This window comes from Cupressus sempervirens, chromosome 11 (assembly GCF_028749045.1).
Source record: "Cupressus sempervirens isolate cs-2001-9-10 chromosome 11, ASM2874904v1, whole genome shotgun sequence".
Lineage (NCBI taxonomy): Eukaryota > Viridiplantae > Streptophyta > Pinopsida > Cupressales > Cupressaceae > Cupressus > Cupressus sempervirens.
The window spans coordinates 28523376-28595464 of NC_143128.1; positions in this window are offsets into that span (position 1 = coordinate 28523376).

A 72089-nucleotide genomic window follows, 5' to 3' on the forward strand; every position below is an offset into this window, starting at 1 on the left:
TGAAATATATGAGATACACCAGCAAATACGGGAGAAGCGTTTTGCAGTAAAAGGTTCTATTGAACATTTCATTGGGAAAGCAATAGAAGTGCAAAATATGGGAAAAGTAGTTCAATTAGGTGTGGTCTTTTATATATTGAGTAGAGGACGCCCTATGATGGACTAACTTACAATGACTGCATTATTACATCTTTTGAAAACTCAAAACTATCCTAACAGTCACTGGTCAGTAAAAAGTGGGTGGAAATGGGCTAAATGTCTTGCATAGGTTGAAATAGAAGATATGAAGGAATCTATTAAAAACTTAGATTTCATTGCATTGTCTCTAGATGAAGTTATAGCAATTGATAATACTTATTAGGTGTGCATGCATGTTTATACTGTAAACAATCTTTTTCATCAACCATTTCTACTATCTGTTGCTAAATTGAATTGTAGTGCGACAGCTAAAAACTTATATGAATTATTAAAGACTACTCTAATTAAATCTAGAGGTTTGGATAGCATGGAGATTTCCAAAAAGTTGGTGTGTGTTGGAGCGGATGGTGCTTCGGTTATGCAAGGTCATAAAGGTGGTCTTTGCAAAAAGATCAAGAAATATTTGGCACCCTACGCTATTCCCATTCATTGCATGGCCTTTCGAATGAATCTAGCTTTTGGAATTGTCAACAATTTTGGTTGTGTAAGCAAAGTGGAATCTCTGATCAAAGAGATTTACCAATACTTCGGTCGAAGTCCAAAACGAGTCTGAGAATTTCAACACTTTGTTGCAGAACTTACTGATGGGAGGAAGCTTCTTAAAGACAATGATACCAGATGGATCTCTTTCGATGGACCAGTGCATCGTGTAATGTCTGAATACCCATCATTGTTTGGACTAATCCACTCTATGCAAGATGAATTCCCTCAGCTATATTCAAGCCTAACTAATGTTAAGGTACTCTTAAATTTAGTAGCTATTCTCCCCATGCTACAAGGCATGAGAAATATTATAAAAAAGGTTCAACAAAGAGCTATGTACATTACAGAATATAATAAGCTGCATAAAATGACATGTAGTAGCCTGGATACTTTGTACCGATTATTACCATTAGATGAAACAAAGTTTGCAAAGTGGTTAGAAATCTCAGATTTGAACAATCCTGGGAACTTTTTACATATTGGTGCAAACAATGAGGTATATGCCAGGGTACGTGGAGTTGACATACCAATGCAGTACTATGCCCACATCAACCCCAACAAAGCAGGAAGTGAAGTTGAATCAAAACTAGAGAAGGTACTTTCACATGTTACAAGTGAAGCCTTCAAGAAGATCAAAGACTCTGTGCTTGACTTTGTCAAGCGAGTTTGCTACAATCTTTTGTCCAAAATAAAATTCAGATTCCCTCCAGAGGAACTGCTAAAAGCAATGTCAATTGTTTTTCCACAATATTGGTCTCTAAACAGTCCAACTAATTTTTGAAGAAGGATGATGACTTTGATTCAGCATTTTTGCACACCTAAAGTAATCAATGGAGTTAGCATAAATGAAAATTTAGATGAAACTCGACTGAGAGATTAATCATACTCTTTTGCAAACATTATGAGGGAACAATATGTTGTTATGGAGAACCCAAATGAAGAGGGAGTAGTAATAAAGCTTTGGAAAAACCTTGGTGAGAGCAATTAGTTGAGAGAGGTAATACCAGATATTTCAAGATTACCAATTTATGTTTGACAATGATATTGGGCTCAGTGGAGGAGGAGAGAGTTTTTAGTACTTTGGGCTTCCTTAAGTCAAAGGTTAGAAACAAATTAGACAAAAATTTGGATAATTGTCTAAGGATCTATAATTCTAGGTATGAGGTAGAAAGTTTCCCTTATGACAGGGCTATCATCATTTGGAGAAAGTGATGTCAAAGAAGAGGGATTGCCAACATTTCAAACACAAGTGGTAGTGGTAGTGGTGGTGGAAGTGGTTCATATCATGATATTGAAAATCAAAGCAATGAAGATGATGTTGAATTTGGCATGCATAGTGAGTCTGACATTGATAGTGAATCTGAAGAAAACACAACAAATAATGAAATTTTATATGCAATAAATGAGGAGGATTCTGATGATAATGATGCTGAGCTGGTCCAGGCAGAATGGCAACTATAGCAGCTTCTCAACCTTGTGTGTGAGTCAAGTAGTAGGCTAGTAGCTCTGATCTAAGACTCTACCTACTAATTAATTATGTAACATGTTTGTAGTAGTTAATTTATAGCCTTCATTCACTGTCCCTTTATAGATGCTTAATTTTATTTATTTATTTTTGAACATGTTGATGTTACAAACTTAGTACTTACATGTGGAGATTTTCATTGATTGTATTTTTTTAAAATGTTGAGATTTTCATTGATTCTAGTTTTTTCTTTAAGAAATTGTAACATAATGCATTTAAAAGAATAAGCTCCATTTTTAAAAAATTGTATTATAATTTATAATTACAAATCAGCCTGTAACATAATACATTTAAGTTACGATTGTCAATTACAAACAATTAAAACCCTTTGCAAATGACTCAATGTCAAATTGTAATGACCGTGAATTCCATTTTGCAGATACAAGAGAGCAACAATAGTTGTGCATCAGTTTGTAATTGTATATATGATAAGATATTATTATGCTGGCTCTTGATTCCTGATATGCCATAGTATGCTACTATGCTAGTGCCTGGCTGGCCAACTATCCTAATATGCTGGCTCTTGATTCTTGTAACAATTAACATTAAACAAAGTTGAAATTAAATCCAAAATTTGAAATTAAAGAGCAACAAGTAACAAAATAATTATAGTTCTATCACTTACTAAGTTTTTACAGTGTTACTACTTAGTGCTATCAGCTATGACCGCCACTGATAGCAACAGTAACAGTTTGAGAAGATGACCCAGCTTCACTGAATTTCTTTAGGGCACTCCATTCTACATCATTTGGATGCCCCATTTTTTTGAGGTTGTAGCTAATTAGTTGTAGTCTTGTCAACAAAAAATAATTCTGAGAGATAGAATCAAATGATAGGAGGAATCTATCTATAGCATCACTCATTGTTGACAATGGTTTGATGCAACCTGCAATTTCCTCCGGAGTGAATTCCTCAAGCAATTCCCCTAAATGAGAATTCATCCTGCCCTGCAACTTTTTCATGTAATTTTTGTTTCCAATGAATGTACTTTCTAACTTAGCAGGATTTGGTAATCCAACATTTACCAAGTTCACTATGGTGTTATTCATCTTCATTAACTCTTTGGAAGTAGAATTGAGCGATTCACCAATTTGTGTTACTTCTTCACAATGTTGAGAGACATTAATGGCCATTACATAGGCATCCAAGTGGTTGTTTATTCCATGGTTTGCCAAATACTTGTCACTATATATCTTTACTTTATTGAGAACTTGGTCAGAAAGATCTTTTAAGGAACTGGTGAAGATTTGTCTTTTACCCTGAAAATCAATTTTTACATTTTCAAAGACAACTTTGAGATTTCTATTTAAATCAAGCCATTCAACCAAACCATCACTAATCATCATTATTTTGTCCCAAATTTCTTGTTTCATAAGCTTAACTGTGTTTATTATAGTATCTTTCACATGATGGTCTTTGGAAGAGGCCGTTCTATTTTTTGCCATTACATTCTCCACCTTTTTCTTCATTTCAGACATCTCTTTTTCACTCTTTTTCTCAATTTCCTCTAGTTTCCTTTGGCAATCAGTTGCTCTCTTCCTCTCATCCTCCAATTTATTATTCAAATCTTGGATTTTGTTTGCATTAGTTACCTCTTTTTTCTTATTTACCTCGAGTTCCCTTTTTAAATCATGGATTGTCTTTGAAGTGGACTCCTCCTTTTTCATCACACTATCCAATTCCTTCTTCAAATCATAGAGACTTTGAGTAGACTCCTCTTTCTTCGTGTTCTCCAATTCCTTTCTCAAATCGAGGTTTTGCTTTCCAGCTGACTCCTCTTTTTTCTTTGCATTCTCCAATTCTCTCCTCAATTTGTGGATTGTGTTAGTGCTTGCAGTAACACTAGACTCTGTTTTCTTTGCATTCTCCAATTCCTCATTCAAATCACTAATAGTTTTTGCAGTTGACAACTCTTTTTGTTTCATATTCTCCAATTGGTTATTCAAATTTTGGATTGTGTCTATAGTAGACTCCTCTTTTTTCTTCTCATTCCCCATTTCCTTTTGCAAATTAAAAATCATACTTTACCTAGACTCCACTTTGTTCTTTTCCTTCTCCCATTCATCCTTCAAAATTTTATTTTCCTTGGCAGCAGATTCCAGCTCAGTTTTCAATCGATTCATGACCTGTGCACTACTCTCTATAGACTTGAACAACTGTGCAGTAGACACTTGTTCATTATTAAGTCTTTTTTGGCACTCATCCAATTCTTTAGTCAAATGTTGCACTTGTTCATTCATCTTTTCTTGCTGGACAATTAACTCTATAGGAAAAGATTTTTTTTTCGTGTTTTTCAATTCTTTGAACCTATTGTCTGTTGCTTTCTCCTTTGCCTTCACATTATCAAGGTCTGCCTATAACTTTTCTATTTGCTTTGTAAGCCTTTTTTTTCCCCTCTCTTCTTTCAGAAGTGTAGAGTAGACCAGTTTTTTGCTCTCTTTTGATATATTGATTTTGTCAATATTTTTCAATTTTGACAAATCCATTTGAAGACTGGTAACTTGTATATCATTATGATTTATTACATTTTGTGGTGGATTATTATCTCTGCCTAGGGGCATAATAGCCATGAAGTTCATCATTTCATTGTTTGGATCATATGTTGGAAATATTCTATTAGTAGATACCTGACATTTGGCAACTGCATCACTTTTCAAAGTCTTCATAATTTTCCTATTTCTTTCACTTGTCTATTCAGACTTTGATGCAAAATCGTTCAAACTAAAATCTTGGTTTTCTGACACAATTGAGTGTTTGAAAGGTGAATTATCAACTATATCATTGAATGTTGATGCTCCTCCATCTCTAGCTAAACTTTCTCCACCTACAACTGTATTTTGAGGATTGCCAACATACTAAAGATGGCCCATTCCAAATCTTGGTGTTTTAGGACTATTTTCAGGGTTTTGTACAGAAGCCACTAGTCCATACATTGTTGAAGTAACCACTGACATTTCTTGCGGTGTAATTTTCATAAGCTTTTGCTTTTTTGCACAAGGTTCATCCATGCTAGTGCCAGTGTCAATGCCAGTGCCAGTGGTTTCAACTACAACTGGATTTGAAGATTTAATAAATAATGTGTTGGGATGACCTTTAGAAGTAGAAGTATAATGTTTTTTTCCCTTTTTAGATGAATCATCTTCAATCTTGAAGCTTCGAATGATTGGTTTACTTCTTTTTTTGGGTGGGTCTAGTACTGCAACTGGATTCCAAATCCCATCACCACTTGCACCAATGGGCCCTATACCTGCATAACCCATTTTTTGTATCATAGTTTCTCCTTTACCATACGTTTGTTTAATAGAATCACTCATTTGAAGTTTAATAATATCTCTGCCCCTGGTTGACCTGAAATCCTCAATACCTTGAATGTCAGCATTAGACTGGAGATCCTCTTGTCTTTGAATATCACTGTCACTGCAAGTCTCAAGTTGATATAGTATAGTTGGATGCTCTTTATCCCAATAAGTGTTGAAAAGGTCATCCTCATCAATTTTCTCAAAATTTGATGATGTCTTTGGTTCACCCAAATTTTGCCTCAATTTCCAAAACTCAGTTGTCTTGGTTTGACACCACATTTCAGATGCGCATGCCTCTTTAATTTCTTTCGGCATAGACTTCTTAGAAGGTTCAAGTGCTTTCTCATAGAAATTTAAGTATGTCAGAGGCCCTAATTTGTGTGACTCTGATATGTGCAATGTCGTAATTTGGGATGACAGCTATTGCTTTGAAATAATATTCTCTGCTGCATGTTTCTCCATCTCTTTCTTAACCTCATCCCACGAATCCTTATTTTTTAACTTTTCTATCAATGGCATCTCCTGGTGTTGATATTTTCTTGCAGAGTTCCCATTGGCAATAAGTCTTGTTTTTATTATGTTCAGTGGATCATAATTCCAGTGACTAGCAAAATGAAAGCCAAAAAAAGTTACCAAATCATTTGCCACTTTGAAAGCCTTTCTCTCAAATGTGAGGCCTCCAATTGCGAAAGGCAAGGAATGAAATATCATTTTCTTTTGTTGACCACTGAAAAGTTCATCTGCGCTCTCCATCTGCCTTACATATTCCAATGCAAAAACCCTTTTTTGTAACATGCATTAGAAGTTTGTAAAAAGAAGTCTACAAAATGGTTGTAGTTTTTATTGTTAGCAATCATCCTCATCTTATGTCTCCACTCATATACTGGACTTGGTGTCTTTGATTTCTTCTAGGTTTTCTCATCAAACTTATAGACCTCAATATCAAGCTTGTTGTTCTCTGTCTCAAATATTGGGCGATGCTTTGCTAAAAGAAGGTAGCACAAGTAACTTGTGAACCTAAATGTCTTTGTCTTGCTTGTAGTTGTACTTTGTTTAATCATTAGTATTTGTTGTTGCATAAATTCAACAATGTACTGAACAAAATCATATCTTACTACTACATTGTCAACTGATTGACCTTGACAATGGATATTATTCTGAACCCATGGCACAAAAATATCATATTGATAAGGAGGCTTATGGTCTTTGTCCCCTATAACAGTAACACTACTAGTGGACGCTGAGGGTATTAAACCCTTAATATATGAATCTTGAAAACTTATTTTCAGCTTTTCATTATCCTGAGCTAGTTTATCCAAGTCAATGCACTCATTAGAGCTTTCTATTCTAAACCCTAACCCTAGGTCTAACAGAGTAAAAAATTCAGTCTTAGTTATTGATAAAATTTCCTCCTGAGTGTTTTGGTTTACAATTGCCTTTCTATTTTCATCATAATTCTAAGCGCATAGCATTACAATTTCAGGGCAAGGGAATACTTCAGGTGCAGCGAGGTTTGCTAATCCAGTAACCAGAGTAGCTAGTTTATTTGTATATGCACCAACGTTGTTGTCATATTTGTAATAAATTCTCCCCTTTTGGGGATCTTTCCACTTACTAAACAATGAATGTCTAATTGCCATGATTCCAGAATATCCATGGATAACAGGATCAAAAATATCATGAAATTCATCGATGAAACCTGGGGTTTGTAACACTTGTCTGAGTTGTATATGGTGTTCTTTTCCTTTATGGGTGCACTTGTTTGGGACGTTTTTGACTTTGTTTTGCCCATGCCTGGTGGCTACTGGTTATTAGACTTTAGACCCTATTCAAAATAATTGTAAAGTGTAAACTTAAGACAATTAAAATCAAGATTTCTATTGCTACAAATCACAATGGAATTTTTTTGAAAAAAATGAAATACCTGGAATTGAGATTGAATAATTGGTGTTGTCGTCTGATACCCAGGTTTCACACTTTCAGTCTTCAGAAAACAGAACACAACTGCCAGTCTTTGAAAATTTAAAATTTGAAAACCCTATGACTATTCTATCGGACTCTCGTCTAAGTCTTCTTACATTCCAGAACTCTCAACTTCATACTCTAAAAAGGTGATACTTGAAGTTTAATAGTTGAAATGAAAGTAATAAGAAATTAATGGTTTTAACTTTTATGTACAATATACATCTAACCGTGGTCCGTAATAAATTATCAAGACTCAAAATCAATATTAAATAATGTAGTGATGTACATAAGTTACACGTGTCACGATTTCGGATGCATCTTGGCAGATGGGAAAGCATTCCCTAAATCGGCTCAAAATTCATCTCGGGCCATCAATCTATAGACTATCAAATGGTTATTATTAAATTTATTATTATTACTATATTAATATATAATATTATATTAAATAATATAATATAATGATAATAATAATGACCATCTCAATCTGATTGATCGAGATTCATCCCGGGCCGTCGATGACTCTAGAATTATTATTATTATTATATAATATAATAATAATAATAATGACTTGAGCCATCGACAGAATTATTATTATTATTATTATTTATATAATAATTATTGACTCGAGTTATCGACAGCCTGGGAGGAATTTCGGGCCGATTTGGGGAATCTTTTCCCATCTGCCCAGATTCATCTGAAATCATGACACGTGTCACGATTCTGGATGAATCTAGGCAGATGGGAAATGATTCCCCAAATCGGCCCGAAATTCCTCCCGGGCCGTCGATGACTCGATGGTTCTAACTTCTTATTATTATTAATATTGTTTATATAATATAATAATAATATTTATATAATAATAATATTTATTATTATTATTATTATTATAATTATATTTATTATTATAATTATAATAATAAAATTTATTATTATTATTTTTATTATTATTATATTTATTATTATAATTATAATAATAATAATAATATTAATGACTCAAGTCATCGACGAAATTATTATTATTATTATTATTATTTATATAATAATATAATATTTATATTATATAGATATTAATAATAATAATAATAATTCTGTCAATAACTCAAGTCATTATTATTATTATTACATTATATAAATATTAATAATAATAATATAATATTATATAAATAATAATAATAATAATTTCATTAATGACTCGAGTCATTATTATTATTATTATTATTACATTATATAAATATTATATGGTATAATAATAATAATATTATTATAAATAATATTATTATATAAATATTAATAATAATATTATTATATTATATAAATAATAATAATAATAATAATTTCGTTGATGACTCGAGTCATTATTATTATTATTACATTATATAAATATTATATGGTATAATATTATTATTATATAAATATTATTATTATATTATATAAATAATAATAATAATAATAAGAATCATCGAGTCATCCACGGCCTAGGATGAATTTTGAGCTAATTTGGGGAATCTTTTCCCATCTGCCCAGATTCATCCGAAATCGTGACACGTGTCACGATTCCGGATGAATGTGGGCAGATGGGAAAAGATTACCCAAATTGGCCTGAAATTCCTCCCAGGTTGTCGATGACTCGAGTCATTATTATTATTATTATATTATATAAATATTATATGTTATAGTTATTTATTATATAATAGAACATATACTATAATATAATATAATATAATTATAGTCATATGATATAATCTTAACCATGTAATAAAATATAAATATAACCATGTAAATATAATATAATAATAATTATAAATTTAATAAAATATATAATGACCATCTCAGATAGTAGACTCAATCTGATAGATCGACGGCCCAAGATGAATTTTGGGCCGATTTGGGGAATCTTTTCCCATTTGCCCTGATTCATTCGAAATCGTGACACGTGTCACAGAATCCACAATTATCTAAAATGGTCATACTCATTGTTATTATTATTATTATATTATATAAATATTATATGGTTATAAATTATAATTATATTATATTATATTACAGTATAGTATAATTAATTATATTATATGTATATGATATGGTTATAATTACAATTTAAAAATATAATTGCAAATGCTCTTTTTTTATTCATATTTATTATTTAGTTTCAAAATTAAAATATAATATAGTTATAATATCCATAAATTATTAAAATTTAACATATATCAAAAATTTTGATAATTGTTTATAAACTATTCTTCATCATTTAAAAGATTTCATAATGGAAAAAAAGTTAGGAATAGGTGACAAGATAGGTATGTTATAAAAATTTGACACAAATTATAAAAATTTGACACATAAATTTGAAACAAACTTACAAAGTCGTAGACTAAGAAGAACAACGATTTGAGATTCGAGAAGCTAAAAACTATTATTTTCATTGATAATATTTTAGACTGTACAATGTACATAATACTGATTCATAGCATACATATTCAAAATAGCTGATTAAATCACTAATCAGCCTGATTTTACTATTTCGTAATTTACAAAAAAGGGTAGGGCCCAATCCAAAGAAAAATATAGAAATCTTGAAAAAAAAAATTGGCAAACTTTTGCCCTTATCAAAATGGTTTTTTTCCCCAAAGGGCCAAGGGAACAGGGAACATTGAACAGGGAACCAGGGAACCAGGGAGGCTAGAAGCATGAGTGGGCTGAGGGGCCGAAGGATTGAAGCCTTTCATCAAAAAGGTCTTCAGTTCTGTCTGCGAGGAATCTACTGGAGAAGATGATGTCACTGAACTCATCTAGCCATGTGAAGTTCGCCTCGCTGAGATCATCATCCAACAACAACCATTTTTGTAGAAAGTCCCTTCTAATCTGCGCCCACTTTTGATGGTGAGTCAGTTGCCATTTTTTCATGCTGACCAAGGAAGGATGCTTATGTATAATGCACCCTATGCCTTCCTCCCAGCACTTGTCTGCTACATCTGCAAAAGGGATGCCAATACCTAGCCCCAGTACCTGCTTGGCCAATACAATAATTTTGACATCATCTTCTAAAAATTTTTCCTTAAAAAATGTTACGCAGAAGCATCAACATGTCTATTTGCCTACCTCCAAGGTCGAGAAGAGACACAAAGAAGTGGGAGGTAATATCCGTGGACACACGGTACCTCTTATCATTTCTCAAGAATTCATGGCCAAGTACCATGCATATAGCATGGCAGATAAAAGGACTTCGGCCATCTACCTTGCAAACCATGGCAAGGACATCATCAGGCATTTTTCCCAGAAAGGGTTTTTGCAGAGCCATATCAATGCATTTCAGGTGAATTGATGTATCCATGACTACGATTCAAGAAACTGAAATCTTTGCAAAGTGCAACTACAAACCAAATTCAAATTAAAGAAATTAGAATATAAGAAATGATATTGAAAGAGGAATTGAAGAGCCTATTTATTGGCAGACTGCAGTTGCATCTAATTCTTTGGCGCTCACGATCTTCCATATCTTATCTTTTCATATTCCTATTAATTTTCAAGTATGTGAAATGCCAAAATGTGCTGACATTAATGTCGGATAGTCAATAGTGCCTGACATGATTAATGATTTCCATGTAAACTTTTCCACGTGTCTCCATTCCAGAAAATTCCATGCAACTCCAAGTCTTTTCAAGCGAGTGGCCCTAAGATGTATCTACTATTGTTGATCTTTAACTAATCAATGGTCAATAAAACTATTGTATTTACTATTAACGTACCAAAAGTGATGATAGTCGACTTGGTAATTGTGGCACTGACGTAACGATGTTACGACATTATTAATAAAACACCTAATATAGGACACAAGTTGAAACTTGAAAGTGACTACTTGTCATGTCCCCTTTTCAAATAATTAAAAATAATAATCTTTGCTAAGGCAGGCAGGCCCAAAAAGGTGAAGTTTCGAAAAAAAAGGGGATAATCTTTGGAAGCTAATGGACTAATAAATGAAAATTATTATTAAAATATGTTTTCTTAACCCCTCTTGGACGTGAGTTAGGGTTATGCCCTCTTTTAAGGGGTTTGGAGGCATTTTGGGCTCATTCCAGAACATGATTATTGCGCATTACTTTGTTGTTCTTCAGAGGCTGCCAAACCTATCGAGAAGGAGACCCAAGAATGGGAGTTCGTAGGTTTCCAAGAAGGCTAAGGATGGGAGTTTGAATTCATTCCATGTGCATGCTCATGAAGAGTTTTCCTTTGTGCTGAACAGTGCAGATTTGTGGATTTTCGGGTGTTTTTTTGTAAGAGTTTGGTGTTTTCAGTTGAGTATTTCATATCAGTTTGGGTTGCTGTTGTATTTCAGACTTTTAGATGTTAAAATAGAGCTGAATATATGTAATTTATTAGATTATACTTCTATGATAGATTATCAGTGCTTTTTTGGTGTTTCCAGCTATTTTGTGTTGTTTTCGGGAGCTCGATGAGCATTGTTTTGGTCTTCCATTTGGGAGCTACAAATCTGGAAATGTCATTTTGTAGGCTGTTATGCTACTGAAATTTCTATAAAAGAAGACCATTTTCAGATTTATAAATAATATGTGAATCTGTGAAGTTTTTGGCACTATTTTCGGCATACTTGATTTGGGGTTTATTCAAAAATTGGTGGATCTTTGAAATATTGGTTGTTTGATCTTAAAGATCTGATTAGAGGCTTGAAATATCATATAAAATTAGAAAAGGGAAATTTCACTACTCAACAATCAGTACAGTCACTAACCATACATGTGCAAATTTCGCTTTCAGATTAAACAATTTTTCAGTTTACCACTGAAGATTAGCCAAGACCATTATTATTCATTTTTCTAGAAAACAAGTAATTCACCTCTGACATTATTAATTCTGACTTATAATTCTTTTTTTCTTGGTGAGTCTTTTTTCTTTGATATTATACTCTCAATCTGATCTTTCATCTTTTGAATAAAGTCTTGTGCATCCTTAAGCTTGATTTTTAACATGTTTCTTTCATCATTAACCAAATCTAATTCCTCAAGTGTTTCTTCAAGATTCTTCAACAAATGTATTAAATCTAAAGTGATCTCCCTCAAGTTACTAAACTTCTTCTAAGTAACTATGCTCTTATACCAATTGTTACAAAGTAAAGTATACTAATATAACTGAAAGGTGGGGGTGGGGTCTGAATTAGTTATGTATTTTTAACAATTTTCTGCCCAACTATGGATATGATTTACAAATTATAAGCTTGCATGTACATCAGTAAACTAAAAATTGAAACCATGTGCAACATAAAAAAACTCATAACACTATATTTTGTTATCTAGGGAAACCCTATAGCCAAGTAAAAATCCTCGGTGGGGATAGTACCCACAAAATGATCAACTAATCAAAAGTATCTTGTGAAAGATATTGACCCTATTATGAGTCTATTAGATTTATATAGTGTACATGTCCTTATGATAGGACTAGGCCTTGTCAGACGCCTCAACACTATTAGGATTTGTAATTACAATACAAAATGCAAGTCAATCCCACTTCCCAAATTTGTATATACAACTTTACAAGTTATATGAATAGATACAAAACCTTAACTATGTTTATATCTTGAATGTATAATATGTCCTTGTAGTCCCACATATACAAAACTTCATAGAAAAATCTTCCCTTCTTTGCTCATCAAATTTGTATCTATATAGTACATACAAAGTGTACTTATAGAAATCATATCATTACAATACAACTTGTGAGTTGACTAAACAAAAAGATATTCTTTTATACTAGAAACTTTAAACTGTCATCCTTATCCTTCTTCACATGCTACCAAAATCTCATATTAAGTTCTTCTATGTGAGAGTTAACTTTTAGCATGTCAACCCAACATTGCCAAGCAATTATTTTGACAAGTCAAAATAATTCCTTAACCAAAAACTTAGTATTCTAGTACTCTATTTTGTGATGTTATACCTATTATTGGAAAACTTCCCAAAACTTTGTTGGAAATAACAATGGGAAAGTAAGCTTTGAGGGGGGGCATGAGTCGGTACTTCAAAACTTTAATCATAAAATATTTGCCACACATCCATCTTATAATTTAGCATGTAAAATGAAATAGCTAACTACACAATAAATTTGTTACCTAGAAACCCTCCAATGAGAAGATAAAACTAGGGTGGGGATGACACCCACAAATCTTCACTGTTGCAACTCTAAAGTATAGCCAATTAAGGTTAATAGAAGTTTAACCATAAATTATGATCTACCCTGTGAAAGGTCTTCTACACAGATAGTTAGATCTCACCCTATTAAAGGATTTAAACACCTTGCTAAAAGTGTGCCTTGTTAGATGACTTAAACTTGCAATAAAACAAGCACTCAGTTAAGAGATTACACAAGCCTGTTAAGACCACTCTATTAAGATATTTTCTCTACATCACTTGTTAGAATGATTCAGCACCATGATACTTTGGTTAGCACTCTATTGCTAGATGTCAAATCTTCTCTTTACTGGTGTCTACTTAATCCTTCTGATTAGATACATCTCCTCTATCCTCTCTTTGCTTTTCTCTTATCTCTCTAATTGATTCTACAATTCGTAATAGTCACAACCTCCATAGCCATCATGAGTTCTCTTTGTAATTAGCATTCATCTCTCTTGTGTCTCCTTCTCTTCCTTCATGCAATACAAAATGTTTAGGGTTTGTTTCCTTAAGTAAACACAAGTTGGCTATGGTTAGGTTAGAATCAATAGCTTAGGTTGATCCATTTTTTCACTTAGAACATCCATCAATTTGACCAGTTGGATGCACTACATAGGGATTCATAATATACATCTGTATACATCTTCTAGAATCACAAAACAATCATTAAGTTGGCCCAAAAATGGTTTACATAGAAGTTTGTGCTAGTACAAACAACTATGCTCAAAATTGTTCACTCAGGAATTAAAGTTTCTGATGCTAGACATTCATTGTATCTTCAATGTTGTAACTCATCTTCTGAATGACTCGACATACTCTGTTTACTCAACTTATGAGTGACTCAGTATTAACTATCTACTTGGCACATACTGGTGGTCGGCACTAACTATGTATATTACTTAACATGTATTGTATAGCAATTGATGCTCAATATGCCTTGATCACTCGGCTCACACTGATTGCTTGACTTTCTCTAATCACTCAGCTTGCACTATAATTCTGTTGAATAATGACTAAGTGTTTTTTCACTGCCTTATCAAAACCAATCTGAGATTAACAATTCCCCACTTTGATAGAGTGGCAAAAGCATGTTTTCATGCATATACAATCCTTATTATGAGCACAAATCAGACAATATATATCTATGACTTAGTTGTTATATAAAATTTCAAAACTTCAAAATTTTGCAAAATGGATGTCAAACTATCATACCTCATTCCTCAATTACTCCATTGCTCACCCTGAGTAAATGTTTCTTTTTTGTATTTGAATCTGATACTCCTATTGAGTATATTAGTTGTACCCTATTTTTGCATTGCTCACCTTCACTTCACTATATCCCTTTTTGTATTGTATCCCCCTTATATTCATTGTCTCCCTTTTTAACACTTATTTTCATGGATGGTACACTGATAGTATGTTTATCCAAAAATGATTTATGGATCTCCATTATTATTTTCAATGTTGCATCCCAATTGTTGGACGCTACCTCTAGATATTGATATTGGATATCTAGTTCAGTAACAAGGTTAACTAGGCCATCATGAGTGGAAAGATGAGAATATTTCTTCATCAATGTTTTAGCATAGTTTAGTTCCTTGTACAAGACTTCCATGTGTGGGATCAACATAGATTGAATGCTGATCAAAGTAGTTGGAATGTTAGTATCTTGTGCTTTCAACTCAGCAAGACTACCTTGAGTGGATAGTAGTCTCTGAAAATGTGACTGAATTTGACCAAGAGATAGTTTTAATGTATCACTTGTAGTCTTTAGATCTCCTTCCAGCTAGTCAACATGCCTTTGAATCTCATGTGTGAAAAGATTCACATCACTTAACTTGGTGTAAAGAGAAAAAATGTTCTCCAACACCTCCTTCGCACTCTCCATCTTGGTTCCTAAATCAACCTAAAATAGTGCAAGGGCACTAGATATCTCTTCAAGTACCTTAGTATCAAATTTTCTTTGGGAGCATTCTAATAGTTTAGTATTTGCATCTAGGTCTTCATCATTGATCTTATCAACAATGTGTACCAGTTTTTTAATAATTGGTTTGTCTTCATTTGTATCTAGAAGATTGAAAGCATCGAGAAATATGCTCCCTTCTTAGAAACTCTTGTTGTTTCTTCCTCTATAGAGCTTCCTGTAGAATGCTCATATGCTCAATGGTGATTTTGTTAAGATCAAACTTGGGTAGTTCAATCAGCTCATCTAGGCTTACATCTCCATAAGATATTTCTTCTGAGCTCCTTGACGTTTGTTGTCACAAAGGTTTGCACCCTTGTCCAAAGTTTTTACCTAAGGACAACCTTGTGAAACATGGAAACAACCTCCAAGCTATGGGACTTGAACTGTGAGGTTGAGTCTCTAGAGAAGGCCAACTTCCTTTACTATTAGGGTGCACCTAAATATTCTTGGAGAGGAAAGGGGAGAAGGAATGCATGAAAACAAATCTACCTACTCTAACCTAAGGGGTGATGCACCAAAATAGAGCGTTCAAACTGATCTCTACCCATACATGCACTATTGAACCATCATGACACCAAAATATATACACATTCAGGCTTGTTTTAATCTAACAATCACATTCAGATCAGAAAACCTGAATCAATGACACAAGGAAAGAGAAGATTCACTTATATATCATTCACAGGCCAAAAGAAATATAGTCATGCAAGATTGTAGATATCCACAATACACCAATGAGAGGAAAATAGTTTTTGTACTTTACATCAATGGCTAAAGGAGATGAGGCAGAATGTCATACAGCTCAGAGGCAAAGGGAATTTACCATGAAATTGCAAAGCAATATCAGAGAAGTTAGAGAAGGGTCAACCTTTACAATATTTTACAAAATTTGCCTTTATAGTTCAAGCATAACTAAGATGTCCTCTTACTGAATTTACTCCACAACCACTACCATTAAGCCCTTCAGAGAATAATCATGGAGATCTAAAGAAAATTTAATCTGAGTACAGATCTAAATGTAATGATATCTGATCTTGTTGGAATAGGGCCCTGAGAAGATAGAAACGATGCCATTAAATAGTTCTGACTAGGTATATGGATCGGATCAGAGATGGTGGGGTGTTCTCGCGTTCATTGAGTTCAGTGCTCATTTGAGGGTGGTTGGCATTGATCACAAGGATCGAATCGTGTAATAAAACTCAAATTCCCCTATTTCTAGCTCGTGAATCAACATGATCAGTAGGTCGACTGAATATTGCACCCAAGTTAGGCCATGTGGGCCAATAATTTCATTTTATTTTCCCACTCTACAATTCTCCATGCGATTGACCAATACCTTCTTTACTAACTGCTCCACCTCCTCAAATCCTAACTGTGATGCAACTACCAATTTCCAGCCTTAACCAGACTACCTAGCCACAACGTATCTCCTTGGGCCTGCGAGGACACATGGAATTTAAGTGCTTCCCCACAATGTTTAACTCCCTCATACTTCTATATTGCGAGCAAGAACTGATCATCAATCTACACAAGATCAATGATCGAGAAAGACTCTCCATTCACTGTGCTTGTCCATGAAAACCTGGGCCCACGAAAACACTCAGCATCTGACCTAGCCTGACTCAGCATTACCCTGGCATACAAATGGCACCATCTTAAATAAAATTGACCCCACAAGGACACATGGTAGCAAGGCGCATGTCTGTATTCCTTAACATCCCTGCATCTTTATATTGCAAACATGCACTAGCCACTTATTTCATTTGAATCTATGGTGATCAAAACTCTGCAGAACTGCATATTTGGTCAGCTGGAAGGGCCAATGAGATACCTTTTTTGTACTCTAACTCTCCTAACAACTGCCATTGAGGATGAGCTTTCAATACCTCCTTGAGAAGGGTGGGCCCATGATGTCACACCAGCCATGTGTCACAAAGGGGCATGACTGCATTGTTTAACTTCCTTGCAACTTCATCTTGTGGGCATGCACCAGCCGCTGATCTTGAGAGATCTGATGGTGCTCATAACACACACTTCTAAACCTACGTAACTACCCTTCCACCCTATTTGTGGCAACCTAAAGAAGGTGGACCCACCTACCACGTGGCCAAAATGTGCTTCCCTGCATTGTCAAGAAATTTGACAGAACTCAAAATGCGGGTAAGTAGGCACCAATAGAATCGCCAACTAGACTGAGACTTCCTCCCTTTGTAGCCCATAGAAATAAAATGGACCCACTGATCCACGTGTCATAAAGGGGCTTCCCCGCATTAAATAAAGGTCGTGCATTTGGAGAATGTGGGAATGCGCCCACCGTAGATCGCCAGAGATTTGATGGTGCGAAAAGCTGCACAAAAGAAGAAGGTCTATTTGATCATTTTATTTTTTATTTTTTTGCATTTTAAATTCTCAAGCATTAAAATAGTATAAAAGATGAGAAATTGTTGTTGGGTCTCAGGCTTTGAAGAACTTGAGTACTGGTAGGAGTCACAAAAACTAGTAAGGTAACCAGAGTCTAGATGAAAATTTGTTCCTCTAGAGCAGTAGTCACCTTCACTTCTTTAGATTTTTCAACTTGTCTCACTTCCTATTGAGCTTCTCCTTGAATTTTTGGAGTAAGTATAGGATTGGATTCTTGACCTAATTTGACATATGCTCCATCTTTCTCAACTGTAACTAAGGCTTGCTTAGTTGAAATGAGTGCACTAGAGACAATGCTACTAGTGTTTCAATAATAACACTTAGTTGCTTAGTTCTTACACTTTGATCTTTTGTCTCTATAGTTGTAGGGGACACACTAAATGCATCAATTTGTTTCTCCCCTGTTGCTTCCACTTCTACCATTTCAATTTCATCAGTTCTCACCAATATAGTTTGAGCATAATTTTTTTGCCATGGTGGAATCCTTCAATATCTTCTTCAAGTAATTATCAATCCAAAGATTGATGTTCTGAGAAAAATTATTAGGAACATCCTCGATTTGTATTTAGTCATGTTGACTCACTTGGTCTACATGTGGAGGATTGTCATTTGGCACTTGTACATCTTGTACATTTTGTTCCTCTTGTTGATCTTCTTTAGTTGTGGCTTCTTTTGTTGTTGTTACTTCCTCAGTTCCTCCCATACTACCATCCTTTATTGATTCTTCTTGTGTTGTTTCTATTGTAGCTTTTTCATGTTTCTTAAGATCTTTCATTTCTTGCTCACCTTTGTCTGTTATTGTAGGAGTGGATAACCCATAGATTTTTTTCTAGATTTGTGTACTCTTGGTCACCACATCCTCAATATTCTTGTTCAATATATGGAAAGCTCTATATTTTGGGGCAAATTTTGACTTGTGCTTTTCCATAGCTTTGGTAATCTTCCTCTTATCCAATTTTAGCATTACTTGGGCTAGAGTGGATTTCCTCATCTGTCTCTCAATTTGTAAACAATATTGTCATTTCTTCTCAAGTCGGTCATATGGACTCTTAGGTAGGGAGTTTGCAATCTCAATAGGAGTTGATTTGAATGTAGCCATCATCACATATATGGCTTCTTTAGCAGTATTTTGTTCAAACTTTCCTAACTTATCAAAATCTATGTGTACAAAACCAGATTAATATTGTCACACAAATGATCTAAGTCAGAGGAGGGACTATGGCTTACCACCTTGAATTGACTCATGTCATTAGATTATGTCTTCTCCTCATCTACTCAGCCACGAGAGTGTATTTTCTCCTCACATATGTCTTCTTGGCTAGTTGGCTCATCTCTGCAAAGGCAATAGTCCTCTTTCCTTTAGGTTTCTCAACAACCTTAACTTTCTTGGTGGTTGCCCTTGTGTTTGGCCTAGTAGTAGGTATTGATGGCTTCTATCGTGTAATTTTCACAAGCTTCTTCTTAGGTTTCTCCACTTCAGATTCCTTATCCTTTCTCTTCTTCTTCTTAGTAGGTTTGGGTGTTTCATCAACTTCTTCTCCCTTGACACCTTCTTCATTTACTTCATCATCTTCTCCTTGTCCTTGATTGAGTGCCAAAGACGCTTGGACTTATTCATCCTCTTCTTCATCTTCATCTTCTTCTCCCCCTTCGCCAGCTTCTTCACAAGTTTATTCTTCTTCCTTAACATAGAATTTATCTTCAAGTCAATTGTAATTATGGACTTGCCTTCCTCAGAGTTTCCAAATGAGGTGGCACTTTTATCTATTTCTTTTGCCAGTAGAGTTGTGATAGTTGCAGATACCTCATCACCATTGATCACATATGGCAAGGGATTAAGTCATCTAACCCTAGGAATAGTTGCTTGCACATATGTATAATCTACATCCACTAAGAAGAAAACATCATTATAATGTTTCTCCACTAGTGACATAGGAATCCTTAGTCTCTGTTTCATGGATTTTTTAAAATCCTCAAAATAACTAGTCATTACTAACTCAAAGTTATCTCCAAGTTACTCTATGAATTCTACAATATGTACTATAATAGACCTATTGTATTCCAAGAAACTTTTCCAAATGTAGGAAATGTGTTCTACACATAAAAGAATATACAAACTAGTAAAGAACCAAATTTGCAAGATACACTCTTTGCTTTCCTTATTGCCTCCAAGTTTTCAAATAGTTTTTGAAGCTCCAACTCAACAAGGTCATAGGTGTGGTCTCTCTTCACTATTTTGTATCCCAAACCTACATCCATGCAAGATGCACTATTTGGTTTGCTAGATTGAAAGAACTTGTGAGCTATTACTCTCACAAAAAAGTCAATTAAGGGGTCTAAGATAAAAACTATAGAAATTCCCCTCTTGTTCCATATTACACCTATGTTCTTCTAAATTATCTCCTTTGAGTCATTTCACATTCTCTTGGGTCTATCTAGGGTAGGATACCATGTCACTCGGTTGATGATCCTTTTAGTGATCTTAATTGGTCCATTTTCCAACCATACAAAGTCATCATGTATCTACCGAGCACAATCTTTGTCCATTCAATTTTGAATACATTAGGGAAATCTAGGGCATAGGTCAAACCTTTCTTTTCTACAATTTTATTCTCTTCCCTTAAGACTTCATCTACACAAAGTTGACTGTACAAATCCCTTATCTCCATGTCTCCTATACTTCCAACTTTGCATGTATAACAACACCTGACATCCTAAATCATAAGAACCTTTGGTGGTATCATCAACAATGCACTAGACGGGTCTCCTTTATAAGCAATTTTAGGTATTTCTCAAAAAGGTGGTTGTCTTACATCATTACTAATTGATTTCACATTAAACACTTCCTTTCCTTCCTTCGTTCCTAACACTTGCAGAAGAGCTAGTTGCCATATTTGATACTTAGGGTTCACGAATATTTGAACAACGAAACTCGACACTAGTAAAATACTTTTCCAATGTTATGAATATGTCAAGTTTTAGTTGAATTCAGTTCACAAATGCAAGAATCTCCTATTGCAATTCACCTTCATGCTCTCTTTGATCACTGGTGAATGCAAATGAGTTGAGAAACAATTATATAACCCTTAAAATTCTATAATAAATTCTTAATACTTACACAGCTGTAATCTCGGTCAACATAGGGTTTCCAACTCACTCGGTATATGCATTATTTCCACTTTTCTTAGTTTACATAGCAAACTCAGCCACTACTACCATACCTTCATTACTCGACAACAACTGAAATTACATTTACGCTTAGTAGTAACTGTGAAACATTTCATACTTGGAAACAACATGAAAACTAACAAAGCTATAGATTTCTTCTAGGTTCTAACCAATACATTGCATCTTAATTCATGCATATATAATCTTTTCAGAACTTAGATTCTAAGAATTGATTTAAAATATATTATTGAAATATCAGTCCCACACATACTTTTGGTTGCCTAGTTGGAGGTGATGAGATCAACTAATCCATTGGATGAAGTGACCTCATCTAAAATTGATGTGCTGAAATCTTCCTTCTTCCATGTCTTGTCCATTTTCACTTTGACCTTCTCAACATTTACCTTTTCATTGCCTTTATTGTTTCCATTACTTGGTGTTGGTGATCTAGTTGGACAGTTTCTACTGATATGACTAATCTTAAAACAACTAAAGCATGTAGTCTCACTCAATCATCTATTGTAGTTGCCTTAGAAATGTGTTCTAATGCATTTCTTAGGAACATGTCCATATTCTTGACAATAGTGACAAGTGTGCCTTGTATTTTAAACCTAATTGTAGGATATTTCATTTATTTTTGTACCTTTGTCTACTTGTTAGATGCCCACTTGGCATTAGATCTACATTCATATGTTTTATGTCCATACTTCTGACAATTATGACAATATCCTTCAAATATTTGTGTGCTTAAGGTCTTGGTTCTCCATTCATGTGTCTAATGTCCTTGCTTATTGTACTTATGGCAATAACCCTTGAATTTCTACTTAGGGTTCTAATTTGCATTATTGCTCCTGCAAACATTTATTGTATGACCTAACTTTCCACAATTATGATAAGTGGGTTCATAGTTCTTACCTTTGTTGTTTCATTGTTCACCACTTTTAGATGATTCTCCTTCCTCAGTTTTGGTGTATCCCAATCCAACAGTATCATTATTAGATCTATTAAATCTCATCAGTTTCTCAAAATATTTGATGGCTTCACTAGGTTTGTTGAAACTTTTAGAAAATTCCTTTTCATTTCTCAATTCTTTATCCATTGCAAATGAGAATAAACATTGCTGCAAATGTCTTTGCTAACAATGTGGCTTGATCATCTAGACATCCTTGAAAGTCATAGTTTGATTATGCTCCAAAGTCTATAAAACAAATCCTATGAGAAGAAAGAATGCAGTAGTTGTACACCATGTTCTTGCATCAAATTTCTGCACTACTGTAGTTATACAAAGATAACCCTAGTATGCATATGGAAATTAACTCTGGTGCACCAAAAAATGTAATGTGAGAATTACATGAGAGCTCTAACATGTAGATGATTATCTTAAAGTATAGTAGCAAATATAAGAATAGATCTGCATACCAACCTTTGAGGCAACCTATTGCACAAGCTCATCATAATTGGGGTTTGATTTTCCATTTCCAAAAGGTTAAAATTTGTACAAAAGAGCATAAGGTAACAAGGCCACTACAACAACAAACACATCAATAATGAAGCCCTTCATCATGTTGGTGTTACCTTACATTGTATTCTCAAGCTCTTGAAATCCAATCTTTTTGGGCACAGCAATCAAAAGATGCTTGCCATTATTAAGAAATACCCACCCATATGGTATTAGTTTTTCTTGACCTGGCCATACTATATCAATCATTTTCTGACCCACAATTTGTTGGATGTGTGACTTGGCAACTATGATTTCTGGAGGAATAACGAACAAGCTAGATTTATTTTCTCAATAACTTAACTCATGAAACTGTGTTCCAACTATATTGATAATCTGAAAAATGTAGAACCAAGAATTTTTTTAGTTTTATCAAATTCTACAGGACCAGTTAAGCTAGTGAAATTTGTTTGTAGCAATATATTATGTAACTATGATCCTCCTACAAACGCCTTTAACTCTCCTACTTCTATTTCATTTCCAATTAAATTTGAGAGCTAAGGATAACTTGTAAAATGAAAATTTTAGCCTTTCCTCAAGAAATTGTCAATTGAATGGGAAATTGTCTAGATTGCATCATAAGCATATAGTCCAAATGCATTCAAGTGGAAATCAATTATCTTAGTTTTGTAAATATTGTTCCACCTTAAACTCTAAAAGCATGATCTTGATGTGAAATTGGAATATGTCTGCATATAGCAAGGACTCCTTGGAGTGAATTCATGGTTTCATAGTCAAGTCCATCAAAGTCCAAAAGGGAAGAGAGCCAATATGTGGCTATCTAGAAATAGTTATTGTTCAACATTCCAAGCTACAATACCTCAGAGAATAGATCAATACCTATGTCTGGATTCATATGCACAACAAATACCCTTTTCCATCAAAGCTAATTGCACCAAAAAACTTCCAATATCATTTTTACTGACTCTAGGAGGAAAGGTTATTTGTTAACAATCTTAGCATTAACATCTTCTAGCGCATAATTCAAAGAAGCTACTCCATTTCTCCTCTAATAATCATCTTTATATGCAACCCCAATATCTTTCTAGCCATAGAAACCAGTCACAGTTGCAACTGCCATCATTCCATACATATCATCTGTATATGCAACCATAAAAAGAAGCTATCCATTTCTCTCATAGAAACCAATCATTCCATATTGATATTATGAGAGAGTTGGATATATTTCTCCAAATGGAATAATTAGTACATGAAGTTCACTAGCTACATGTGAAACAATATGAACAATAACAGAAGATTGTGACCCTACTAGTGCAACATTGTTTGATTTCATCAAAATTATAACACTTAATTTTGATTTTTAGATGCTTCTAGCTAGTATCCCATTTGATCTTTATCCATTGCAAATTTCTTTGCTAATAATGTATTCTTTAGCTCATGATGAAGTACAGACAACTCCTTTAGTCACCACTCCAATATTGTCGATGACATTTTTGGCAACAAGGAGCTTGCATGCATCTTTGAGTATACCAAGTACAACTGGTAAAACCTTGTTTTGCTATATTTTGTTATGTGTTAATCATGCATTATTATTATTTTTGGGTTGATTTTATACTCATGGACCTATTTGTGCACTAATTGACTCACCTATAGTCGATAGAACAATAGAGACCACTACTAGTGAAGTTGGACCATTTCTTGGAGCAGCCTATATGACTAGCACTAGTTCATTTGTAGGGACATTGTTGCTAAACAAAAAAAATATGTTTCCATTAAAATTACCAAAGCTTCTAGGTGCTCTAAAATTGTTATTATTTACAGTGTAATAGTAGTTTACTTATACAGAACTCATTTTGGAATTATAATCTAATGGTTTTTTTGTAGGAAATGATGTTTTCTATGATTTTCTTTTTGAAATGACATTGAAGTTATTTGGACCCACCATATGTCAAGGTACGTAGTTTCATATCATTGCTATAATATTTTTTTTTTCTTCCATTTATTGTACTATATTAAATTTATTGATCTAACATTTTTTAAAAAAAAAAGTAGAATGAACAAAGTCCTAAATTAAAAAATTCTCCCATTACATCTTTTGAGAACCTCTTTGGAAAAAGCATTTTGGATAGTGCCCTACTTCTCAAAAGAGCATCCAAACATATAAAGACTATGAGGGACCAATATAGAAGGGATCTGAAGGACAACCCAAAGTATGAGTATTTTTGATGATAAAAAAGGAGGAGATATCACTATAACATATAGTGATCTCTTCTGTCAAAAAGGAGGAGATATCACTATAAGTAATGAAAATGAGTGTTTTTGGTGATTGGAAAGGAGGAGATATCACTATAAGATATAATGTTCTCTTCTACTAAAAAAGAGGAGATATTGCTCTAAGTCATCATGATGAGTGTTTGCAGTGATAAAAAGGGAGGAGATATCGCTATAACATATAGTGATCTCTTCTATAAAAAAGGAGGACATATCACTATAAGTAATGGAAATGAGTGTTTTTGGTGATCGAAAAGGAGGTTATATCACTATAACATACAAAAATCATTGTCAATTTGGTCAAAATTTTGACCAAAGCAAAAATTGGTTGAATTTTTGATGACAAAAATAGTGACAAAATAGTTTGTCAAAAATTTGACCAACATGAGTCATAAATTTGACCAATTTTTGTCAAAAAAGAGTCAAAATGTACTAGGGAGGACATAGTATCATGCATCTAAACAGTTCACTATAGTATTTTGTATTGGTATTTCAAATCTATTTCAAGATCACTCCTTAAGAATCTTTTTTTATGAGGCATCCATGTGACCTTGTCCAGCGGCCTACAACATGTGCAAGAAAGGGTGAGACTAGGGAAAGATCCTTCATGCATTAGTCATCCCACCTCTTTAACTTGAAATCAATTTCAAACCCAAGACCATGGGAAACTACCCACAACCTCAATCTGATTGTGTTACCTGTGTAGGCTCTCTCCTCAAGAATCATACTAGACCAATAATAAATAGAAAGTTTGATCTAAAACCAAAGTGATATTAAAATAAAAAAATCATAGAAACATGATACATCTTATAAATCAAATAATGTTACAAACTCAAAGCATCCTAGTGCATGATTTAGTGATAAATCATTAATTAAAATGCAAAGAACCAAACAAGAGATGAAAATCCAAATAATTTTTCAATGGAGTTACATCATTACAACTTTTCTTTAAGAACCTTTGTAGCAATTCATTACTTCTACAACTTGGAAAAATATTGTCTTCTTCCTACTTCAAGCTCTAATATATAGCGAAATTTAATGCAAGAAACTGTAAACTTTCTAATTCCATGGACTAAAACCATGATCTAAGTGTGTTTAGCATTGCAAACTACACCCCTATATAAATTCTTGTTCATTAGGCACTATTTTAGTGTCTCAAACCTTCTATGACCCTATTTTTGTGTGTAACTTAAAATTAATATATAAAAGGGACATTAGTTTTTTTAACTTCCTTTGAAGTGTTGTGGTGGAGTTGAAGCCCAACAAGGTTTCATTATCAAGATTTAAGAAGAAATCAAAAAAATCATTTCATGTTTAATTGAATCCAATGATGAACTTAGGAGGTTATATATTTGGATTTTGGACATGGAAACATATGCAATCAAATTTTGAAAAACAACATTTAATGAATTTTTTTATTTTAAAACAAATTACTCAAACCTATAATTTGGTATAGAAGCCATATTAGATATGTTTCTTTAACTTCTTTCAACACTGTACAATTAAATTCAACAAAGAATTAATTTTAAAAAAATTATTTGCATCTATAATTTTTAAGCTCTAAATATGTTATGCATTTCATCTTATTATTGTTAAAACACATGGATTTGTTAGAGTAGCCTCTCAACTTGGAATTAATTCCAAGTTCTCAAAGAGGTTCAATGTGTAGCTCAACACAACTCCACTACATCAACCTAGAGTAACTTGACATTAATAATAAATAGAGTTGTTCCCCTTCTTTGATAATAGATTTGGAAAATATTTACTCTTCCTTTCTACTATTTTTTTTTTGTCAATTGAATTTGGTAGCTTTTTTGGGTATACAATATATTTGGATAAAGGAGAAGAACAAATAACATTTATAGAATAACCATTGTAGCTGCCATAATAAATTAGATGGAAAATAAATCTAGTGAATAATAAAAGAATGGAGTTCTAATGATGTCCACAAGACCAAGAAACTTAAGGGATCAAGGAATCAAAAAATTGACACATATTCATGTTCCTCTTGATGCAAAATCTTCTATTATGAATCTTTACTAGAAAATTTTCTATTTAATGAATCATTGCCTTCTAAAATAACTCATTAAAATGAACCAATATCAAAATACCTTTGGATGAACGTCTTCATATGTTGAGCATTCAAAGATGAAGTAGTGTTCCATTTCAACCACCCTTTTATAGCAGAAAGTGCAAGTTCTTTCTCCCCACTCTTCATTGGGGATTATCCATCCACTTATTTCACATATAAAATGATGAGATTCAATCCTCAAGTATGTAAATATAATTTTAACCTTTCTCAAAATTGTAACTCTAAGATAAGTTTTTTCATTGTGCTATAACATGAGGTTGAACTCTTTGATACATTGTATTTTTTTATATAAAATTTTATTTAGTCCTCATAGTAGTCATGGTTTTTTTTCTAACATTAACTTTTTCCTGTTTTCATTAATAGTATTAAGGAAATCATGAAAATTGATTTTCCCTTGTTTGTCAACTTTTTTTTTTTCATTCAAGTCACTTTCCCATGGTGTAATTCTTCTTCAACAACCATTTTGGGCGAGGGATTCTCATCCATGTTTTCCACTTTCTTTAGGTATCTTAGAAAATGAATTACTGATAATACTACCATTGGAAATATTTGCACCTTAGAAAAAAGGATTTGTATGAGACCATTGGTTTGACTTCAAGAGAACTAGTGATTAAAGGTTTTTGAATTATTTCTACTTTCCTCCACTCATGGTATTTCATTCTCTTACCCCAAATCTCATAACCATAGAGGACAACCGATACAAACATCAAACCAAAAATATTTTTCTTGATTTTTTAATTCATAGCTCTACTTTCATACACCTTTACTGAAACAAGAATGGATCTCTCCATCTATCTTGTATTCTCCTAATTATACAAGTCTCCCAAGTAAGTTTTTATTGGAAATCAATTCATAGTCATTTGTATCAGAAATGAGCTTCCATAAAGATGAATTCTTGAACTATTGTTTCTTCCTTTTTTAAAGAGAAAATCATAACTTATGTGTTTTTAGTGTTTTTTTGCATTATTACCACTTGGGAAAAAGAGCTCTAGAGACTTTATATAATTTCAATAGAAGAAAAACTCATAAAGAAATTGATGGAAATAACTAATAGGTAGATCTAGGAGAGGAGGATATATATAGGGAGAGAAACATGGAATGTGTATATTTTTGTATGATAGAGATAAATAAATACAGGGATGAAGAAGATCAAAAGAAAAAAATATACAGAGATCCATAGAGATAGAGAGATGTAAATATTCAAATCAAAGAGGAAGAGATATAGAGATAGAGTGATAGAGACATATAAGTATACATAGGAACAAAGATAGATGGAGATGGATAAAAAGATAGTGAAATAAATGAAGATAAGTATATTAGATATATATAGAAGGTTAGATAGAGAGAGTGAGGTTAAATGAGGAAGAGACAAATATATGAAGAAAGATAACTTGACAGAGACAAAAATATATGTGAAGAGAATGAGATAATGAGTTTAATATGTAGAGGTGGGTAGGGGAATAGTGAGGCTCATAAAATGATATGGGATATGCAAATGAAGGATGAAAAAGGGAGAGAGATAGGTAGATGTGCAAAAGAATGTGTGCATATAAGCCTAAATCAAATTAAACCCTAATTATATAAGTACACAAAATTTATCCCTTAACCCTTTCAATAATGGATAGTAAATCACAAATATATATATATATATATATATATATATATATATATATATATAGAGAGAGAGAGAGAGAGAGAGAGAGAGAGAGAGAGAGAGAGAGAGAGAGAGAGAGAAACTAATAGACAAATAGAAAGGAGGATATGTATAGGGAGAGAGAAGCATAAAATGTGTATATATATGATAGAAAGGAATAAATAGAGAGATGGAGAAAATGATAAATGATAAATATGGAAAGAGAGAGATAGAGAGATATAAATATTCAAATAGATGGAAAAGAGACATATCCATTTAGATAATAAAATAAGTGGTAGGGAAATATAAGTACATGTATAGAGAGGGAGAGGGTGAAATATATAGTGAAACAAAAAAAAGATAAGTATATTAATACATATAGGGGGGAAGATGGAGATAGTGGTCCTAAATAAGGGAGAGACAAAGATACATGACATGAGTGCACTCGAGAGAGATATAAATTTATGGGAAGATAATGAGATGATGAGGTTAATGTAGAGAAATTGATAGGGGGCTAGAGAGGGAAATAAAGATATGGGATCTTGAAATGGAGGACACGAAAGGCAGAGAGGGAAGAGGAGATTTTATATATAAACTTGTATAAAATTAAGTCTTGATTATATATCTATATCAAATTGAACCCTTGGACTTTTACATAATAAATAGTAAACCCTAAACCATATTAAAAGGTAACCCTAAACATATTTTAACCTTGTTACTAAACCTACATCAACATTAAATAAAAATAAATGTCATCTTAAACAATATTGGAATTTAAGACTAAACAAAATTGAATGTTAAATGTAAATTCATGGAGTCTAACTTAATCAATAAAAGAAAAAAAGAAAAAACGAAACCCTAATAACAAATTAAATTTACTCTTAATCTACACCAAATGGAACCCTAATAGGAACACTAAACTAAAATGAACCTTGTCCCAAACAACATTCAAGTAAACTTTAAACTTAAGGCTAATTAAACATCATATCAAATTAAATGCTAATCATAAAATATTACCTTTCTAATTAGGCACTGGAGCATACTCGAACAAACCATTTCAACTCGATTAATAAGACTTATAATATAATCCTATCCCTATCCTTACCTACTAGTTATATATACATTATATACTACATTCGATATATATATATTCTAATATATCAAGATTTTAATTTCTTATAAAATCGTTCATATTTTAAAATTGAAGTTGAACTTTTTCTACATATATTATATACTATATAATGTATATATCTATTAATTATATATAATATATTTTAGTCTTTAAAATCTAACCTTAATACACATTTTCATTTTTTCTCCTATTGTAAATACTATTGTAAATAGTTTCTATCTTAAAATTAGAGGAATCTATCTTTAAATCAAATTGTGAATTAACATGTTATAGTTTATCTACTAACCAACCAACAAATAGTATTAATATAATATCCAACTATTAATTTGGATTACAACAATCTAACCATTCCACATTAACGATTAATTGTTTATTGGTTCTCATTTCTTGCGAGTGCATTCACGCTATCATTGGAACGTAATTTGGGTTTTGGAATGGTGGGGAATGCGAATGGTTTTTTATTCCAACGGAATGTGGACTGGAATGGAATACGAAATTTTTTTTCAATGCTTATTTAAATTGTTGTATCGTGGATTCAATATCTCATAGTTTATTTACTGTGTCATGATACAGTTTCTTTTTTAAAAATCTATGAGAATGAACTAAACAAATATGAACAGATCTCCCTCACTTGCAGATAATCTTGAAGAGGAATATGATCATATTATATTTCTTCTCCAGAATCATCTTTCCTTCGAGATCATCTGCAGGTGAAGGAGATTGGAAGTGGTCTTTGATGCTTCTGTGGGAGATTTGTCATACAATGATTTTCTAATGAAACAGTGTTATTATTGAAAATTGAAAAAAAAGAATTAACAAAAAATGGTGACAGCAGATCTCAAGAAAATATAACTTGCAATATTCATATTGATCTGGCTACACACAAAAATCCAATTACATAGCCTCTATAAATAGAGGATTGCAGCTACAGAACCAGTAGAGAAAAATTCTAGGCTTTTGACAAGTGGATGGCTGCATGAGCTATAAGACTTAGTCCACAAGGAGATGTGGATTTTATAGAGTTGTATGACCTATTCTGGAGGACATCATCCATATCTGTTTAGCAAGAAAATTTGTAGCGATTATAATAGAAGCTGATGTGGATTTGACTGGCATGGCTTTTGCACTGTTTCTAACACCCTCCCTTAATTTCTACCACTAAAGAATCTTTGAGTGGGAGAAATTACAATAAGAAATTTAAGCATGATAGGTCCCGGCATTAAGCCTTTTGAGGTACCCATTCACAACATAGAAACTTTTATTTTTCCCTTCTTTAGGGCTTTTCACCCAAACAAGTGGTTTTGGTTTACCACAAACCCTTCAAGACTTTTAGGATTTTCACCTAAACAAATGGTTTCGGATTACCACAAACCCTTCAATAGATTTACTTAAAAAAGTGGTTTTGGATTAACACAAACCCTTCAAACTTCACAAAACCATTGATCTAATGATAGGGAAACCAACTCTAGAATTTTCCATACACACTAATATTGAGTCCATATGAAAAATAATCCATCTACCGAGTCACATGGGTGCTCAGTCACTGTGCTTGCTAGTTCTCTAGGAAAACTTTTTAGATACATGGTTCATCAATATGTCAAACCAAGAAAAAAAAACTTTTGAAGTGTCGGGTACAACCGATAATGCAAGCTCCCAAAATGTTTGATTCTACCATTAAAAAAATAGTCCTTCTATAATAGAAGAAATATGGATTCCCAATCCCACTAATCACTTATAACTTGTTCCAATTTCTCCAAATAACCATGAATCAGAAAGCAAATCTCATCACCCTAAATAACTTTTTCCCTCCAATTCAAAACTAAATACAAATCATTTTCTTCTTTTACTTTCTTCATTTTCTCTTCCAATTCATCATTTTTTTTCTTAACATTGTCCAACAACTTTAATTTTTTCTCTAGCTCTGATACCATGAAGAAAATTGAAAACAAAGAATTAACAAAAAATGGTGACAGCAAATCTCAAGAAAATATAACTTGCAATATTCATATTGATCTAGCTACACACAATAATCCAATTTCATAGCCTCTGTAAATAGAGGATTGGAGCTACAAAACCAGTAGAGGAAAATCCTAGGCTTTTGACAAGTGGATGGCTGCATGATCTATAAGACTTAGTCCACAAGGAGATGTGGATTTTATAGAGTTGTATGACCTATTTTGGAGGACAGCATCCATATCCGTTTAGTAAGAAAATCTGTAGTGACTATAATAGAAGCTAATGTGGATTTGACTGGCATGGGTTTTTCACTGTTTCTAACAGTTATTGACAAATTTTTTTTTTGGTAAAAGGGTAAAGTCAAGATTAATTTCTATTATGTGTAAATTATTTTCATTTTTTTTTTTTATTAATCTTAAGTAGATTCTAATTCAAGACTTTCCATATAAGAAACTCACAATTTACCCTTGTATTGTAGGCTCTTGCCTAAATCTAAAAGCACTCTTATTCACTACTAGTAAAAATATTATTTTATGTACCCATTTATATGTTTAGGAATCTAACGATAAACTAAAATCAAAAGGGTTTTGCTAAGCATTATATGCAGCAATTTGTATGCTCATTTTGTGCAAAGGCCAAGGGAAAAGCCAAAGTGCCAAAGAAAAAGCATGAACCTACTACCATAAATAGGACCTGACAATATTACGAAAATCCACAGCTCATGGTTCATGTATTTGTGGGAAAATGTAGAAACTGTTACAGATTGTAACTATCATAAGAGTTCTAGGTCTCCAGTTCAAGCCTGGAGAGTACCAATGTTGAAACATCTATCTTAGGCAAGAGCCTGCAACACACTTCTTATTGAAGAGTTCTTGGATTTCAATTTACTCATGACCCCTTATCCATCACAAAAAGAAAAAAAACTATCATAAGAGTCTAGATATGGGAGAGAATATTGAATTCTTTGTAAATGCTAATACTACTTAGTACTATGGACAAGATTGTTGCACTTTAGAAGATAATACATAGGTCCTATTATATGTGATTGTTTTTTGTTTTTTTGTAATAGTAATAATATGAGACATAGTTACACATTCATCAAAATAGAACTATAACTCATTCTTCTGTAGTTTGGGCTACAACCTATCCATCTATACATTATAAGAGGACGATCACTCTTTTATCCACATCACAAAGAAGCAATATACAACAATATCCTTCCAATTGTGATGTGAAGCTGAAAGAACCTCTTTTTTTCATAACTATAGTTGCTGTACAAATGGGACCAAGAAAAAGTGCCTCCCTTTGAAGAGTTGTTTCGGAATTCAAGCTCAGCAAGAGTTATTTCCAAGATTTGAGCAGGTATCAAAGAAGTCATTTCATGAGTTTAAGAGGACCACCCTTGTTTCATTCCAACATTTCTATTAAAGCATTCAAACATGGCCTCTTTCTTTGATTTTCAATTTAGTCATAACCCTCTCATAAAGTTAATGAATTGTTGCTCTATACTCATTGGATATCCAAAACTTGTCCATTCTACTTGACTCTTGGAATGATATCAAAGGAAGTTTTAAAATCAACAATGGAACAAAAGGTTTCTCCACCTTGTGTGTACCAAACCTTCTCAATGAAGTGTCTAAGTCAATGGTTAGTGTTAGTGTGTCTTGGTCTAAGGTCATTCTTCTCTTTTGCTTCTTTTCCCTCCTTTTTCTATCCATTTATGTATTCTATATCTAGTGTGCTTCCAATATTGAACTATGAAAAATTGGAAATAGTACTCCGAGAATAGATCATATAGTTGTCATGTGAGTACTTTTCCCATTGTAGGTTTTACAAATTTGATTCGCATAATGTGAACTCATTTCTCAAAGTCTTCACTTTTCTCTAGCCATATAGGATTGTTATCCCTCCTTTGTTGCCCATTTAAATAGATTGGTTGTTTGTTGTTCTAGCATTAAAATCACCAATCAAAACTTTTTCTCTTGTGTTTATAAAAAAAATATTGACTTTGTTTAAAGTAGTTTAAGGATCTTTTCTTTCTAGATTTATTTTTGTTGTACAACTTTGAGCTTTTTAGAGAAAAATAACAAGCATCTACCCTAATTTTGTCTCCTTTAATGTTATTTTTGGCCATATAAATTGCTTATTTGGATTTTCTTTTTCTATTTTTACTATTCCACTCCATGCTTTTCTCATTAGGATTATGATCCCTCCACATTCTTTACTTTTTCAATATCTTCATTCTATATTGAGACTATCATGTCCTTTAAAGTTTTGTACTTTGCATCTATCACACTCATGTTTGATAACAATAGTTATAAATGCCTTCACCCTCTACTAAGTACCCCATTGATAACCTCTAAAATTCCAACTTATCATGTGCAAATACTTCTATAGGCCCCTAAAATCCTATTTCTCATGTAACCGAATTGAAATTTCCCGTGTTAAACCACACCCACTTTCTTGCATCACTTGATGATTTCAATCTCTCTTACTCCCTTTTCTCTTCTTGTTGGGAAAATATCAAGTCTTCATCTAACTATATATGAGTACATTTGATGGACCCCCTAATATTTGGGATTGCAATCTTGTTTTACATGTTTCTTAGCACAAATCTTACATGCCTATTCTTTCCTCATATTTTCTTTCCAATTCTATTTTCTTGAAGAATATAGCCTTTCCATGTAAGCTTGTTCTTACCAAATTCCTATTAATATTTGATGATGATGTTTATGGCCTTGTTTTCATTTTTCTCCTTTTATTTGCCTCTTTATTTATTTTTCTATAATTTCTTTGTTTGACTAGGAATCCATTTTTAGCTTGTGCTCAAGACTTGAATTCAATATATTCTTTTAATTTATTTTCTCTTATTTTCATGGTTGAAATTTCTAATTGGGACTCTTCCTTCTCCACTCCTTGCTCCCTCCCAATGCTTTCACTTGTTCAAATTCTTGTTTTAAATGATTTAGCTCTTAATGTTCTCTAGAATTTATTTTCTATACTCTCATTTAGTTTGGTATGTTCCCTCTTCCCCTTTTCTTCTATATGTTGAATCATGTTTTTCATATTAATGAGCTCAATTACATAAATATCTTATAACTACAAAAATAGATTTTAAGCCTTTACTCTCCTTACCCCTTTTTTCTGGTGTAATAATTTTGATATTGCTTTGATTTAAAGGCCTCTTGAACTATAGAAACCCATATTTCTTTTTTTTTCTACATCTTGTTTTTCTTTCTCAACTACGAGTGATGCCTCCTAATGGTAAACAATGCCCCTAAATCAATGGGCATGTTTGGTATATTCTAGTTTCTCATGAATACATAAAGAATATAAAGTTCATGTGCCACATCCCCATATAAAGGAACATTTCACATTGTGCACTAAATAAAATTAAACTCCTAAGAAAATGAAGCCTCTTGCCTCTCATTTCTTATGTGTAATTTGAGTAAAGAAACTCTATTGAATTGATTTTATGAAGACTCATTTTCCACCCACAATAATTTTAAATAAGGTTGGGGTACAGTTAGAATTCAATGTTAGGGTTGGATTTATGGTCATGACCAGTATTCTTTGTTATGATTATGATTATTTTTAGGGTTATGATTATGGTGATGGAAAGGTTATGATTAAAATTCTTATTATAAAAATAAAACACACACACATGTGTGTGTGTCCCGATCTCTACTGGGGTAGCCCTCCTCTCCACTAGTTCTTCCCTGCCAAGTTGACTGTAGCTCATCCTAATCCATTCTTGAGGTTGAAAGGTATCGGCTCCTAGGTCCAATCATCCTTCTCCACCCACCCCTGGTGACTAAAGTATAATAAGGGGTTGGGGTGGGTCTTCTTATTAATAAGTCAATAGAACAACTCACAAAGGCAGTTAAATAGTGCATTTGTTCAATTATTAAGAAGTTAAGTCCCTTGCTCTGAGGGTCTTATACACACACACACACACACACACACATATTTGTCACAAAATCTTTTAATCCACACAAAGTCATGCATACTACACCTAAATAGTAGAACAAAATAAATTTTATACCAATAGCTAAAATATAAATTTATGGGAAGTCTACTTGCACATACCCTCAATATTTAAAACAAATTCATTTATCTTTTATTATAATATGAATGCAATTAAATTGAAAAATGAGTAAAAATATGTGCTTGCTTGACAAGTCTCCATTTGGTGAAGTGTGTGACATAAATAAACAATAGATAATATGTTATGTTATATAACATATTGTAAGATCCCTCCTCGTATGTACTTGTTAAATATGAATTCATCAGTTGAATCTGTTGTAGAAAATTAGAACATATATGAAGTAATGTTTTTTGTTGTGAATGTCCTAAATGAAATTTAGAGTAGTTGATATATCTATGTTTTAATACCCAGTGATTCGAGAGCTACTACATTATCTCGACTATTGAAAACTTTAAAATTTCACTAACGATGATATGAGGTGTTTTCACCCAATGATGATGACGTTGATTATGGTACCTCGATGTTCAAGGTTTTATGCTTTCAGATATTTGGTTTAGTTATTTAATGCTTTATGAACATGTGTACTAAAGTAAGTAAATGCAAAATTAACACTTTGATTATGAAATTTTAATGATGGAGAATATGAGTAGAGCCTGATAAAATAGTTGAATTACTTTAAAGATGAATGTTTTAATTTATGAGTTTTCCCTGATATGCTATATACATATATGCATGTGATTTTTCAGAGCTATTGATGTGTGCAATGAGTGTGCAGGGTATTTTAGCTGAGAAAACCTAATGGAGAAACGAAAATGAACCCTATGTGCCATTTGTGGAAAATTGTTGTTCATATTTTATTCATATCATGAGATGTATGAATATATTGTTCTATATTCAGTAAATGTTAATGTTTTGTAAATAGCATTTTTATAGTGTCGCTTGACACTCGTGGATTGTATATGCATTCCAGCATGCTAGTTAGGGTGAGCTAAGTAACCTATGGACCTAAGTTAGACTAAGTTAGTGACCTTCTTTGCTAATCTATTTTTAATCGACTTTAGTTACCCCTAATCCAGATTGGTGCTTAGTCTACTTTTTTGAGTTGTTAGATAGTCCTGAAAATTCCTAGCATTTTTTTGGTCCCAAATTAATCCTTAAGGCCTAAAAACATGAAATCTTAATACCGAAGGGGTATGGGTATGGGTTGGGGGCATTTTCCACCCCCCTAGCCCCTTTTGTTGACTTTTATGGTCACTCAAAAAGTCTATTTTTGCCTTAGTGCGAAAATTGAAAGTTGTTATCATGGGTTGAATAACCTCAACTCCACTTAGAGGTTAGCCTTAGGTTTAGTTGAGTTAGAAACCTCTAGATCTTTAGGCAAGTGGGGGAAGTTATTGCCTTTTTAGGTGGTTGAGTTTGGATCTTGTTTGGATGCATTTTTGAGTAGTTTTGGTTGTTACCCAATCTCTACTTTTAGAGAGAAGTCTTGGAAGATTGAAGGCAAGAAAGGAAAAACTCTTCTCAAATTGTTCATTTTACCATAACCTCTTTGTCAAGGTAGGAGTTCTTCATATCCTTTGTTTATGTTGCTTATGTTGTTTCATACTCGGTTCATGCTTGTGTTATTGTGTTGTTTATTGGTATGCTTGGGAAGGATTGAAACCATGTTTTCTTGAATTCTTTTCTCTCATGTTTTGCTTGAATCTCAAAGTTTTCTTGTATGGGTGTTTTGGCATCACTCACCCTTGGATAGGGCAGAAGTGGCCAATTTTGGGAAAGGTATTCAGTTGGACTCCAATAGTGTAGAGTCTCTTCTCAGGATGAGAAGAAGGAGAGAAGGTAGGATGTTATGGGCCCCTACCTATCAGCACAAACCACGTATGAGTTTTGGCATGTAAAAATGGAAGAATGAAAGTTCTTGAGTTATAGCCCTGATTGGAAACCTATTTTGGTATTGTGTCTGACATCTCCTATTGGAAAAATCCACCTTTCCCTAGTTTTGATTCAATGTTGAATCTTGTTGTGAAAACCTAGTATGGATATGAATGTCTAATTTTTTCTCCTTGTTATGTTTGTTTGTCACCTAGTCAGTTATCGTTCCCTCCACGACCTCAGCAATGTATTATAGAAAATGAAATGGGTCCCTTGTTAAGGACCATGAAGGAAATTTAAATTTGATGGTTGAAATTTTGGGATTGAAATCATGTGTAAATTATATTTTAAAACCTTTGTTTTAATTGCAATGACACCGGGTTTTCTTCTTGGTTCTTTCCCAACGGAGCCTTTGAATCAGGTTGTCAATAAAATAATGATTGAGTAATCATTGCTCATGAGATTTTTCATAATTTTAGTTATATGTATGTGTTTTGAAAAATAGATAAAATGGTAACATGCAATTTTATGAAATTTTGAGTTCAATTATGTTTAGGAAAAAGATTGATATGGTTGAATCATCAATTCGATTTCGTGCTTTATAGGAGATAAAAATTGATCTTGCATTGTTGTGGAAACAAACTATTGAACTCTAAGTTATAAACCTATCTAAACAAATAATAATAATAATAATTTTTTTAAAAACCACTTGTGATAAATAAATTACTTGAAAAAGACACTTAGTTAAATTTATCTTAAAAAAATAATACCATTTCTTGAGCAAAAATGCTCACTACATTTTGTATAGGGAGTAAGATTAAATGCTTTCTTGCAACAAAGCATCAAAGAAATATTCTTCCTAATATTCCTCCTTTTGATATTTTTGTTATCTTCTTTTATTCATTAAACAAAGAATTATAATAATAAATATAAGCCTTTTCACTATTACATGTTCTTATATCCTAACAATATCCTTAACTCATCTACTTTACATAAATTTGTAACTACCTTGTATAGCTATCCTAACCTAACCACTACACTTGATTGCTATTAACCCTTGTGACCTTAGGCTTCAATGTCAAAACAAACATAAATTTGTAAGGGAAGGCAAGTCATATTTCTCAGTCTGACAAAAGTAATTAATTCAAACTTTCTTCTTAGCCAGTGAATTCTTGTCAACATCATGCCTTGACCCATTAGATATGACAATTTGGATTTGAAGAAGGCATTAATGGTGTGCAGGTTGTTATAAATTTCAAAACTCTTATTCTTTCACCTCTCTACCATCCCAAGCATACTTTCCCTCAGAAATAGTACTTGGGCTACAAATTTTAGCCTTAGGGCAGTGTGTAACATCCTTGGTGGACGTCCAAGGCAAGTGGGCATGTCAGCTTTCATACCAAACAAAAGTTTAACTTACCTTGTCCTGCCACCACCTTCCTTGTTTGGGATCTCCATCTTTCTTTTGAGGTTGACTGTCTTGGGCAGCACTCCAACTCCATGAGTAGCATTCCAAGCATTCTAGGGTAGCATGTTCAGGCATGGAAGAATGGGGAAAGTGGATGGGACAGTCCACTTGTCCCTTTGCCAAGTGTAAGGTTAGTTAAGGGTAGCTAGGGGATTTTATAGTTTAGGATTTGATTAGTTAAATGTTAGGGAGACTAGATAGTGTACCTTGATTTTAATTTAAGAAATGTTTAATGTTTTTGTTTAAGTTTATATATATATATATATATATATATATATATATATATATATATAAGCTTTAAACTTAATGTTTTAAATTGGTGTTAGTATAGGGTAGTATCTAGTCTTAGGATATTAGTTAGTTTAATTTTTTTTAGTAATATAATTAATTTGTTAAAGTAATAGTATATTTTTAAATTATAATTATTTTTAAATTTTTAGCTAGTGTTAATATAGATTTATTTAGTGTTATAATAGTAGCATGGTATATGTTAGATTAATAGAAAATGTTATATTTTTTTATTTTATTGTTTAGTCATATTTAGTTTAATTTATATTGTTATTATTAGAAATATTTTATTAGAGTATAGTTTTAAATAAAACTGTTATTAGACTTGAGATTAGATAAAGTTAAATTATTGATTTGATGATATATTAATTAGTAAATTCTATTTATTTCTAATGCTCCAAAATAATTGGCTCTATAATTATTAGATTGTCATCTGAATGATTTTAGAGTATTAACCCTTATTATTTTTTAAAGTAAATACAAGCGGCAATGTGTTAAATCTTTAATAAATTGAATTTGGATTTGCTTAAATTATTAATCGATTAAACAATGAAAGTTTTAATTTGATGATCTATTCATACTAATTAGTTATAAACTTAAGTGGAAATGTCAGGACACTGTTAGGGGAATCATGTTATTATCTTAACTGATTTAAACTTATCAAACTTAGTGAACTTAATTACTATTGATTTTTAAAAAAAAAAAATTACATGTGTTTTGCCCCATTTTTTGGGCATGACACATAATATGTATTATTTAATATATTATAATTTAATAGTATTTAAGATTTATTAAAGATTATTTAATAATTATCAAATACAATATGCCATGTTATAAAATGCATTACATATTATTAATATAAATTCATAAATAGAATAAAAATAATAATATATAAAAATAATAATATATATAAGTAATATAATAATAATTTATGAAAGTTATTTTGATCCATTTGTCAATTTGAAGCATTAAAGTGATAATAGTTGTCTTAAAGGGATCACTGATTGTCTCTAAGGGTTACTTTAACATTTTAAGTAATTGATAGAAGAATGATAAATATTTCATTGGTTAAGGCATTGGTCCACTGATTGTTGGTTGAGTTTTCATGTTGATTGCAGAAAGGGCACAGATTTAGGTGTCAAAGAACCCTGATTATTGCACATCACACACATATATATACAACATAAATAAAATTTTATTCACCTTTAACCTATATTTATCTTTTGTTCAAAATTTTAATCAACACCCAGATCCTTCAGCTATTGTTAGCATGAATATTGATACTTCCCATATGGGTTAGTATCCATGAAAAGAAGATTTATTGAGGACTCTTGGTATTTGATTTTGAATAGTGTCTTTGGACACTCGAGCTAGTTAAAGACTTGGAAGAACATATTAGTAATTGGTATGTCGTAGAATTGAGGTGTAACGCCCTACCAAGGGATCCAAAAGAATTAACCTAAAGTTTTACTAAGTTTTCCAAACATTTTTTTTAAAGAAAGAATAATATACACATCAAACATAAAGTAGCGGAAGCAATAACATATACTCATACATAAGGAAACAGATTGCATTCCTTAAGGATCCCAAGACATTGAGTCACATTTAAATTTAATTAATACTAAGTCTAATAAATACCACATCCACATGAAAGAATAATTAAAAGTTCAAAGTCCATTTAAATAATATGCATTTGTTCTAAATGCCACTTGGCAATAAAATTTAGAATGCTCAATCATCCATTGTACATGTCACAAGGTATGAAAGGCTAAAAGAATATACATTTATAAAAATAAATTACATCATCCTCCTCAAATCCATGATATAAAGTACAATACAATAAATTTAACCATCCATCATAAAGATATAACTATCCATCATAAAGATAAAACCATCCATCATAATACACAAAGATAAAAAGAGAGGAAATACAAATCAGGAACTCCAACCACAGTATCAATGGATGGATCTCAATGGTAAGAGTAAAAAACACTACCACCCGACTGCATGGAACCTAGATGGCCCACTCCCACCGCGTTGAGGAGATAGTCCCAAATCCCAAACAAGATATCAATCCAAAAATCAAAAGTAATCTCTAAGTCTAGGAAACCCTAAAAGTAATCTAACTCAAAGTTTCCAAGATAAATCGACATTTAAACCCAGAGGCACACAAAGATACGTAGGAAATCTATATTGCTAGAGGGAAAGTGTCATCACACAAATCAATGCTAGGGTTACCTGGCTAGGCTTTTGATCCTCTGGCCCCCTAGTAACCCTATGCGGCACTATTATCCTTGCATATTGACAAGGTGTACTAATGAGTCAACTCTAAGGTTATCTGACTATTCTTTTAATCCTCTAACCCCTTAGTGATTTTTTGTGGTACCAATATCTTGTTAATTCCTTTTAAACCCATTTAATGAGATGTTATCACTTATTAAACTAATTATAATGAGTTATCCTGGTACCCACTTTGGGCCCCAACCTCCATTGCAAGCCACTTCTCGATTTAACATACAAGTTACCTACCCTGGGCTCACAAAAGTACAAAATAAAGAATCACAAATTTCACCTCAGCCCTATAAAACTGACTAGAAAGCATCAAAAGATAATCACAATAACACATCACTTCCCTATGAGCAACTAGAAAGCATCCCAAAATACTGATCGAAGACTCCAAATTGGTTAAGTCAGGTATGTCATACATTCACCTCAACTTCACACATGAACACTAGAAAGCAATAACGAACAATAAATACAAACTCATCATAAAGCATACCAACACATTACCAAGATTGAGTTTAGAAAGATTGAGATCAATCATCGTAACATCACAATCATAGAACCCACAAGCCTCTAGTAGACATCCTAAAACTAGTCAACACTCTAGTAAACCCAAACCCAAAACATAGACAACATACAAATAAAAAAGTGTAGGTTTCATAGTTTGGTTTGATTTTAAAAACATAATGATGAGTTAAATCTAAGGTTTCAGTTTGTGTTTCAATGTACGTTTCAAGTAAGAGATTCTCAGTTTACCATACAAGTTAACCCATTCATTTGTTTGAATAAAATATAGAATTGCCCCCATATATTTAAAGTCAATTTAATAAAATATTCTAACGATAATCATTTATTTAAACTATTAAAATAATACTTATTGATTTTCCAATAAAGATAATCTATGATTTTATTAAAATCAGTATTATAATAGTTAAATAAATGTATAACTTAATTAAACAACCTCCATTATTAATTAATCTTAAATAATTAACTTTAACTAAACTAATTACTAATTATATATAAACAAATCCATATTAATATTATTTAGTTAATTATTGATTTAATAAATATGAATAAATCTTATTAATAACATTAATAATAAATAATAATTTTAAAATTAATATTATAACCTTTAATGAAAATAATTTTTAATAATTTATAAATTAAAAATAAAATAAAATAAAGTGTATTCTTTTAAAAAGGCCCGACAGCCTTTAAAGAGGATCATGACCTCACTACGGTTGCCGCAGGGCCTACAACCACAATAGTACATAGTATTATTGCTGTCGTAGTACCTGCATCAACAACTGTGACTGCTTGGAATAAGAGAAGGGGGAGGTGGGGTAAAACCCCCTCCCTCAATATAGTTTTTTTTAATATTTTAAAATTGTATTAAAAGGACATCATCCTTTTAATTAATTTTATTTTATTAAATTTTATAAATATAAAATTTATATAAAAAAAATTTTTTTTCTTCAATAAAATATATATTTTTAATAACCATTTCAACATTAATCTGATAGGAAAAATATGACCAACCAGTCAAATTTTCTCTTTAAATTTTTCTTTTAATTTCAAAACCCTTTCCAATTTCAATCTAATTTGTGAATTATTGATTAGGGAATTTAAGATATTTAATCTCTATGTATGTAGAAGAAATCTACATGTATACCAACAATTCCAAAATTGAAACACCCATCACAAAGACTTATTCAATTAACCATCTCACAAACACAAAGAAGAAAGGAAACGAAATAACGTAATTAACTATGCGAATTAATCACAAAAATCTACTTGGATTATGATGCTAATCACTACACCCAAAATGATTGTGAGATAAACTTCTCTTCTCAAAACCTTCTCTCTTCTAAAATTTTCTTCCTCCAAAATTCACGGTCCCTCAAAAATGAACCCTCAATTGGTGATTAGGAGTTCTCTCCTAAATTCGGGGCACTAATTGTGCAATCACCATAGAGGACTCCTTGCTTAATAGACTTTAACTCTTTATTAACTTTTCTTTATCTTTTTCATGCACATTAAATGAATTATAAAATAACTTTATTTAATTATCACTTGACTTCTTTTAAATTAATTTATTAAATTTTAATCTTATGCACACATTATGCAATCTTAAAACTTTTTAATAAATTAATATTTTTTCCATGCTTTACAATATTTTTGAAATGTTGATTGATAAAATATTTATTAACTTAAACAATAATAATATTTAGCATTTATTTAAAAATGAGCTCTAAATATATTATTATTAAATTAAATAAATATTATCACATTCTAAAATTAACCTTATAACTTTTATCTTTAAATTTAATTCTTTTTATTTAATTGATTCTCCAAATTAATTAAATATAATTAAATATTAAAATATCATAATAATTTTCCATTAAATTAAATCATTAACTTAATCATTTAATTTGACTTAATTAATAGAAAAAATCACTAAAGACTTATAAAATAACATATGAAAAACCCATCATAGAAAAACACATACAAGATCAACTAAAGGATTATAATCACAAATTAACATCATTAAACGCATTCAGAAGGTAATCAACTCAGATACTTATCCTAATTTTTTAGGACAAATGGGTTTAAAAGTTTAGGATTTGGACTTAAGAATTTATCTCCTCTCTTACCATTGAGATAATGTGATAGGGTATGCTCATCCTAGCAATTCAAATACTTGAAATGGTCGGCATAGTATGTGCACTAGGTTTCTTAATGATTCATTATGCTTATGCTACAGGAAAGTAACATGCAAGAAAAGAACCTACACTAGTGCTGGAGAAAACTAACACACTTAACTCTTTAATGAAACGAATACTTGAAATGCAATTAAATACTAATATATATTCCAACTCAATTCATCTACTATAATTGTTCTTATAGATGCTATAGGAACAATCACAAAGTATGATGCTACAAGAAGAAACTTACAACTTGTACCTAAAATACTAAAGATGCTTGTAAACAAATCTACACTAATCTAATCCAATCCACCTCCCAAGTGGGCCCCCTTGGTTGGCTTCTGCTAATCTACTAACATAGAATGTAAACTAGGAGCTATTTCATTATGTTCCAAACATTCTTTACATGAGAACAATACATAAAATTGTAAAAACAACTCACTGCAAGAGTCAACAATTTCTTGTCATAAAATTTCTTCTATCTTCTAACACTATTGGTCTAATCCCTATAAATAGAAGATCAACACTTATTTTGAAATAGAAAAGAAAAACAAATTAACTATAAATCTACCAAAGAAAAAGAAGGAAAGATAACAGCTCACGAAATGAATAATAAAGTCTAGACAATCGCTTTGACACAATAATGAATGCAGAGAAAATATAGCAATTCTTCATAACACCTCCATATTAGCCGCCATGTCCCTTGGTACCGTTATGAATCTTTCCATGCAGCTAAACCTTAACATCTCTTCTCCTTGAATGTCGTTGGCTATCTTCAACGTTTTCCTTTGAATACTTCTGACCATCTTCAGCTTCCTTTGCTAATAGGTTAGTTATTATACAAATATATTTAGGAATAGTGTATTCATTCTAAGGACTATATTTCCCCACCATGAGGTGCATTTAATTTTGTCAACCTAGGGATGTATACTTGAAATGGTCGGTATAGTATGTGCACTAGGTTTCTTAATGAGTCATTATGCTTATTTTGTAGGAAAGTAAAATGTAAGAAAAGAACCTACACTAGTGCTGTAGGAAACTAAAACACTTAACTCTTTGCTGAAATGAATACTAGAAATACAATTAAATACAAATATATATTCCAACTCAATTCATCTACTATAACTGTTCTTACAGATACTGCTGGAACACTCACAAAGTATGATGCTACATGAAGGAACTTACAACTTCTATCTACAATACTAAAGATGCTTGAAAATAAATCTACACTACTCTAATCTAATCCACCTCCCAAGTGGGCACCCTTGGTTGGCTTGTGCTAATCGACTAACCAAAAATGTAAACTAAGAGCTTTTTTATTATGTTCCAAAAATTCCTTACATGAGAATGATACATCAAACTATAAAAACAACTCATTGCAAGAGTCAACAATTTATTGTCATAAAATTTCTTCTAACTTCTAACACTATTGGTCTAATCCCTATAAATAGAAGATCAACAATTATTCTAAAATAGAAAAGCAAAAATAACTAACTACAAATCCATCAGGAAAAAGGAAGGAATGATAACAACTCACTGAATGAATAATAAAGTCTAGACAACCACTTTGACACAATAATGAATGTAAAGAAAATATAACAATTCTTCATAACTCCTCCATATTAGTAGCCATGTCCCTTAGCACCATTATGACTCTTTCCACCGCGACTAAACCTTAACATCTTTTCTCCTTGAATGTTGTTGGCTATCTTCAATGTTTCCCTTTGAATACTTCAGACTATCTTCAACTTCCTTTGCTAACAAGTTAGTTATTATGCAGAGATATTTGCAAATAAGCATTATCAAATTAAATTCAAATATTAAAACACACATTTTGATAGTTATATTTAATATTGGCAAAATATGACATACTATCTACCCATAGGTTAATTATCAATTCAAATAAATATAAGTTCGCAAATGTCTTGGTGGAAGTAAAATAAAGTGTTTTAAATTATCATAAAATAGAGGCAATAATTAGCCTCATCAAAAATCACTAAAGACTTATAAAATAACATATGAAAAACCCATCATAGAAAAACACATACAAGATCAACTAAAGGGTTATAATCACAAATTAATGTCATTTGACACATTCGAAAGGTAATCAACTAAGATACTTGTCCTAATTTTTTAGGAAAAATGGGTTCAAAGGTTTAGGATTTGGACTTAAAAATTTATATCCTCTCTCTTACCATTGAGATAATGTGATAGGGTACACTCATCTTGGAAATTTAGGGAAGTCGGTACCTGGTACTTGAAATTTGCATAAATCCACACATGTACAAACACATATATACTAAGCTAAATAGGCAATGGCAGGAAGTGGTGCATTGTGTAAATCCTAACTAGTAGGTGACTATGACTCCCTTCCTTAACCAAATCAGAAATGCCATACATAAAGAAAACATACACACACACACACACACACCATACACATGCATTATGGGGTAAGTATCAATAAGAAAAAAAATATGACAATCCATCTAGCTAATCATCATCAATAACTAAAAATATTGTAATAATCATCATGCATACATGAAGTATAAAGTACCAAGTAATCTCATCATATAATCAACTAAATGTGAAACAATGTCTGATAATCTCAAAACTAATGCTATTAGTCATCAAGCATAAAATTGGCCTAAAAGAGTTTGGTAATGATAAAAAAAATATAAACTAGGGGCAAGCACCATAGTTCTAGCCTAGCCTATTTCCCCAACTCTATATACTTTGGAACTCGATGAAGGGCAACCTCTAAATTGATAGGATTGTATGGCTCTAATCTTTTAAGTGTCTTTGGTAATCTAGCCCACCTACTTTTAACACCAACAGTGGTTTTCTAAAAAGAAAAGTAAGATAGGTTCTCATAGTTTGCATAGACCTTGGTTCTGGCAACAAAGATTATGTCCCTTACTCCCTTGTTCTTATCCCCATAAGTCAATCTAAACCAATGCCTAAAAAAATTCCTCTAGTTTACTGCTCTCAGCTCTTAATGACAGGGGCTCTGTTCTTTCCTCATCTCTATAATTATTCAATTGTCTATCATAATTAGCTTCATTATGCATCTAAGACATCAAATCCCTCATATATATATATCCCCTAAATAGAGTTAAGGATTCCATTGAGTTTCTTCTAGAATGATAAAATTGTGCACATATAACTCACAGAGCAAGTTCTACTGCTAGGATGGCAGAGTCTACTATAAACCATAGAATTCCTAAGCTGATTTGAATTCTACATTTATGTTCTTGAGGGTTAGCATGAGTTGGAATAAAAGGAATTTTTCCTTTAACACATAGCATAAATACGAGGTGGTGGTTTGTAAGCAAGTGATTAATTAGCCAGTTTGAGGGCATGATCCATCCTTTTTTTTTGGTTTTCCAATTGCTCTTTCAAATTTGTAATTTCCTCACCTATGAACACTATGACTTTCATCATTTTCTTCCTCTCCTCTTCCCATAGGGTGACAGCAAGCATATGTTGTCCAAACAACTACAAAAGAAGTTTTTGTAGGGTACTAGAACCACTATCCTCTTCATAGTTATTTTTCCTCTTCCTATATTCCTTCCATAACTGCTTTATGAAATCTCTAAGCCATGTTGGCTTATAGGGAATTAGGCTAGTGTTTGAATAAACTAACTCATTCATTATGGGAACTATTTGTTGGCCTATTGGGGGATCATTTTGATTATCATTTACTTCAACCCTACATTCCTCATTAGGGTTTTAAGGAATGTTTGCAGTTTTAGGGTAAGGGGGAGAGTTATCAGGAACAATTTGTACTAGGGATTCTTTAGTGGATGGTTTGGATGAAGTAGACTAAGCTTCTACTATCACTTTAGAAATTTGTCTCCTCATTCTAGGACTTCTTCTCATAGGGGTCTCCTCTGGTATCACAGCCTCCTTCCTACTTCTTCCTTTCAGTGTCTTTGTTGTAGGAGTAATTGCTACAAGACCCATCTTAGTTTTCTTTTGCTTTGTGACTTCAAGGTTTGGCTTTTCTACTACTGGAGCCAAGGTCTCTTCTTGTCATTTTTTTTTCTCTTTTCTTGGGAAAAGGTAAGTTTTTGAGTCTATTGAATAGGTAAGGACACATTTTATTGTACATTCTCTTGCAAATTGCTAGCTTTAGCATCTTGAGTGCTTTGCTCAATAGGTTCATCATGATAACTGCATTCTCTTCACTAGGCTATTAATTAAGGATAGCCTAGGGTGGTAGAGTTTTAGCTTGGAAAAATTTTTCCCATGACATGGGAGAGGCATATTTAAGTGATCTCTCTCTGAGTAATTTAATTAGGGCATGATCGGTGATAGAATTGTCCTTTCCCTTCTGGGATTCTTTAGCACTAATGCATAACATGTTATACAAGAAATTGGGAACATTTACTGGATAATTGTGCCTTATACAGTTGAGCAATTTAAAATGATGTGCATGTAAATATGAAAATCTTCCTTCACAGGTGAGGTACCTTATAATGTCCATAACTAGCTTGTTGTATGGCAGCAGAAGAGACATCCTTTTGCAACCTTGTTTGGTGATATCCAACTGAGGATTAGCTGGTATGACAAACTGAGCCTTGGTCAATCTTACATCATATGTATTAGGATAATGTTCTCCTATTTCTGGTAACCTAGTTACTTTTGCTATTCATTCTTCTATAGAAACAACTATTAAACCCCATATAGTAGCTTCTCCCTCATTAAATGTTCTTGTAAATTCCATGGCTGTTTCTTCATCAAATGCAATTAAACTTAAGAAATACCGTAACTAGCCACATGCATTAAATATCCTCATTGACTCTCCATATAAGAGTAAAGTAGTATGCTCCACTAGTTCTCATCGCTGCAATTGTCCACCCATTCTACTTGACAATTTTACTCTTTGCTTTGTTTGCACTATTTCCCTCCTATGAATTTAGGCTTTCTTTTGTTATTGTTTTACAAACCCATTTTCACATTTCATTTTTTAGCTAATTAATGTCATAACAATTTTTTAAGACAAGTAATAATGTGGTTTATCATGGATATGTGAAAATTGTCCAAAAATAGAATTCGGTCAATTGAAAATTAAATATGGGTCACATCACAGCATGATAGTAAGGAATCATTCAAGAATAAGGGTTACGACACCTAGACACTTGCATACTTATAGAAATTGAGTTTCATCAATAAAAGAAGTATAAAGATTTGATAAAAAATAAAATCTTTATGAATAAATAGGAATTTCATTGGGTTTTAGTAACCTTCCCTCCCCCCTATGAAATATGGACAAGTCTCCACACTTGTCAGACTTAGTATAGGGTATGGAACTAGCATAATACTGCCATAATATAAATAATGTAGTATTAGATATAAACAACGAAATCTATGTACTATAAATGAATAAATATTTGAAAAGCTTATACTTGGTAGTTGATTATTGCACGTATCAAAAAGTGGCAAAAAGTACATTAGTAATGATAACATACATCAGCAAACTTGTGGTGTTGATTGAAAGCATTGTAAAATGATGACATGGAAGGTAAAGAAGTGAGATGAGTTAGAAAAGAAGAAATTAGAAGATGAATGGAGAAATTTGGAACTTTATGTGGAAATAAAGTTTTTATTATGGGCATGCACGAAGAAATTAGTATTGAAGAGCTATAGGTAGGAGGTCAACACCTTCTACTACAAGAAGAGTTACCTAGTGTGCATTTGAATTTGGCCGCTGAAACTACTGCATGAAGTCCTCTTTTGTTTGGGGCCATTTATATAACTTGAGTCTATGGCCATTGACTAATAACTTAAAAGGCACTGGATCAATGGTAGTTAATTGGATGGCTCTATTTGCAAAGACATGGTTAATTTCATATGGACCTAGACATCATGTCTACAGCTTGCCTAACATATCTTTAAATTTGGAATCATATAGCAATGCCCAGTCACCAATTTGAAATTGTTTTTTTATAATGTGGGGGTCATGCCATTATTTTCTTTTCTTTTGTATGATTTTAGTATGCTCTAGAGTGGCCTTATGCATTTCATCCAAAGAATTAAGATGTAGAAGATGTTCTCTCTATGCTACAAGAAGTTCAATGTTCAGCTCCAGTGCAGTTATTAAAAAATTTATGTTCAAATTCAATAGGCAGCATTGCTACTTTCCCATATAGGAGCTCAAATGGTGTAAACCATGTAGTATTCTTCCATATTATTTTGTAGGCCTAAACAACTTATCGTAATCTACTATTGCAATCCCTATGGTGCAAATGAACTATTTTTGTTAAGATGGCCTCTATCTCTCGATTTGTGACTTGTGCTTGTCCATTAATTTGAGGGTGATAGGGGCTTGATTTCCAGTGCCTGATATTAAATTGTTTCATAAGTTTTGTGATAATATTAGAAGTAAATTGAGCACCTTGATCAATGACTAGTTCTTTGGGTACACCATAGTGAGTAAAGATTTCTTCATATAGAAATTTTGCAACTTTGTGATCATGAGCATGCTTCATGACTTTGACTTCAACCCATTTTGTCAGGTAGTTAGTGCACACAAGGATATATGATTTCCCATTAGATGGAGGATCAATTGGACCAATAAAGTCCATACCCCATTTGTCAACTAGTGTTAATGTCAGTTGTGGAGTGAGAGGCATTTCATCTACTTTTTTTGGTCGGCCCATCCTTTGACACTTGTCATACTTATGTGTATAGTTGGCTACATCTTTGTGAAGGGTAGGCCAATAGTAACCAGTTGGTAAAAATTTCAAGGCTATTCTTTTTGCTACAAACTACACTCCAAAAGGTTCATTATGACATGCATGTAGAATGTCATATGTCTCATCCTCTCTCACACACCTTCTCATAACTTGATTAGGTCCAGTGTAAAATAAGATATTATCAATCCAAGAGAAATGGAAACCTTTTTTTATAAGCAGCTTATTTTCTTTGTAAGAGAAATATTCTATCATTTTATTAGCTACAATGTAGTTAGCAATGCCTTCATACCATGGAGTTTGAATAGCAATATGAAATAATGCTCATCTAGAAATGCATCATCAACAAGAGTAGTGTCATTCTCATCATCGTAGATTCTTAATAAATAATTAGCTACCACATTGGATCTTCTAGGCTTATCAATGATGGTGATATCAAATTCTTGCAAAAATAGTAACCATCTTGCTAACCTACCTGTTATAGTAGATTTGTTCATGAGATATTTAATTATTACATGATCAATATAAACAAATATGGGATAGCTATTTATGTAATGCTAGAATTTATTCAAAGCATAAACTACTACTAACAGTTCTTTTTCAGTCATTGTGTAGTTAAATTTTGGTTCATGAAGGTTCTTGCTAATATAATATATTGCATTTTAAAGATGTTGAGATTATTGTCCTAGAATTGCACCTATGGCATAGTCAAAAGTCTTTGTGTATATATGTTAAAAGACAAAGTCCAATCAGGGCCTTGTAAAATTGAGGTTTTAGTGAGAAGTTTCTTAAGCTGCAAGAACGCTCCATTGCATTCAGGTGTCCGAATGAGTTCAGCTTCCTTAGTCAGTAATGTATATAAGGGACTAGCTATTTTGCTGAAGTCTTTTATGAAACGTCTATAATATCTAGCATGACCTAGAAAAGATCTTACATCTTTCGGTTTTGTGGGTATGAGAAATGTTTGAATTACCTATATCTTAGCTGGATCCACTTGTATTCCTACAACTAATATGAAATGACCAAGTAACACACCTGCCTGCATGAGCATGAAACATTTTTCACAATTAAGTGCTAGATAATGTTCTTCACACCTTATCAAAACTTTTTCAAGATTCATCATGGCTTCCTCAAAGGTGACTCCAAATGTTGTGAATTCATCCATATATATTTCCATACAATCATGTGATATATTAGCAAAGATGCTAATAGCAACTTGTTGAAATGTTGTAGGAGCATTACATAGACCAAATGGCAAAATAGAGTATGCAAAAGTACCCCATGGGCATGTGAATGTGGTTTTATCTTGGTCTTCAGAAGCAATACTGATTTGATTATAACCACTATACCCATCTAGGAAAGAGAAATACTTCTTTCTAGCTAGAGTGTCTAGAACTTGATCTATAAATGGTAAAGGAAAGTGATCCTTTTTGGTGGCCTTATTCAATCCTCTGTAATCTACAAAAAAATTCCATTTTCTTCACTTTTTGTGCACTATGACTAGGGATAACACCCATCTACTATTAGATATAGGATAAATAAAACTAGCATCAATGAATTTTTGCAATTCAGTTTTAACTATTTCTCTAAGGCTTGGATTTATCCTTTGCTGGGGTTGACAAAGTGGTAGACACCCTTCATTGATGTATATTCTATGAGTGCATAATGTAGGACTCAACCCTTTCATATCACCATGTAGTCCCATGCAAAATCCTTTTCATGCTTTTGAAGTAGCTTTATATATATATATATATATATATATATATATATATATATATAGATTCACTTATAAACATAATATATTTTTATATGTAATACATGTATTACATATATATATATATATATTAAGTATATATTATAAAGATATTTCTTGCGTATTTTTTGTATTAGAGGTATTAGGTCTTTCTCATTTTTGCGTAGATATATCTATATATATATATATATATATATATCTTCTACATTTTTTATTTTCTTGGTCTTCTTATTTTTATTTCCTTGTTGTTCCTTTTTCTTGTGTGTTGTCCTTTTGTTTGAGTCATTCCCCCTTTTTTGTTTTGTCTTGTTTGTATTTTTATATTTATTATTATTTGGTTCAGCTTCGGAGTTTGTGCTTTCCCTTGCTCTTGTTCTCTTTTATTTGGTGAGTCTAGGCTAAATTTGCCACTTATTTTGTTTGACATCTCTTGCTCTCTCATCTTGATGATGGATCATGTAGTGTGATTCGAAACGTTGATGGTAAAAATTGTCACACAATCTAATCCAGAAACTGATTTACAAAACTATGATGGATTGTGGAAATTTGATCACATTAATAGCTTTGTTAATTGTTCCATTTGTGTAGATGATATTTTGGGGTTAACATGAAGATTATGACCTTTGGACAACTCAACAGTAGTGGTAGACTCTATCATAACAGCTTTAGAAATTGGACTTGTATCTAATTCACATGGTAAAAGTTGATGAAGAATGTCTAGTTCTTTGAGCAGAGTACAATTCTCATCACATTCCTCATATGTGGTTAATTATAACACAGAACTTTCAGATACATCTTTTTCTACCACACAATTGTTAGTAAGAATACTTTGAAGTACTAAATTCTCTTCCTACAGCTTTAGAAAGGATTGTCTATGTAACATCATAAGCTACGCTATAGAGTTTAATTCTTCTTCTCCATCCCCTAAATCTAGCTCGACAAATGTGCTCAAATCTAGTAATGGTTGTATTGGAGGATACAAATCATTTTTTTTATTGCTTGGCCATTTGATATGGTCATATTCCCTGATCTAAAACTTATATTTGCATCAACTATAGCTAACCATGGTTGTCCTAAGATGATAGGGTAACCAAATAAATTAACTTTGGGAAACAAGATCATGCAATATGCAGGATACTCTAAAGAGTCTAAGGTTACAACTATGTTTTCTATCATCCCACCAGGATTGGAACTAACTACAAGCTGTAGAATTGTTGAAGTAGCCCTTAATCCTTCTATGTTCAACTTCTTCATAGTATCCTTGGTCATGAAATTTATAGCAGTACCAAGATCTATTCAAGTATTTTTAATAGAATGACCATTTATCCTCACATTCACAACTAGACTACTTGGATTAGAATATTTTGGAGTGATCAATTTTTCTAACATAATGTCAGCCAATTGTCCCACAACATGGACTATAGTTGGGTCCTTTTTCTTCCTCCCATGTTTCTTCAGGTAGGCTTCTTTAATGGCTTTTCCATAGATAGGAATATCTTTAATAGCTTGGAATAGGGGTATCCGGACATGCATTTTCTTCAACTGGTCAACAATATCAAAAGACTATTCCTCTATTTGTATAGGTTTACTTTGTACAAGCTTCTTTAGAAAAGGAGGTTCCACCACTAGCTGAGCTTGGGATAAGATAATGACATTGGTTGGGTCAACCTCTTTGGAGACTAGGGGTTCTAATGCTAAGGAGTATTTGGTATTTTAGTTATAAGAGGTTTAGGCACTGGTAAAGTTGTACCAAATCTCATATATATATATATATATATATATATATATATATATATACAATATTCAGAGCGTAAGTAGGATATTGTTGAGCATCAACAATACACATGGGTTGTTATGGCTAATGGTTATTTGGATTTGGTTGAGGTTTTGTAGGTAATTGTGTCTACTTTTGAGGTCCAGGATTCATAGATGGTGGCATTAGTGCAGGTTGTTAGGCTAGGGGTGGTAATTGTAGAGTGCCAGTATTTTGGTTAAACCACTATTGAGGTCCTCTCCATTGGTTTGTAGACTGCCAATTCCCCTTGGATGGTTGCCATTGGTTCTACTAGTTTTACCATTGGTTATTCAGTTGGTTGGGCCAGGATGGTCAGGAGTTTTGAGGCCATTAGCGTTGTTGCGGATTATTTTACCCAATATTGTTCCAATTAGGTTGATTATATTGTGGATGACCTTGGGGCTTACAGTTTTTCCATTGAATACCATATAAATTTTAATTTTACAAAGGGTCATGAGGCATACCTTGATGTTGGGCCCATGGCCGGTGTTGAGCAACAAAGAATACTTGCTCATCATCTCTATCTATCTTGATATACTAAGTTGGAAGATGTTGGTTCTCCATGCAGGCAACCAATTTGCATTGGCAATCCTTCTTTTGCTTTCGGTAGTGGGGGCAATATTCAACTAATTGTAATTCAACTTCAGCATGATTCTGCTTTGTAGTCATTGTGTCAGGATGTGTAGCAACATCATTTATAATATCCTGCTTAAAATCTATGAGCAGATTAGATATCTCAAGCTTTGAAATTCCCTAACTAATTCCTTTAGTGACTGTGAAATGAGGTCCATGACCTTTCTTCATAGTTGACCTTGAATAATTTTGACATATTTTCATGAGGTCATCCCAAGAAGGTTGATATAAATCACCACTAGCCATTAGATCTAGTGCTTCTAGACAATTATCATTTACACCTCTCAAAAAGACTAGCTTTTGTGAATCCTTAGACAACACATGTTGAGGGTTTTTCTGCAGTGTATACAAGAAACATGAAACATAGTCTTCTAATGTTTCTTCGTCCTTTTTTGATCTCCTAAAGATATCATCTCCTCTTGAATCAAATGCCTGGCAATACTCTTTATATTTATCTAGAAATAGAGTTTGCATTTCATCCAAAGTTCTTTCTACATTGGCTCCTAAGCCCATGAACCATCGTAAAGTTGTATCTTTCAATGTTGCTGAAAATAATTTGAGATTATGGGCATCAATGTTGTAGTCAAAACTACAATAGAGTATGTCAAATAAGAATGTATCAGGGTCTTCGGTTGTGAGGCCATAGAACTTTGGAAGAGCAACTGTAGGTATATTCTTGAGATTATTAGTATTTATGAGGCTTGGAAGAGGAAATGGAAAAGCAATTTGTGCCATTACTGGAGGTATTAGATTATGGGTTTGTTTCTGAAAAGGAACATTAGGTACTGGATTGTTAACAACCAGTGGATTTGGAGCAATATCATCAAGGAAACTGGCCAAAATTTTAGCAAAAGGTTGAAGACCACTCGTATCTATAGGTTATGCTCTTGAGGATGATTTTGTAGGAAAAATAGGGCTTGCATCTTCAAAAGGAAACTCAATTTCTTCTTCAATTTCTTTGTTCCAATTAATAGACTCCCGTGAAAGAAATCTGCCATATTCATCTCATCGTCTTCCTCTTCAATGCATGCAATTGAATTCTTCACATTGGTGAAGAAAGCTTTAAGACTGCAAATTTCTTAAAAACTTAACTAAGAACTATGAATCAAGAATGCTCCTAGGTTGACACCATCCCCAGCAATGGCACCAAAAATGGTCCACCTCACAATAGGTGTATAATAATCATGCCGAAGGCCATACTTAGGAATAGTGTATTCAATCTAAGGACTATTCTTCCCCACCATGAGGTGCATTTAATTTTTTCAACCTAGGGATGTATACTTGAAATGGTCGGCATTAGTATGTGCACTAGGTTTCTTGATGAGTCATTATGATTATGCTACAGGAAAGTAAAATGCAAGAAAAGAACCTACACTAGTGCTACAAGAAACTAACACACTAAACTCTTTATTGAAATGAATACTGGAAATGCAATTAAATACTAATATATATTTCAACTCAGTTCATCTACTGTAACTATTTTTATAGATGCTACAGGAACACTCAAAAGTATGATGCTACAGGAAGGAACATACAACTTCCACCTAAAATACTAAAGATTCTTAAAAACAAATCTACACTAGTCTAATCCTATTCATCTCCCAAGTGGGCCCCCTTGGTTGGCTTTTTCTAATCTACTAATGCAAAATGTAAACCAAGAGCTATTTCATTATGTTTCAAAAATTCCTTACATGAGAACAATACATAAAACTGCAAAAACAACTCATTGTAAGAGTCAACAGTTTCTTTCTTCTAACTTCTAACAATATTGGTCTGATCCCTATAAATAGAAGATTGACGCTTATTCTGAAATAGAAAAGCAAAACAAACAAACTACAATTCTACCAGAGAAAAAGAAAGAAATATAATAGCTCACAAAAAAAAAAAAAAAGTTCAGACAACTGCTTTGACACAATAATGAATGCAGAGAAAATATAGAAATTCTTCATAGCTCCTCCATATTAGCGGTTGTGTCCCTTGGTACCGGTATGACTCTTGCCACCAAGGCTAAACTTTAACATCTTTTCTCCTTGAATGCTATTGGCTATCTTTAATGTTTCCCTTTGAATACTTCCAACCATCTTCAGCTTCCTTTGCTAACAAGTTAGTTATTATGCAGAGATATATGCAAATAAGCATTGTCAAATTAAATTCAAATATTAGAATACACATTTTGATGGTTTTATGAAATACTGCATTATATATATAATATTGGCAAAATATGACATACTATCTACCCATACGTTAATCATCAATTTAGGTAAACATAAGTTCACAAATGTCTTATTGGAAGTAAAACATAGTGTTTAAAATTATCATAAAATAGAGGCAATAATTAGCCTTATCAAAAATCACTAAAGACTTATAAAATAACATACAAAAAACCCATCATAGAAAAACACATGCAAGATCAACTAAAGGGTTATAATAAAAAATTAATGTCATTCAACACATTCAAAAGGTAATCAACTTAGATACTTGTCCTAATTTTCTAGGAAAAATGGGTTCAAAGGTTCAGGATTTGGACTTAAGAATTTATCTCCTCTCTCTTACCATTGAGATAATGCAATAGGGTATGCTCATCCTGGAAATTTAGGGAAGTCGATATGTGGTACTTGCAATATATATAAAATCTACACATGTACAAACACATATATACTAAGCTAAATAGGCAATGGTAGGAAGTGGTGCATCATGTAGTTCCTAATTAGCACGTGACTATGACTCCCTTCCTTAACCACATCAAGAATGCCATACATAAAGAAAACATACACACACACCATACACATGCAGTATGGGGTAAGTATCCATAAGAAAATGCATATGATAATCCATCTAACAAATCATCATCAATAACTAAAAACATTGTAATAATCATCATGCATACATGAAGTGTAAAGTACCAAGTAATCTCATCATATAATCAACTGAATGTGAAACAATGTCTGATAATCTCAAAACTAATGCTACTAGTCATCAAGCATAAAATTGGCCTAAAAGAGTTTAGTAATGATAACACAAATATAAACTAGGTTTAGGCACTACATCCACCTCCCCTAGACTTAGAGTTACTCCTAGAAGCCTACAAGAGTGGTAAAACTAATGAACTCATTGTGCGGGTCCAATTGGACCTTTTCTCCTTGTAGTAGGATATGACTCCACTGAGAACATTCTCTAAGATCTACCCATGTCTCCAACCATGGGTTCAGAAGCTAAAGGTGTTTGGTCTGAGAATTGTGATTTCCCTTGAGGGCAATAAGATGACTTGTGTCCATGTTGTCTGCATGAGAAATAATCTCCGTCGAAACTCCTCTGCACTCTAGGTGCACTAGATTGCTAAATGCTACCCCCACTAACATAAGACTAGTTACTCTACAAGCTAAGTGTACTAATTTTGCTTGTTATGCTGAGCATTATGATAGCTCCTAGCACTAGAACCACCACCACCACTCTATGTTGGAGGATGAGTTCCTCCTTGCTGTTGATTACCTCTAGAAGGAGGTTTCCTACTATCACCTACTCCGTGATTACTCTTGGATCCTAATACTATAGGTGCTCCCACAAAAACTCCATTTCCTAGGTTGATACTCTGCTCTACAAGGATGACTTGATGTACCACATCTTTGAGGGTTATGAGTTCAAACACCATAACACCCCAAACTAGACAGTTGTTCAAGCCTCTAATGAAATGTTGTGCCAACAATGTTGGGTCATCACTAATTTTTGAATAGGGCATGAGCTCATAGAATTTGTGCTTATACTCTACTATGATCATAGTGAACTATCTCAGGTTGTGAAACTCATCTACTCTATGCTACTTCCATTTCTCTAGTAGGAATCACTCACAAAAATTTTCCAAGAATAATTCCCATGTGACATTGTTCATGTTTATAACTAGGTTCTTCTCTTCGATAGTCCACCAAGTGGCTCCAAAGAGTTCCAGGTTGGTAATAGAAAACATTGCTTTGACATTGCTATCAAAGTCATGAATCACATAAACCCTGTCAAGATCAATAACCCACTGCTTGGCTACATAACCTGAACCCAACCCATTAAAGGGTTTGACCTTGGACATCTGAAGGTCCTTCATCTGAGTAGATATAGTTGATCTTTGTAGATCCCTCTGAGGGATCCTAGACCTAGGTCTATGCTCATGTCCTACCTAATGTGCTTCATCCTAACCAACACCTTGAAGAGGAGGTAGACAATCAATGACGGTCTTCATCATTTTCCTTAAGTCAACTTCCTTTAAGTCAGCCTACTACTCTCTATGGTTCTCTTCCTGATGCTCACTAACATGTTCTTTGTTAGGATTCAACCACAGATAGAAATAATAGTTACATGCAGATATAATCAATAACAAAAAATAATAGATCACATAAAAAAGAATACAAGACACCAAGATTTAATGTGGTTCACCCAATCCTTGGGCTACATCCACCAAACAACAAGTTCGATATTATTACGATCCAGTGATTACAATCCGTAATCCCTTATAGCTCAATACCATTGCAAGAACCAAATTTGCATCACCACTATGAAAACAATCCTTAACCCTAAGCTCTTTTATACAAGTATTTTTACCACTTTAGGGTTATAATTAATAATTACATGTCGGCTCAAAATCTCGATAAAATAGGGCCCAATTTTTTTTTTCCCAAAGAATTTATGAAGTATGTATAGTACTTTCCTGATCAATCACCACAATCTAACACTCTTCCCTACCCTCTTCCTAATTAAGGCCTTTGTGGATAGACTTATGTACACTGATGTTTCTTCCTTGTCCACAGCTTCTACCATGGCCTAGGCTATGACCTCTAACTGAAGATCTGGTCCCAAATACCATCCTACAATAATATCTAATATACAAGATGTTATAATACCCATAAAACATACCACTATAAAGCATATATAAAAGACACACATCTTGAAAATAGTATAAGTTCAATTTTGAGTTTTGCCTAATTTTAGGTTTAAGTATATAATTCAGTTTTGAAGTCTAAATGTTCAAGTTTGAAAGTATAAAAGTTCAAATTATGTTTTAGTTCAACTAATTCAAGTTTTAGTTTGATATAGATATATATCACAATTTAAGTCTTTTTTTAGTTCAACTAGTTAACAACTAGTGGTGTTCCAATATACCTAGAGCTCCCAATGTAGAAACTCGGGCTTTGATACCAAATGTAATGCCTTGCCAAGGAATCCAAAAGAATTAACCTAAAATTTTACTAAATTTTCCAAAAATTTATACGCATCAAACATAAAGTGGTAGAAGAAATAACATATACTCATACATAAGCAAATAGATTACATTCCTTAAGGATCCCAAGATGTTGAGTCACATTTAAATTTAATTAATACTAAGTCTAATAGATACCACATCCACATGAAAGAATAATTAAAAGTCTGAGGTCCATTTAAATAATATACATTTGTTTCAAATGCCACTTGGCAATAAAATTCAGAATGCTCAATTGTCATGCCCTAAATTTTAACGGAGGGACACAACCAATTTTTTTTTTTTTTTTTTTTCCAAAAGAGACACGTTATGTTTATTATTTAGTTGAATGACTAGGTGTACACTATGAAAGGGTTTACACTCCTATCAGGTTGCGGTTATACTAGACTATTACTCTGAATAACTAAATGTGTAAGTTGCATTCTAAGATTACATTTTACAATGAAGGTTCAAAAATTGCTTGACTATTATGAATTGGTCGATTGGATAAGAGAATACGTTATCCATGCTTAAACTTGGAGTTGTTTAAGTTTGCTAATGGATCAAGATTTTTCCACTCGAGGTTTAGATTACGAGCCCTTATTCTTCTGCACCCAAGCCAAGACACTCTGATGTGCAGGTGTGATTCAAATTATGTTAACTTAGCAGTGCTAGCATTGAGGATTGCGATGAGAAGATGAATTATTAATCAATTTGTGTCCATTAGTATCAGGGTTATCATTATATTAATTATTATTATTTTTACTATTATTAGTTAACTAATATGATAATTATATCTTAAGTACACCTATACCTTTTATTCTTATTCTACATCTTTCATTTAAATGCTAACATTATTATTATTTAATATTAACACAAAGCTACTATACTTAAAATTACTATATAATAATAATTAGATTCAATCACTGTCTAATCCCATACCTCCTTACACCAAACTCCGATCATCAACAATTATGGCTAATAACATTAGCAATGACCAAGCAACTATTTACCAACATATTTAAAGTTGAGTTCCCTACTCATTTATCCTATCTATTCTACTCTCATCCAAAATAATCACTAAATAATATGATATATATATCTACCCATTTCATCCCCAAATATCTATAGTCCCTTTATGCTATAGTCAAATATCTTAAAATGAATGACATATTAATATTACCATTGAATTATTCAAATAACTGTAACTAGCTTATATATCAATATTCACTATAAGCATCATTTACAAATTCATGTGTCAAAATAATTCAAAGAAAATAAAACTAATATTTAAATCCTCCTATGAATACATATATAATTGCTTTTTAAAACCCCTCCAACTTCCTATGTCATACTCTCATCTAACTCTACATCATATTTATTATATCCTATACCTTCCTAACTATGCTAGTCTTAACTCTAATCTTGCATATATTTCCCCTCGTAAATTGCTATCATATCTCTAGTCACATGAAGCTAGGTGTCCTTGCAAGACTGAGTTACTGCACATGTCTTATCACAAAATCTGATGTCATTTACCCCTTCTTTTCCTTTCTAGGTGACTTGGATATGGAAAATTTTTGTGAGCTCAACATAACATATTAAATCTGATTTCCATCAGCCTTGTTGTTGCCTAGGTGTGAGTGGAGGTAGGTGGAGCGAAAATGGGGGAGTGTGCATGCTCTCCAAGGCACCCTCCATAATAAATCTCATCTTTTACTTTCTTCATTCCAAGGAGAATGGTCGATGTCCAAGGAAGGGAAGTTTTCAAACATTGTCAACAGCAATTAATTTGTCAAGTACTCCTCCTTAATGCCCAAGAGAAGGCACTTAGGGATAATTGCTAACTTGGTATTTATTGCCTTTATTTTATTTTATTTTTAAACCTTGTTCATAGTAATAGAAAGATGGCACCTTAGATCATAGGGCTATCTCAAGTCAAAGATCACATTTAATATAGCATTATTATACTTTTATTAAATTTTGTTTTTTCTATTTGATGGTGATTAGACATATATGCCTTATAGATCATTGCTTGTTGAATTTGTTTCTAGGTAGAAGTGTCTATTCTTTTAGAGTCCTAGGTAGGTTCCTATTCATTAAAATAATGCTCTGTAATGGGAGGAGGATATTTATTTTCCTTTCCATATAAATTCCAGAGGGATAAAATCAGCACTTTCAGTAGTATTTTTTTTTATGTTCTTTGCATTTTATATCTTCTATATGATTTTCTTCTCCTTTAGTATAGGACATCCATCATAGATTATTGCAGTGATATATTAGGAGTTATTAGATTTGTTATTACAATTTAGATTAATGAACTTATTGGATCATTTGAACAGATAACTCATTACAAAAAAAACACATATAAAAACCATGTTAGTTGTCTTAGATGAACCAAACTGAATGATTCAATTCTATGAGTAATGGGAAATGGTAAATCATTTGCTCAGGAGCTAATATTTTATTCACCAATAAGGATCCAATTCAAATATGCATGTACATTAATTATTCAAGAGAATTGAAATAACATTATCATTCCAATACCATTACATGATCTAATATTTCTAGTTATTTCTATTCTTCCATGATAATTAGAATCAATCTTGCAATCTAAATAGAAATGAAGAAGCACATAAACTTAAAGCACCAAGATAACTTAGCTTCTCACACACAATACATGTTTCTATCGATGATTCTTCCTTTATATAAAAAGGTGGTGAGATCTCTTTAGTATGCTAATACAATGGAAATACTACTCACTAACTTAGATGTTCCTCCCAATCTTCTTGACAATGAGAAGCCATAAAATTACTCATGCAATACATTTAACACACACAAGAGGATGGAGTTTTACTCATAGCTTTAACTCAAATACAACAAGAATATTTTCATCTCCTATGCACATGGAAAACATTGAGAGCTCCAAGTTGTCAAGAACATCCAAGAAGGACCTGCAGATGAGAGATAAAAATAATGAACCATGGAGGCTCACCTCCCAACCTAGGCCTCAAGGAGACCACCCTCGCGCTAGGGGAAATAAAAATCAACCGAGATACATCCAAACATCATCACAGCAACATGAACTAACAAGATCACACATTTTGCAACACATTTACAACCCCAACCAAGGTTTGCACAATGATTCACAAATGGAATCATAAACATTGGACGAAGGTAGGCTTTCAATTAGGAGACTTTCCATAACATATTGAATCTATAACAACAATTTTCATGCCCTTTCGGGGCTTTCACAAAACAAAAAATTTCATGCCCTTTTGGGCTTTCACAAACATCCTTCAATCATACTACCATCAACTAAAGCATCCTTGGATTTCCATACTTCATCAACCTTCTTACCACACCATCATTCTCCTTATTGTCCATAACAACTTATGAAAGAATATGGCATACAATGGAGCCCATACTCCAAGGTTCTCAACTGTATTTCAAGCCCAACTAACCCCTTCACCCAAGGCTTGCTCTTCCCTCCCAAGGGTGAGTGAAGCCTCCACACCCATGAACAAATTTCAACATCCAAACAAAACAAGAAACCCCAAGAGAATTCATGAAATAATATACACCACAACAACACCACAACACAAATATTTCAATGACGGTGCAAAATTCCATATCACACATGTAGATCCTACAAAAACACTCCTACAATTTCAAACTTCAACTCAATGAGATGAAGAAAACATGGCATGAAGCACTAACCTCCTTCCAAGCTATGGTTGTCAAATGGTGATCAAGATCTTTTCCTCCTTGGCTTCCAAGCTTTTCCTTCCAAACCTTTTTTGTCTCTACAATTAGAGAGTGGGTGAACAACCACTAAGGTTGGCACAAGCTCCCTAAAAAGGCCTCCACTTTCCTCCTCACCTACCCCTCTTACCTTCTTATACCTTTCTACCAATAAGAACTTAACCAAGTGGTGTAATGAGTGAAGAAGTCATGTGATAACCTGATTTTCGAATTGTCTTGGAAATGACTATTTTTGACAGTCTCCTAGGTCCCCTGGACATACTTATGATTATATTTAAACCCCTAACCCATACTATTACCATGTGGGTGGGTGGAAGCATAAACCTGTGTCACCCTTTGTGATATCATTTGGTGTTTCAGCCGGAAGGCTTTCGGCTAGAATAGTTTCAGTCGGAATGGTTCCAACTGAACATATGTGGTGGTTTCGTGTGCCTACGTGGCTTGTACTATTCCAGTCGAAATGGTTTCAGCCGAAATAGTTATGGCCGAAACCCTGTGCTGCAATAAAATTGTCGTAAACCTCTTGCGGCTATCATTTTCACTGTTGTGGTTCCTAGGTTCCTAGAGAGTGGGTCAAGTGTTTCAGCCGTAACTGGTTAGTGGCTTTTTCCTCCCCACTTTTTAATATTTTTTTAATGTGTTTTTTGATTAATAGATGTTAATTGTACTTAAATTAGTTGTTTTTTACCTATTTTGTGAGTGAAATATTTAAAATTGTTTATTTTTTAATATGTTTAACTTATTTAAATTATTTTAGATTGTTTTAGAATGGTATTTAAATTAATTTGTTAGCAAAAATGTAGTTAAACATGAGATAAAAAAATAGAAAACATTAGTTAAAAGTGTAGAAAAACATTAAGTAAAAATATAGAAAAACATTAGGTAAAAATGTCAAAAAAAATAGTTAAAAAATATAGAAAAACATGAGGTAAAAATGGAGAAAAACATTAGTAAAAAATGTAGCAAACCTTTAGGGGACATTGTTCAGTTTCTAACATAACCCGATGGATCTAGAGGTGAAACAATAATCTCTTATGCTGAAATTAATTTTGACATTAAATACACCTTCTAACATAACCCTATATTAACTACAATCATAACCCATACCACATTCTAACCATAACATAGGCCCTCTACTAACCAAATGAACCACACTTAGATATTGATGATGTTCATTTTAACAACTAGTTATTGTTAGGTAATAATGAGTCTTACATTACCAAACAACACATTAAGATCAGTCAAATGATATGTTTTTAGGTACGTTATCCATGCATCTATGTCTTAAGGGGACAAAGGAGTTGTAATAGGTCATACTATTTTTTATAGGTTCTAATATGTCTTAATATGTATTATTAGGATATAATAGGTCTTATTAGGTAATGATGATTCTTACATTACCAAATGACACATAACGACCTCATGTTACATTTCTAGGTATTTTTATCCATATATATGTTAAGGGTACCTAGGGACTCCTACTAGGTCATTACGTCTGTTATAGGTTCTAATAGGTATTCATATGTTTACTAGCACATAATAGGTATTGTTAGGTAATAATGAGTCTTACATTACCAACCAACACATTAAGATCACTTATACATTAAATTTTTCGGTATGTTATCCATACATGTGTGTCTTAAGGGGACATAGGAGTCGTAATAGGTCATACTATTTTTTATAGGTTCTAATAAGTCTTAATATGTATTATTAGGATATAATAGGTCTTATTAGGCAATGATTATTCTTACATTACCAAATGACACATAACGACCTCTTATGATACATTTCTAGGTAGTTTTATCCATATATATGTTAAGGGGACCTAGGGACTCCTACTAGGTCATTACATCTGTTATAGGTTCTAATAGGTATTCATATGTTTACTAGCACATAATAGGTATTGTCAGGTAATAATGAGTCTTACATTACCAAACAACACATTAAGATCACTTATGTTGCATTTTTCAGTACATTATCCATACATGTGTGTCTTAAGGGGACACAGGAGTCATAATAGGTCATACTATTTTTTATAGGTTCTAATAAGTCTTAATATGTATTATTAGGATATACTATATCCCATTTACTTTATTAACATTCTTAACTCTAATTCAAACTACTAAATTAAGTCATGAGTTCTAAATTGTAAAATAACATTTGCTAACTAAACTCATTTACTTATCTAGTAAAAAAAAATTCTACCCCTATGTCCTAACTCTCATCTCCCATAATCATCAAAGCATTTACATCAAAATCTAGAATTTAGTCAAGAATTATATTTTTTTATTGCATGTATACATGTGTACACTTAGTTATCATTTAATCAAGAAATTTCATTTTATTTTTATTACATATACACATGTACATGTACGAATATTTATTTTTCACATTTGCATGAGCACGTTACAATGTACATTAGATATGGTCTCTAAGATAATTTTTTTAAAAATACATATGTATGTTACATGATTGAATTTAGCACCATACATTTAATGTTGTGTATTTATATGTACGTGTTTTTCAAATTAAATTTAACTTTTAATTATTTTAATTTAAATACACTTGTATGTTTATATTTGTATATATATGCATGTGCAGATCTCTGGATATTTATCACTCTTGTAGCTTCACATTCATATCCTTATATTTATTTTCATATATACTTGGTTAGAGTTCTAAAGAGCATGGGGTGTGTGGAAGCCCTATTTGTTCAAGTGTATAATATAAGGAGACCCTAAGGGAGAGCTTGGGGAAGAAGAAAGATTGGGTCTTCACATCAAGGAAGGAGTACATTTCATTTCTATTATTTTACAAGGAATAATACATAGATCATTTGGATAGTGGGTTCATTGGTCTTTCCCTTAAAGTTGTTTAGGTAGTGGATCCAGTTGTCTTCCACAACTCCTAACAAGGATTCAAAGTCTCCTAACAAGGACTCATATGTACTATATGTATTCATAGACTCCTAATAGGGTCCATCCTCTAACAAGGAATATTTATATTAGTACATCATCTTGTGGGTACCATCCCCACTAGGGTTTTCCCTCTCGTCAATGGTTTCCCTAGTTAACATAGTTGGTGGTGTTGTGTATGAGTATCTTGTTGTGGTTTCAATTTATATTTCTTATATGGTTAAGTTTGTTTAAGGATGATAATTCTAATAATAGTTGGATAACACCCCCACAACCCCCCCCCTCCTCTTAGTTATATTAGTAGATTATATATTCTAATAGTTGTCTATTCTAAAAAATCCTCTAGGGTGTAAGGTGTAGGCCTACCAACATTAGTTTTGTAGAGCCATAATTGTAGAGGTTCGCATTCATTTGAGTGGAACCTGTCAATTGGTAAATTATGATTAGGAATTTCCATCATTGGATCATCATTCCATATGACACCTAATCTGCTAATTTGGGCACCAACAAATTGGCAACTCTACTAGGGAATTGTCTACATAATCAAAGATTATAAAGTAACCCAAAAAATATTAGGTTTTAGAAGATTAGAAATATAAAGCGAGGAGTATGTGCACTCTACTGGAGGAAAAACTCATAAGATCAGAAAATCTATATATTCCTCTATAAAAGAGGTGGTGACTCTATTTAAAAATATTCTAGTTGATAGCTCTATTGAGGGAGAAGACTTAGAAGGAAATCGTTTAAAATGTACTATGATATGGAACCAGGTTTTTATTACACCATGAAGGAAGCACACAAACACCTTTAAGATGCATTTTTCAATTTGAAAAGATATGAAGGAGAATCTTCAACACATATGTTTATAAGGACGAGCAATATTTTTTGTGAAGCACCTTTGGGCATCATGTCTTCATCTAAGGAATTTACAAAAAAAAATCCTTAATTTGGGATCTCAATAGATGATCCTAATTTAAAGCTTCTTTTTCAAATATTACATGAAGATGATGAAGTACGAAGCTATATATCTCCTTTGGATGCATTTTGGAACTTAGAAAAATAAGAAGTTGAATTTATAGTACAATTCTTTATAAGGATGTTCAATACCTATCAAGAAATACCTTCAAAATGTAGATCTCCATCCTCTTCTCTTATCAACAAAATACAAGAACTAGGTCTCTTATGTGATCAACAACTCCTTACCTTTCTCAAACTAAATAATGAACTAATTGCAAAGGATAGTGAATATATGACTGAAGCAATATATGAGTGAGATGAAGTTTTGGATTGGGATGGAGATGAAAATATTGGACATTATAAAAAAGAATATGTCTCTAAAGATATGTGTATGACAATAGATGACAGTGAGTTTGAAAATGAAGAGGCTGATTCTCTTAGTATAAAAGAAATCTTTGCCTTGCTAGATATGGAATACAAAAAATATGTTGAGAGAAATAGCTCAATTTTTTTCTCAATCCAGCATGATGAATAAGTTGATGGATCAGCATACACTCAAAATATTTTGGAAGAAAACAATAATTTGCAGGGATCATGTAGTAAATATGAAATGAAACTACTTACAACATATAAACATGAAGAAGTTTTAGAAGAAAACTTTCATGGAGATATGTCTAAATTCTTTATGTTCCTAAATCCTTTGTTTGAAGAAGAGACTTGCGAAAATGTGTATGAGTTTTCTATGTTCCTAAACCCATTATTTGAAGATGAATCCTTCTGCAATCAAATCCATAAGTATCATGATGAAGATAGAAGGCTTAATGATAATGTTGAAGTCAATAAAATTCATGACATGTTCTCAAAAAATGATGCTTACACCAGTTCATCATGTGAGAAAGACTTTTTCAAACTTGTGAAAATAGTATGTATTATTAGTAGCAAGTTGAGGTAAGTATTCTTATAAATCCTTTTGAAAATATTTTTGATACTTTCAACTTTGATATTTTCTCATATATATTGTGTGAAATGGAAAAGAAAATTAATATCGAAAAGAAATATTTGTTCCCGAGATTTCAAGGAATAGAAATGAAATTTTTCAATATCATCGACAATGATTCTTATAAAGTTCTTGGGAACCTTCAAATGAATGATATGATGATTCATCATAAGAAACTTAGTTTTTAAAATAAATTTCTTTTCAGATATAGGCCTTTTACTTGGCAAAAGAGTTTCAACCCTAGAAATTATTTAATGATTGAAGTGATAGATATAGACAATAATTTTTTTAGATTTTTATTAATGTTGCATGATCAAAATAAGGTTTTTGATAGAGGGAAAAATAGAGATTTCCTCTTGGGAGGCCTAGGGCCTCCCTATTTTATTCTGCACCGAATTGGGTTTTATGGTCTACTTCTAGGTATGAGTAAGGAAACATAAAGACATCTTAGGTATGCATTATTTCTTTTGGTTTGAATTTCCTTTTAATATGATCATTTTAAAGTTTGAATCTATGTGATAATATTTTATATTAATATGATTATTTTTTGGAAGCTCTTTTGATTCTTGCATTAAATTGTTTCATCAAAATCATTCATGGAATCCTCATAATTAAGCCATCATCTTCTCTAAGATAAGTATAATATCTCAATACCTATTTTTTAAAAATAAAATTTAAAATATGGGCATATTATTTCTTATAAAAAGAAAAAGCATATGGTGATTTATTTGAAAAAAAAATTCCCTTGATTATTTTAAGTTTCAAATGACATTAGAGTTGTATTAAATATTAAAGATATTATTTTGCCCTAACATTTTGATTGCAATGTTCTTCTGTCAATTATGTTAAAGTAATATTTCTGATTCTTTATATGTTTAATAAATTCAATTTTCTAGAAGGCAAGATGCATATCTAAAACTTTAAAAGAAGATAGTTCATGAGTTGCAACTAATGTATATGATGAAAATTTATTATGACAGGTCATTGTACTGACTTTGGAACTTAATTTTTTACCTGTGCATAATAGATTTTCTACTTTACATTAGGAGAGGCACTGGCTGCAAAAAGACAGAGGTTCACGATATGTGCAAAGTTGGTGAAACCAAGAAAATATAGCTTTTACCAGTGGCAATGGGATTAGATGCATTTTCCTTGGCTATAGTCACATATGGAAATCATCCACCACAAAGTCATCTAGTACAAAGATCGCACTCCAAGGATACTAGATTATGATATTTCTTGATCATATATCAATCATTGATGCCTTTGGAAGAGCCATATGATTTCAATTGGGACATGATTGATAGAAGGCTTTCACTTATTTCTATGCAACATAAGGTGTCAGACGGCTACCATGCTTGCATCTCTATCTTTCTGATTGTATTTTACCGTGGCCCAGTACTAGAAGTTCTTGCCCAGTATGTCATTATGAGCTTCCCACAGATGATTCCGAGTATGAAGGGTGGAAAGAGATTGAAATTGGTAGAATCTAGACAACTAATAATATGAACCTTAACATCCAAAACCGCAGCCATGAATCATCTTTTGAAGGAATCAGATCTTCCAGCCTAGCTAGATCGAATAGATGAGTAAACAGTGAGTAAGCATCTTTGATTATCTACCCATTACCAGGGAGTGATGCCATTGTATATCTGTATGATCCATTTGGAGACCCAAGGACCTACGGATCGAGAGGACCAAGACCACTATCCTGATGGGCGAGAGTCCAGGTCTTCTAATAAATGGTTCGTGTCCCCCAAATACTCCACCTTGAAAGCTGGGTCCTTCATTCAACCCTTCGACTACCCTCAGTCTTCATTTCTCAATTCCTTCAATAGCAGCACCTACCCTAAAATATACGAGCTAGTAGCACCATAAGTAGCAGAAGCACTAGTTTGCATCAATAACGTCCAATGCAAATTTTATAATGTCGAATAATAGTTATATCTTCTTAGGGGCCTCGTGGCTTGTTCTCTTGGGTTATGAGATGATCACGAGTTGCAAGATGATCGCGGGTTGCGAGATGATCGCGCCTAGCATTCAAAATCTTTGGCCCAACCATACAAGATGTTTATGGATATCATAAAGGAAGGTTGAAGATGATAAAAGGCTTAGAATTTTGTATGTCATTGGAAATATTGATAGCACACATAGGTTGGAAGGAACCCAATGTAAAAATTATGAAAACATTGGAGAGTTTGAGAAGAGTAGAGATGTTAGTAGAGAACATATCAGTGGTAGAATCATGCCTGAAAGCTTTAAAGAAATGGCTATCAGAATGTATAGTATGTGCAAGGGTGGGGAGTGGTGTGGAGGCGGCTTTTAAGTCTTCACTTCCAAGATTTTCCTAGGAATTAGTAATATATGCCATCGATTCCATGAATACTGGGAAGTGAAAGATGTATGATATCAATGGAAGAATGCAACGAGATCAGCCCTAGATATGAAAAATGTAGCATCTAATAGAACCACAGTCACAAGATAAAAGGATGAAGATAAATTTGGAAATGAATTGAAGTTGCAGAAACCCTAAACCTAATATGATCGCTCATCACATTTGGAGAAAATAAGACATAGCGATGAACGATAAGATTTTTTATTCATATGGCAACAGCGGCAGGACTAGTGTCAAAAGTTTAAATTGACATTGCTATATATTATTATAGCGATCAAAGGTCATCGCTATGCAGGAAAGGCATAAAAAAGATATAGCAATGAGCAATAAGAAAAGGCTAGATCGTTGTAGCAATAGCGTTAAGGTTTATGGTGAGCAAAGGTAGGTATTTTTAATGTTTTATTTTATTTTTACTTAAATAAAGAAGCTTTACTGCAATTGAATTTTTATTTTTTATATCAAATATTTTTTATAATAAAGTTTTAAATGGAGATTTGGTATGATTTAATTGGATATATTTTCTTGACAAAATATTTCTCCAAATATTATAAAAACATTTATAAATTTCTTCTTTGTGAGATAAACCTTAAAGTTAATAATGATCACTATACC